The 56,348-nt window shown below is 41.3% G+C and overlaps 1 protein-coding gene across 3 annotated transcripts; it reads left to right on the top strand.

Annotated features, from left to right (window-relative positions):
* The first annotated feature begins 29,984 nt into the window (after window positions 1-29,984).
* On the top strand, window positions 29,985-54,208 carry RNF34 (ring finger protein 34). Of its 3 annotated transcripts, none has more exons than XM_005217764.3 (6): window positions 29,985-30,232; window positions 45,745-45,963; window positions 48,970-49,377; window positions 50,870-50,971; window positions 51,228-51,429; window positions 53,271-54,208. In XM_005217764.3, exons 2-6 carry the CDS (start codon window positions 45,760-45,762, stop codon window positions 53,459-53,461), a joined length of 1,107 nt encoding a protein of 368 aa, XP_005217821.1. In that variant the 5' UTR covers window positions 29,985-30,232; window positions 45,745-45,759; the 3' UTR covers window positions 53,462-54,208.
* The last annotated feature ends 2,140 nt before the right edge of the window (window positions 54,209-56,348 follow it).

Here is a 56,348-nt window from a genome sequence, read left to right as displayed (position 1 = left end):
AATTAAAATTAAATTTTAAAGTGATTGAGATTAAGGCAACGAAGTTAGGGACTTCCCGGCGGTCCACTGGTTAAGAGTGGGAGCTTCCCCCTGCAGGGGGCCCGCGTCCGGGAGCTAAGATCCCGCTTGTCGCGGGGTTCAAATAACAGAAAAAAAAAAAAAAGAAGAAAAAGCAACGAAATTAAACGTGCACCTTTAAAATCTGTATTTAACTGATCAGGTTAATTTTATATTCAAAGTTCGGAAGTTTCATTTAGCTCTGTTTTAATGCGTGAATGAAGTTTTTTTTCCCCCCTTAGAATTTCACAAATGCCATTTGCAGACAGCCAGGTCAGGTTGCAAGTAGCCGTGTATCCTTACGCATAATAGAAGATAATACCACCTCCATGTGGTGAATCTCTGTTTCAGTTCAGTTCAGTCGCTCAGTCGTGTCCGACTCTTTGCGACCCCATGAATCGCAGCACGCCAGGCCTCCCTGTCCCTCACCAACCTCCGGAGTTCACACAAACTCATGTCCATTGAGTCGGTGATGCCATCCAGCCATCTCATCCTCTGCCGTCCCCTTCTCCTCCTACCCCTAATCCCTCCCAGCATCAGAGTCTTTTCCAATGAGTCAACTCTTCGCATGAGGTGGCCAAAGTATTGGAGTTTCAGCTTCAGCATTATTAGTCCTTCCAATGAACATCCAGGACTGATCTCCTTTAGGATGGACTGGTTGGATCTCCTTGCAGTCCAAGGGACTCTCAAGAGTCTTCTCCAACACCACAGTCCAAAAGCATCAACTCTTCGGCGCTCAGCTTTCTTTACAGTGCAACTCTCACATTCATACATGACCACTGGATAAACCATAGCCTTGACTAGACGGACCCTTGTTGGCAAAGTAATGTCTCTGCTTTTTAATATGCTATCTAGGTTGGTCATAACCTTCCTTCCAAGGAGTAAGCGTCTTTTAATTTCATGGCTGCAGTCACCATCTGCAGTGATTTGGGAGCCCCCCAAAATAAAGTGTAACACTGTTTCCACTGTTTCCCTATCTATTTCCCATGAAGTGATGGGACCAGATGCCATGATCTTAGTTCTCTGAATGTTGAGCTTTAAGCCAACTTTTTCACTCTCCTCTTTCACTTTCATCAAGCGGCTTTTTAGTTCCTCTTCACTTTCTGCCATAAGGGTGGTGTCATCTGCATATCTGAGGTTATTGATATTTCTCCTAGCAATCTTGATTCCAGCTTGTGCTTCACCTAGCCCAGCATTTTGCATGATGTACTCTTCATATAAGTTAAATAAGCAGGGTGACAATATACAGCCTTGACATACTCCTTTTCCTATTTGGAACCAGTCTGTTGTTCCATGTCCAGTTCTAACTGTTGCTTCCTGACCTGCATATAGGTTTCTCAAGAGGCAGGTCAGGTGGTCTGGTATTCCCGTCTCTTTCAGAATTTTCCACAGTTTATTGTGATCCACACAGTCAAAGCCTTTGGCATAATCAATAAAGCAGAAATAGATGTTTTTCTGGAACTCTCTTGCTTTTTCCATGATCCAGTGGATATTGGCAATTTGATCTCTGGTTCCTCTGCCTTTTCTAAAACCAGCTTGAACATCTGGAACTTCATGGTTCACGTATTGCTGAAGCCTGTCTTAGAGAATTTTGAGCATTACTTTACTAGCATGTGAGATGGGTGCAATTGTCTGGTAAAGTTTGAGCATTCTTTGGCACTGCCTTTCTTTGGGACTGGAATGAAAACTGACCTTTTCCAGTCCTGTGGCCACTGCTGAGTTTTCCACATTTGCTGGCATATTGAGGGCAGCACTTTCACAGCATCATCTTTCAGGATTTGAAATAGCTCAACCGGAATTCCATCACTTCCACTAGCTTTGTTCGTAGTGATACTTCCTAAGGCCCACTTGACTTCACATTCCAGGATGTCTGGCTCTAGGTGAGTGATCACACCATCGTGATTATCTGGGTTGTGAAGATCTTTTTTGTACAGTTCTTCTGTGTATTCTTGCCACCTCTTCTTAATATCTTCTGCTCCTGTTAGGTCCATACCATTTCTGTCCTTTATCGAGCCCATCTTTGCATGAAATATTCCCTTGGTATCTCTAATTTTCTTGAAGAGATCTCTAGTCTTTCCCATTCTGTTGTTTTCCTCTATTTCTTTGCATTGATGGCTGAGGGTGGCTTTCTTAACTCTCCTTGCTGTTCTTTGGAACTCTGCATTCAGATGCATATATCTTTCCTTTTCTGCTTTGCTTTTTGCTTCTCTTCTTTTCACAGCTATTTGTAAGGCCTCCCCAGACAGCCATCTTGCTTTTTTGCATTTCTTTTCCATGGGGATGGTCTTGATCACTGTCCCCTGTACAATATCACGAACCTCCTTCCGTAGTTCATCAGGCACTTTATCTATCAGATGTAGTCCCTTGAATCTATTTCTCACTTCCACTGTATAATCGTAAGGGATTGGATTGAGGTCATACCTGAATGGTTTAGTGGTTTTCCCTACTTTCTTCAATTTAAGTCTGAATTTGGCAATAAGGACTTCATGATCTGAGCCACAGTCAGTTCCTGGTCTTGTTTTTCCTGACTGTATAGAGCTTCTCCATCTTTGGCTGCAAAGAATTTTCATTATCAGTCTGATTTTGGTGTTGACCATCTGTTGATGTCTATGTGTAGAGTCTTCTCTTGTGTTGTTGGAAGAGGGTGTTTGCTATGACCAGTACATTCTCTTGGAAAAACTCTATTAGCCTTTGCCCTGCTTCATTCCGTATTCAAGGCCAAATTTGCCTGTTACCCCAGGTGTTTCTTGACTTCCTACTTTTGCATTCTAGTCCTCTATAATGAAAAGGACATCTTTTTTGGGTGTTGGTTCTAAAAGGTCTTGTAGGTCTGTCTTGCAGTTAAGTTTTGTAAAATCCTAAACAACAATCTTAATCTAAATTGGTAAGGCTTTCAAGTAATTCATTCTTCTATTCAAGAAATTATGTGCTGAGCTCCTTCTATATTCAAAGCCATGTTCTAATCATGGTGCTCAAAGAGGGTGAACTAAACCAGAAGTTGCAAACCGGTGACCTCTTAACTAAATAAGACCCATGAGATGTGTTTTGCTTGTCTTACATAATATTTGCCAAGCTTCTCAGGTGGCTCACTGGTAAAGAATCCTCCTTCCAGTGCAGGAAATACAGGAGATGAATTCAATCCCTGGGTTGGGAAGATCCCCTGGAGGAGGAAATGGTAACCCACTCCAGTATTCTTGCCTGGAGAATCCCATGGACAGAGGAGCCTGGCAGGCTACAGTCTATAGGGTCGAAAAGAATTGAACATGATTGAGCAACTGAGCACGCACATACAATATTTCCCAACACTTAAAAATTGAGACATTTCAGTGCACCCCTGCCCCCAATCTATATTTCCAGCTTCAGTTGAAAAATTGGAAAACTTGGCAACATGGTTTATTCTGGGTTGGTAACCCTTAACTGAATATAAGCAGCAAGAGCCACCCTTATTCAGGCCATGATATCCCCCAATCAATACAGTCATGGGCATATGGGCCTAGCAGAGCCAATCAGATCCTTCTCTGGATCACTATATGGACTCTAGAAAGAAGAGCCCTCTTTCTCTCAGGGTTGCTAGGCAGATTGTCAATGTTTCAACACCTCCTTCCAAAAAAAAGGCTACCTGTAGGAAGATAGATCAAGCCAATTTTCAAGTAAAAGCAGAATCAAGCAGAATTGGAGGTCAGGGAGGGGAGAAAGGAAATGGCAACCCACTCCAGTACTCTTGCCTAGAGAATTCCGTGGACAGAGGAACCTGATGGGCTGCTGTCTGTGGGATCCCACAGAGTCGGACACGACTGAAGCAACTTAGCATGCATGCATGGATTGGAGAAGGAAATGGCAACCCACTCCAGTATTCTTGCCTGGAGAATCCCAGGGACGGGGGAGCCTGGTGGGCTGCCGTCTATGGGGTCGCACAGAGTCGGACACGACTGAAGCAAATTAGCAGCAGCAGCTGCTGCAGAGGGGAGAAAGAAATAGGTCTGGTTCATTGATTTCTATTTTTATCTTGATACCCTGGTTCTTGCAGCTATTTCAATTATCAGCTTTCCTAGAAGATCATCTCCCAACCACAAAAAAATTAGCTAATGTTTGTTGGTCTGGGTTGGAGGTTTTGTTTTTATTTCATTTTTCTTGAGCTTGATTTGAGAAAGATTTTAGGCTCTTGCAACCAAAATCGTCAATAAAGGTGATAATAAATGATTGAAAACACTGAAATCTATTCATCCTACTGGAATTGTTTAGTACTCAGAAAGACCTTCAGGCTCCTTGGTTCGTTACTAGAGAAGCCTTTATCTCATCCTATGTGTTATTCAGGGACTATCTCCCTTCCTTCCTCAGTCACCAGGTGTTCTCCTGCCAGTCAGAGAAAACATGATTCAAATGAAGTCATGATTGATGAAACAAGAAGAAAATTGGCCTGAGAATCAGAGCCCTCAAGTTCTAATGTTGGCCCTGAAACTTACTAGCTCCGTAGGTTCAGTAGCCACTTATTCTCCCTAAACTTGGGTCAGTCACATTAACAGTTAAAGGTTTGGAATGGATGATGTGTTAACTCCTCTGCAATGCTAAGATTTTTCAACTTGTTACTCTTGATTTTTATTTAAAAAATTGTACTGCAGCAAAAGCTTATCACATAACATTTACCATTTTAACCACATGAAGGGTACAATTCAGCAGCATTAAATACTTTCACAATGATGTGCAACCTTCACTACTGTCTAGAATCAGAACTTTTTCATCACCCCAAAAAGAAAACCCATACAGGTTACCAGTAACTCCTCATCCATCATATGATAATAATGTACAGCATTAATAAGGTTTATAGGAAACAGGTTGTCACATACTGTGTGCATGCTCAGTTGTGTTCAACTCTTTTGCGACCCCATGGACTGTAGCTCACCAGGCTCCCCTGTCCATGGAATTCTCCAGGCAAGAATACTGGAGTGGGTTGCCATTTCCTTCTCCAGGGAATCTTCCCAACCCAGGGATCCAAACTACTCTTACTATTGGAAGGAATTTAAGTTGGTTTAGCCCTTAGTCCAGACAGGAAATAGAAGGCACTCTAGGTGTTTCAAAACACAGGGAAATTAATACAGAGAATTGGCTCCACAAGTGATAGTAGATCTGAGAAACCAAACCGGATAGAGATTAGCAAAAACGAAAATGCTGCCGCTCCCAGGACAGAGGGGACACAGGAAAGAGATGGTTACCATAGCCCAGAAACTGAGGCCACTGGGTGGGAGCCAGAACTGCAGGTAAATGCAGACACTACAGGAGGATGGAGAGAGAAGGCAAGAAATCCCATGGATTCTCCCTTTCTCTCACTCTCACATCTCCTATTCAACCCAGCCAGTCGACTCAGGAGCTGGGAAAGGAAACGTGAAGGGAATTCCCTGGGGGTCCAACAGTTAGGACTCTGTTCTTTCATTGCAGAAGGCCCAGGTTCAATCCCTGCTCAGGGAAATAAGATCCCAGAAGCTTCGTGGTGAGGCCAAAAAAGAAAAGATATATGCAGTTTTTTTAAAAAGGAAACATGTAAGCATCACCATTATGTATTCCAGAACATTTTCCTCACCCTAAACAGAAACCCCATGCCCATTAGCAGTCACTCCCCATCCTGCTGCCCTTTAGCCCCCAGCAACTACTAATCTGCTTTCTCTATGGATTTTTTCTTCTGGACATTGCATATCAATGGAATCATACAACATGTATGGTCTCTTGTGTTCATTTAGCCAAATCTTTCTGAGGTTTATCCATGTTGTGGCATGTATCAGTACTTCATTCCTTTTCATATCTTAGTTATATACCATCATATGGACAGACTATATTTTGATTACCTGTTCATCTGTCAATAGGCATTTGGGTTGTTTCCACCTTTGGGCTACTGTGAATCATGAGACTGTGAACATTCATGTGTATGTCTTTGTGTGAACATGAACATGTGCGTTTGGTTTTCTTGAGTATATACCTAGAGGGTGGAATTTCTGGGTCATACAGTGACTCTACACTTAACTTTTGAGGAACTGCTAGACTCTTTTCTACAATGGCTGCATCATTTCACATTTCCACCAGCAATAAATGAGGGCAGCCACTTTTTCCTTCTATATTTTTTGGCTCTGTGGCATGCAGAGGGCAGCCACATTCTAACGAGGATCAGGAACTCAGCTTGCTATTTAATCATGAATCATCATTAGCAATATCATGATTCTGAAAGAACTGAATAACCATCAAAGATGTTTAAATAGTTCTGAGAAATGGATGACTATCTCCATGATTTTATGTATTTCTGAAAACTGTCGTCCCCCAAGGAGAACTGTGCCAGGTAGAACCACTTTTCCCCGTCGCTCATTAGAGAGTAGCTCACCAGCAGTTAAGCTGGCAGGTCACCTGCAGGTCCCAAGACAGATGGAAAAGCCAGCCTTTACCAGCTGATCAGATGCGAAACTTCTGAAAATGTCAAACCCTTGTGCAGCTCTAAGACACCATATTAGAGGAAACAGAAAATTGTTCTGAACAAGGAAAAATATAATATGTGAACCAGGTCTCCTGTGTGCATGCATAATCATTTTCTTTTGATAATTCAAGAAAATCCAGCTGAGAAGGAAGAAAAGATCCCCTACTGAATAAAACGAGGCCCAACTTTGCCAGAGTCACGCAGAGTCTCAGGGTTCAATCAATACAAAAAGTTCTGGGTAATTAACTGAGCTGCTGGGGAAACTTGATCGCTAGCCTGACAAGCATCGCTAAGTATTTCCAGACCCAAGGTAACATTCCAGCTTCTCAAAGCTCATGAACTGAATTGACCTCACTCCCTGGGGAAAGAAACTCTCCCTGTTTCCTCTGGACCTCCTATATCATCCAAAGTCCACATCACCATCTGCAGCTGGAGGGATCAATGGACACATTAATTAATTGAAATTGAGTTTACATTTCTATTGTCAACTCTCATTATTTGTTTTCGAAAACCCACTTCCCATATCTCTTAGTGCTATTAAGCAAAAGATAATATACATTACGTATATTTCACAAGTATATGAGTACATCTTATACTCACCATTTTTTTTTTTTTTTTTTTTGCTGATACCCTGACTCACTCCCAATACTTGACTTAATAGCAGTTTCCAGTAGAAGTGGTTGCTTTCAATAATAGAAGCAGAAACTTCATTGAGTCATTGCTTTTCTTCCTTTGCAGGATGATTAATTCCTTAGTTTATAAAATGTTTTTTAGACATTTCAGTTTGCAAGAGTTTCTGCATCTGTAATGTTTGATGATCATCTACCACCATAGTGGCAACGCATAGCTCTCTACTTAGTGATAATGCTGTGTAACAGCTACAAAACCCTGAAGACATGACAAGGCACATGTTTGATTGCACATCTAGGGTGGTAGGCTAGGGAGCTCTGCTAATCTTGCTGGGGCTGGTCACAGATGGGAAGCATGGCTGATTGGGTGATCCAGAATGGATATGCCTGGGGACAGCTGGAGTGGCTCTAGGGGTCTCTCCTCCTCTGCAGCCCACCTGAGAGACATGGTAGAGACAGAGATGCAAGAAGGTGGGAACAAGTATATCCTACAGTCGTAAGCTAAGTGGTGGCTCGTATCAGTACTTCTGCGCATTCCCTTTTTTTTTTTTTTAATTTTTGGCTGGGTCTCGAGGCTTGTGAGTCCACCAGGGATCAGACTTGCACCCTTGGCAGTGAAAGCGCAAATCCTAACCACTGGACCACTGTGTTCTATTAGCTAAAGCAGAAGGCCAGCACAGATCCAAACTTCAGGAAGTAGAGTGGATCTTTGGCAAGAGGAGCTGCAAAGTCATACAGCATCAAGTGGGGAGAGAGGGAAAAGTAAAGAATTGGAGCCAAAAGTGCAATTGCCCAGAGGCTGTCCCTTCTCATCCCCTTGTACCTCAGCTTATTTAGGCAAAGGGAGAGTTGAGTCCAAGAGGTATAGATATAACTGATTTTTGTGTGTTTAATCTCACACAAACAATTATATGGGGCTTCCCAGGTGGCTCAGTGGTAAAGAATCTGCCTGCAATGCAGGAGCCACAGGAGACTTAGGTTTGATCCCCAGGTGGGGAAGATTCCCTGGAGGAGGAAATGGCAACCCACTCCAGTATTCTTGCCTGGAGAATCCCATGGACAGAGGAGCCTGGTGGGCTACAGTCCATGGGTTCGCAAAGAGCTGGACACGACTTATGTGACTTAGCATGCATGCATGCAAACAATTATATAAATAGATGCATTGGCTGTCTTAGTTTGCTCCAGCTGCCATAACAGAATACCATAGATTGTCTGGCTTCAACAATTGGAATTTATTTTCCCTCAATTCTGGAGGCTAGAAAGTCCAAGATCAAGGTGCAGACCAGTTCAGTTTCTGGTACTAGCTCTCCTCTTGACTTGCAGATGGCTGCCTTCTTACCATGTCCTCATTATGGCAGAAAAAGAGAGCTTCTCTCATATTTCTTCTTATAAGGACACTTAACCCATTATGAGCGCCCCCCAACCAGGAGCTCATCTAAATCTAATTACCTCCCAAGGCCCAACACTGAATACCATCACATTGATGTTTTAACATGTGAATATGAAGGGGGACACTATTTAGTTAATAACATGAGCTAAACTTAATTTTAAATTGGGGACTTCCCTGGCACTCCTGTGGTTAAGACTTTGCCTTCCAATCCAAGAATGTGGGTTCAATTCCTGGTAGGGAACTAGATCCCATACGCCACGAGGCCAAAAAAACAAAGCATAAAACAGAAGCAATCCTGTGAAAGTGAAAAGTGAAAGTGTTAATCAGTCCTGTTCGACTCTTTTCGACCCCTTAGGCTGTAGCCTGCCAGGCTCCTCTGTCCACAGAATTCAGGCAAAAAAGAATACTGGAGTGGGTAGCCATTTCCTTCCCCAGGGGATCTTCCTGACTCAGGGATTGAACCCTGGTCTCCTGCATTGCAGGTAGATTCTTTACCATCTGAGCCACCAGGGAAGCCTTTAATAAACTTTATAAAGACTTTAATAAATAAATTTGGTATCTTCATTCTTTCCCCCAAATGTATCTCTCACTTGAGACACAACTGAATCTTCCTAATGTTAGAAATCAAAGCCAGAACTTTACTCTGGAGTCTAGAGATTGATCAGGACACCATGGAATTTCTTATTTAGTCTTTAAAAACTTGTAGGGATGGTATCAGGAGGGAGGTTGGGAGGGGGGTTCACGATGGGGAACACATGTACACCCGTGGCAGATTCATGTTGATGTATGGCAAAACCAATACAATACTGTGAAGTAATTAGCCTCCAATTAAAATAAATAAATTTATATTAAAAAAACATGTCTGTTTCTACTAGAGTTAAGGATAAAATATGTACCTGATCTAAAGCTTCAATTGATGTGAAACTTGAAGGAATTATTAAACCGTTCTTGTCATCCCAGATTTATTGGAAAATTCAAAGTGATTCGATGTTTCCCAGCCACAGCATTGGAGGTCACTCTTCCCATAAGCTTCTGGAACTTCTGAGCATTATTCATTCAGTCTGAACAAATACATGATTCTTTCATTCTTTATTTTCAGGCTCCTAAATGCCTTGAACCATGAGAGCAATTAAGTTGCCAGAGAACTTCTCTGATATCCTGTTCCTTTTAACTTCTTTGGACAGGTTTTTATTCAATGTGTGTGTTGAATAAAACACAGAGAAAGGAAGAGAAAGTCTTCTTCAGGATCTCAATTTGTTCCTATCAGTGAATTAAAGAATAGACAACTTGCACTTTCTTGGTGGTCCAGTGATTAAAACTATGCACTTCCACCACAGGGGGCTTGGGTTTGATACCTGGTCAAGGAACTAAGATCCCACATGCCACATGGCACAGCCAAAAAATTAAAAATAATAATAATAAATAAAATAAAAAACAATATATATGACTCCTGATATATCTTGCACAAATGATAAGTATTCCTGTTTTATGCTGCAAACAGACACATACGCCCACAATCTCAGTATAAATATTAAAACAGAAAAATACACTTGGCAAACAGGTGACAAGTCTTGAAGAGATGATTGAATATTTTGAGTTTCTTCCTCTGTTGATAATGAATCCATTTTGGAATGTAAATTTCAACTAATCTCTTAACTCCTCTACAGCCACTCTAGAGTAATAGGGGGGAAAAATGGTAAGTTTTGGATTTGATTCTTCCTTTCCAAGTACAAATTATCTTGAGGATATAAATTACATGATTTACTTTTTTTTTCCAGAGTAAGCCTTAAGGGGATATTAAGAGGAAAAACACCATGCCAGTAATTTGCTACACATAAATATTAGTGATTAAATAAGCATTGAGAGTAGAAATATATTATAGGAAAGAACATATTTTGAATATTATTTATGCCCCCACTATATTAAAGTGCTTATAAAACTTATGACAAGGCCAAAATGAAAGGAAAAATTCTTTTTATCTAAAAAAATTTTTTGAGGTGTAATTAACCATCTAAGGTGAACAATTCAGTGACAGTACATTTATTTTGTGCTATCTCTTGCTCTACTTAGTTCCAAAACATCTCAGTTCAGTTCAGTTCAGTCACTCAGTCGTGTCCAACTCTTTGTGACCCCATGGACTGCCGCACGCCAGGCCTCCCTGTCCATCACCAGCTCCTGGAGCTTACTCAGACTCGTGTCCATTTAGTCAGTGATGCCATCCAACCATCTCATCCTCTGTCATCTCCTTCTCTTCCTGCCCTCAATCTTTCCCAGCATCAGGGTCTTCTCAAATGTATCAGTTCTTCGCATCAGGTGGCCAAAGTTTTGGAATTTCAGCTTCAGCATCAGTCTTTCTGATGAATATTCAGGACTGATTTCCTTTAGGATGGACTGGTTGGATCTCCAAAACATCTCCATCTCCCCAAAAGGAAACCTCATACCCACTAAGCAATTTCTGCCCATTTCTCCATCCTGTAAGTCTCTAGGAACAACAAATCTATGGTTTTGTCTCTGTAGATTTATCTATTCTGGACAATTCATGTAAATGGATTATGTTGGCATCTGGCTTCTTTCAGTTAGCAAGGTATTGATATTCAGCCATGTAATAACATGCAGTAGTACTTCATTTCTTTTTATGCCTGAATAAAATATATATATATGTATATCACTAATTGATATACACAATCATAAATTGATGGACATTTGGGTTATACATATCTTTTGGCTATAATGAATAGTGCTGTTTCAAACACTCATGTATGGTGTTGACCAGAAGGTTTGTTTGGGTTTTCCCATACAGTGCTATGGAAAAATCCAAACGAACCTTTTGGCCAACCTAATATAAACCTTACTTTGAGAACTTCAGTATTTCAATTATTTGGGGTGTTTCTCTCACAATGAAATTGCTAATTCTTCAAACTTTTCCCACTGCCCACAGAATCCAGTGAAGCCCAACTCTGAGCTGCTTCCTGAGGGTACCTGTTTTGGGATAGAAACAAATGCCATTAGCAGGGTAGAGGAATTCTATTTGTTAAGGACTAGAGCCTGATATATTCATCACACAGTTCAAACAAACATACAAACAAAAATCTTAAGGGGGAATTCCCTGGCTTTTCAGTGGTTGGATCAGGACTTTTACTGCCAGGGCAGATTCGATTGCTGGTTGAGGAACTAGGATTTAATTATTTATTTGTGGCCAAAAAATTAATAAATATAAACAGTTTTAAAAATCGTAAGGGATATATATATATATAATGCTTTATAGGGTATTTGAAAGTATGGCTATTTAAGATCGACAGTTACAGGATCTCCCTTTTCATATACAAGAGTCAGTTCCAAACCAGTTAAGGCTGAAGGCCTGTTTATCTGTTGCAAGATTCACTGGTCCCTAAAACATATAGGCCCTACAATATTTGGCGTCATGAAAAAATGTTAAACTCTAGAAAAATAAATGTAATCAAAACAAGAAAGATGCTGTTATGTAGCTATAATATTAGCCAATATTTAAATAAATTGATAAGTAATTACTAATCAAAATGGAGAGAATCAGGACCTTTCTTTCCAAGACTGGTAAGAAGGCAAATTGATACAGTATTTTTTGTGGACAAATTTAGGAATTCTTATCAAGGCCTTAAAAATGTTTATATTCTTTGACTCCATTTTTCTCTTTCTGGCTATTTAACCTTAGAGAATAACCACAAGTATTCATGACGATTTTTTAATGTATTCTTCATTACAGTGTTATTATAATGAAAAATTGAGAGCTACCTGAAATCCATCAACAGATATTAGACAAAAGTTATGATTCACAATTAGGAAGAATACATGTGAAACCAAATTATTTGATAGAAAATATTTAATGACTTGGAATAATGTCCATTATATTTTTAAATAGAAAATAATATGTGTACTACAACACTAAATTTCTAAAAATGTATCTGTATGCACGGAAGAGTCAGTTTCCTTCCTCTATAAAATGGGGATAATAATAGCATGTACCTCATAGGATGGTTATAAGAATGAAATTTAACGAAAATGTTCGTATTCCAATGCTCAGCATAGTGTCTAGCATATTTAAAGCATTCAGTAAATGTTTAATTATTGCTATTGTTGTTGTCAAAGGATATACATCAAAATGTGAGCTTTAGTTATTTTTGGGTAGTGGAATTATGAGTGATTTTCATTTCCTTAAATATGTTTTTCTTTATTTTCCACAATTAATGTGTTTTTATTTTCTACGCAGGGGGGAAAAAAAGCATTACAAGAAAAACATTGACTTTCTCCAAGCAAGATAATTCTACTCAAGAATTATTCTAACTTCCCTGCCAGAGAGAGTTGATAGCAGATAAAGATGTTGATATTTCCAGAAAGGTATCCTAAACTTTGCTGCCTTCTCTTGTGATAAGAGTAGAGATGAAAGCAGTATCAGACAACTTTAAAAGAGAGAGAGAGACTTCCTATTAGGTCAGCTCTCTAGGATATTTCTATTCTTAGATATGAAATAAAATTTGGAGAGCAGTGCTTTAGAAGTTAGACAAGAATTTTAAAAAGCCATGGATTACAACAGTTCAGTTCAGTTCAGTGACTCAGTCATGTCCGACTCTTTGTGACCCCATGGACTGGAGCATTCCAGGCTTCCCTATCCATCACCAACTCCCGGAGCTTGCTCAAACTCCTGTCCATCGAGTCGGTGATGTCATCCAACCATCTCATCCTCTGGGATTACAACAGAGGTCACTAATTTCAAATCAATCAAGCGATCAAAGTTGGATTATGTCATTCACCTGCTAACATATTTTACAGCATCTCTTTGCCTAACTTAGAGAATATACAATATTCAGCCAGACATTTGAAGATATTTTTTATTATCTTTGAAAGACATTTCAAAGATAATTTTCAGAATGAATTAAAGCATTTTTTTTCTTAATCTAAGTTTTGGAGTTTCCAGCTTTGCACTTTGGGATTTTAATTTCACACCCAGAGATAAAAGTGTCAAGAGAAAATTCCAAGAACTCTGTTCTTTGGATGTCACTACCACATACATAGTTGAAAAGAAAACTCGAGAAACTTTCAGAAAAGGATTCTTCTATTTAACAATCTTTAGATATGGTGAGAAATTCCTGGTCATGTGGTTGGATGGAATTGGTCCCAGTCTCAGCCAATGGAGGGCTCCTACTCCTCAGCCATAGTGATTGGTTTAGTAGTGGGCAGGTGACTCAAGTTAGACCATCAGTTCCTCAATATGTGGAGGTGAGAAATGATGGGAAATAAATTGTGCCCTGGTGCCAGTGTGCGAACACTAAATTAAGCTCAGTCTAAAGGAATCTTGCTGGAATAGCCTGTTTAGTTGAGTTATTACCTTGCACCCTGTTTTGGGGTAGCATATTAGCAGGGAAAAGGCTAATAGAGTTTTGCCAAGAGAATGCACTGGTCATAGCAAACACCCTCTTCTAACAACACAAGAGAAGACTCTACACATGGACATCAACAGATGGTCAATAGTGAAATCAGATTGATTATGTTCTTTGCAGCCAAAGCTGGAGAAGCTCTATACAGTCAGCAAAAACAAGACTGGGAGCTGACTGTGGCTCAGATCATGAACTCCTTATTGCCAAATTCAGACTTAAATTGAAGAAAGTAGGGAAAACCACTAGACCATTCAGGTATGACCTAAATAAAATCCCTTACGATTATACAGTAGAAGTGAGAAATAGATTTAAGGGCCTAGATCTGATAGACAGAGTGCCTGATGAACTATGGACAGAGGTTTGTAACATTGTACAGGAGGCAGTGATCAAGACCATCCCCAAGAAAAAGAAATGCAAAAAGGTGAAATGCTTGTCTGAGGAGCCCTTACAAATAGCTGTGAAAAGAAGAGAAGTGAAAGGCAAAGGAGAAAAGGAAAGATATACCCATTTGAATGCAGAGTTCCAAAGAACAGCAAGGAGAGATAAGAAAGCCTTCCTCAGTGATCAATGCAAAGAAATAGAAGAAAACAATAGAATGGGAAAGACTAGACATCTATTCAAGAATATTAGAGATACTAAGGGAACATTTCATGCAAAGATGGGCTCAATAAAGGACAGAAATCGTGTGGACCTAACAGAAGCAGAAGATATTAAGAAGAGGTGGCAAGAATACACAGAAGGACTATACAAAAAAGATCATCACAATCCAGATAATCACGATGGTATGATCACTCACCTAGAGTTAGACATCCTGGAATGTGAAGTCAAGTGGGCCTTAGGAAGTATCACTACGAACAAAGCTAGTGGAAGTGATGGAATTCCAGTTGAGCTATTTCAAATCCTGAAAGATGATGCTGTGAAAGTGCTGCACTCAATATGCCCGCAAATGTGGAAAACTCAGCAGTGGCCACAGGACTGGAAAAGGTCAGTTTTCATTCCAATCCCAAAGAAAGGCAGTGCCAAAGAATGCTCAAACTATCGCACAATTGCACTCATCTCAACACACTAGCAAAATAATGCTGAAAATTCTCCAAGCCAGGCTTCAACAGTACGTGAACCGTGAACTTCCAGATGTTCAAGCTGGATTTAGAAAAGGCAGAGATCAAATTGCTAACATCCATCAGATCATCAAAAAAGCAAGAGAGTTCCAGAAAAACATCTACTTTTGTTTCATTGACTATGCCAAAGCCTTTGACTGTGTGGATCACAACAAACTGTGGAAAATTCTGAAAGAGATCAGAATACCAGACCACCTTATCTGCCTTCTGAGAAATCTGTATGCTGGTCAAGAAGCAACAATTAGAACTGGACATGGAACAACAGACTGGTTCCAAATCGGGAAAGGAGTATGTCAAGGCTGTATGTTGTCACCCTGCTTATTTACTTATATGCAGAGTACATCATGAGAAATGCCAGACTGGATGAAGCACAAGGTGGAATCAAGATTTCCAGGAGAAATATCAATAACCTCAGATATGCAGATCACACCACCCTTATGACAAAAATCAAAGAACTAAAGAGCCACTTGATGAAAGTGAAAGAGGAGAGTGAAAAAGTTGGCTTAAAACTCAACATTCAGAATACTAAGATCACGGCATCTGGTCCCATCACTTCATGGCAAATAGATGGGGAAACAATGGAAACAGTGACAGACTTTATTTTCTTGGGCTCCAAAGTCACTGCAGATGGTAACTGCAATCAAGAAATTAAAATTTCTTCCAAGCTTGCTCCTTGGAAGAAAAGCTATGACAAACTTAGACAGCATATTGAAAAGCAGAGACATTACTTTGCCAACAAAGGTCTGTCTAGTCAAAGCTTTGGTTTTTCCAGTAGTCATGTATGGATGTAAGAGTTGGACTATAAAGAAAGCTGAGTGCCGAAGAATCGATGCTTTTGAACTGTGGTGTTGGAGAAGACTCCTGAGAGTCCCCTGGACAGCAGGGAGATCCAACCAGTCCATCCTAAAGGAAATCAGTCCTGAATATTGATTGGAAGGACTGATGCCAAAGCTGAAACTCCAATACTTTGGCCACCTGATGCAAAGAACTGACCCACTGGAAAAGACCTTGATGCTGGGAAAGACTGAAGACAAGAGGAGAAGGGGATGACAGAGGATGAGTTGGTTGGATGGCATCACCGACTCAATGGACATGAGTTTGAGTAAGCTCCAGGAGTTGGTGATGGACAGGGAGGCCTGGCATGCTGCAGTCCATGGGACTGCAAAGAGTTGGACACGACTGAGTGACTGAACTGAACTGATTAGGGTTGTTGTTGTTCAGTTGCTAAGTTGTATCAGACCCCATGGACTGTAGCCCACCAGGCTACAAGGGTCCATGTAATTAGTCCATGGGATTTTCCAGTCAAGAATACTGGAATGGATTGCCATTTCCCTCTCCAGGGGATCTTCCTGACCCAGGGATCAAACCCAAGTCTCCTGCACTGCAGGCAGATTCTTTACTTTCTGAGCCACCAGGGAAGTCTGTACTTCCCTGTACAGGAAATACTATAGATTATAATTGAATGTCATATGCAACTGTTTAGTGCTTTGGTCATGCACATATTTCTTCATTGTGGCTCATTGGACAAGATGCTGTATCTCAAATAATATAACATTCCTCTTTTAAATCTACCCTTTTGCCTTGTTTTTAACTTAATGTAGGATTCATCTTGCTTTACCAGAAAATTTTTTTTCAAGTGTCAAATGATTAAATGACTATTTGAATTAAAGAGGCCCTTCTAAATCAAGTTACCTTGAATTAGAAGAGATAAGAATCAAATAGAATTGAGCTAGTTGAAACAAAACATCTTCAATGTAAGGTCAAAAGAACTGTTTTGGATATCTTTTCATCACCAGTGATGAAAAGAAAACACGATTTAAAGACAGTTGTGTGTTAGGGAATATCATTCGACATCATGATCCATACAAAATTATTAATGCTACAAACATCATGACCCCAGAAAATGTAAGGGTTTTAGAATAAGGATGGATGAAAGACTGACATTTTAGGGAACAATTATGAGGCACTTATATATTATTCTGTTTAGGGTTTATGTATTTATTTTTGGCTGAGCTGTCTTTGCTGCTGTGCAAGGTCCCCAGCGGTGGCAAGTGGGCCACTCTGTTGCAGTGTATGGACTTCTCATTGCAGTGCCCACCTCCCCTGCCCATTGTGGAGCACAGGGTCCAGGTACAAGGGCTCAGTAGTTGTGGTTCACGGGCTTAGCTGCCATTCAGCATGTGGGATCCTACCAGAGCCGGGATCGAACCCTTTTCTCCTGCGTTGGCAGATGAATTCCCAACCACTGGACCACTCGAGAAGCCCTATATACCCTTACATGATTGTCAATGAATATGGCGTTGAAGAGAAAAAAGTACTAAGCCTGCAACTGGAGTTTTTCAAGATGACTATCCTTATCTCAACCATCTGAATATCTCCATCCCTGCATGTTTATCTTGTTCATTTATGAGTTGGCAGTGTTTGTATTCCATTGTGTCTGTCCAATTTGTCTATAAATGTGACTAAGCGTCAGCCTGTCTGCCTTGGACTGTAAATTGTTAAAGAGAAGAGGCAAGGCTTAGCTAATTCGCTCTGTGAATCATTGAGCCCAGCATAGCACCACATGCAATTAGAGATTTTATAAACGTGTTTATTATGGCCCTTGGAAGGAGGCTTAGTCCCATTTATTGCCTTCTTGATCCTGCCGGCATGTCTCAAGAGAGTGGGGAAAGTCGGCTTGATTTGCACTGTCAGCCTGGAAGCAAATGCTGAATGTGATGCCATATCACTGAGGCCTCTCAATGATATCTGCTGGTGAAAGTCTGTGTAGTATAATAAACACATTTGGCCTTTATCCCCAGGTTCATGGCACAGAGAACTTAAAACCTTTGGAATTTCATGAATGATTGGGGTATCTTTTGTTATCCCTAGGAGCCCATTTTGAGCGCACCTGAGCTAATGAGGGGTCTTAGGGTGGGGTTCCTAGATGGAGCTTGGTCACCAGAAAGATCAAATTATTAGAGAGTTGGGATTTTCAGCTGTATCTTTTTGCCTTTTCAAACTGCTCATGGGGTTCTCAACGCAAGAGTACTGGAGTGGTTTGCCGTTTCCTCCTCCAGATTTTGTTTTCTTGGGCTGCAAAATCACTGTGGATAATGACTGCAGCCATGAAATTAAAAGATGCTTGCTCCTTGGAAGGAAAACTATGGCAAACCTAGACAGCATATTAAAAAGAAGAGACATCACTTTGCCAACAAAGGTCTGTATAGTCAAAGCTATGGTTTTTCCGGTAGTCATGTATGGATGTGAGACTTGAACCATAAAGAAGGCTGAGCGCTGAAGAACTGATGCTTTTAAACTGTGGTGCTGGAGAAGGAAGACTCCTGAGAGTCCCTTGGACTGCAAGGAGATCAAACCAGTCAATCCTAAAGGAAATCAACCCTGATTATTCACTGGAAGGACTGATACTGAAGCTGAAGCTCCAATACCTTGGCCACCTGATGTGAAGAGCCAACTCATTGGAAAAGACCCTGATGCTGGGAAAGATTAAAGGCAAAAGAGAAGGGGGCAGCAGAGGATGAGATGGTTAGATAGCATCACCGACTCAACAGACATGAACTTGAGCAAACTCTGGAAGATAGTGAAGGACAGGGGATCCTGGTGTGCTGCAGTCCATGGAGTTGCAAAGAGCCGGACATGACTTAGTGACTGAACAACAACAACCACTGATCTTTGGGGAAGTGGGTGGGACTGGAGATTAAGCTCTATAAAAATTCTTGAACAAGATTTGATGAGCTTCTGGATTGGTGAACATATCTGTGTGCTCAGAAGCTCCTGTGCTCAGGACTCTTCTAGACCTTTCTCTCTGTACCTCTTCATCTAGCTGTACATCTGTATCTTTACAATATCCTTTATAATAAACTGGTAAATATAAATAAATGTATCTCTGAACTTTGTGAGCTATTCTAGCAAATTATCTGTCCAGAGGAGGGGATCACGGGAACCCCAATATATAACCAGTTGGTCAGAAGTACAAGTGACCATGTGGACTTGCAATTGGCATCTGAAGTGGAGGCAGTCTTGTGGGACTGAGCCCTTAACCTGTGGCATCTGATGTTATTTCCAGGTAGACGGTGTCAGAATTATGTTCAATTTGTGGGACCTCCAGTCAGGGTCTACTGAAAATTGAAGAGTTGGATGGTCGTATTGGAAAACATTCCAGTCTGAAATGTTATGTTTTCACTTTTTTTTTTTTTGCCATGCTGGGTGTCATGTGGGATCTTAGTTCCCCAACCAGGGATCAAACTTGTGCACCCTGCATTGGGAGAGTGGAGTCTGAACCACCAGATGGCCAGTGAAATTCCTCAATAGCAATTTTTTATTGTCACAGGTTGGATGGGGGCGATACTACTGGCTTAGCTGTTAAAGGCCAGGGATGCTGCTAAATATACTAAAGTAAGCAGGAAAGTCCCCCCGCCTCCCAGCAATGTTTTCAGTCCAGAATCTCAATGGTGCTTGCATAGTACTGGTTATATTTTCTAGGAGGATTGGCCCTTTTATCGTTACATAGTATCTTTTTTTATTCCTGGTAACTTTGCTTACTTTGAAGTCTGCTCAGTCAAAAATTAATAGAACTCCTGCTTTCTTTTGATTAGTGTTAGCATGGTATGTTTTCTCTATCCATTTACTTTTAATCTATATTTGTGTATGTACTTAAGGTGAGTCTCTTGTAGACAACACACAGTTGGGCTGTGTTCTTTGACGCACTCCAGCAATGGCACCCCACTCCAGTACTTTTGCCTGGAAAATCCCATGGACGGAGAAGCCTGGTAGGCTGCAGTCCATGGGGTCGCTAGAGTCGGACACAACTGAAGCGACTTAGCAGCAGCAGCAGCAGCAACAGTCTCTTTGAGTTGGTTGGTGCATTTGGAGCTTTGACATTCCAAGTGATTATCTGATATGGTTGGATTAATATTTACCCTATTTGTTACTATTTCCAATTTGTTGCTTCTGTTCTTTATTTCTTGTCTTCCACACCTTCTCTGCCTTTTGGTTTCAGTCAAGCATTTTTTATTTCATTTTCTCTTTCTTAGCATATCAGTTATACTGCTTTTTTTTTTACTCTTTTTAGCAGCTGCCCTAGGGTTCGCAATATACATTTACAACTAATCCAAGTCTGCTTTCACATAACACTATACCACTTCATAGGTAGTGAGAATACCTTCTATTAATAATAATAAAGTAACCTAATCCCTTTCTCCTTCCTCATGTCATTGATGTCATTAATTTCACTTACATATAATTATACATAAGTGTATATGTAATATACAATATGTAAAGAAGCATGTATGATCAAATACATTGTTGCTATTATCATTTTGAACAAACTGTATGTTAAATAAAGAAAAGTAAATTCTTATTTTGTCTTCACTTACTCCTTTTTTTTAATATGCTCTTCCTTTCTAAATATAGACCCAAGTTTCTAACCTATATTATTTTCCTTCTCTCTAAAGAACTTCTTTTTTAACATTTTTTGCAAAGGAGGTCTACTGGCAACAAATTCCCTCAATTTTTGTTTGTCTGAGAAGATTTTTTTGAAGAATTATTTCCCATGATACAGAACTTTAGGTTGGTGAGTTTTTCTCTCAGCACTTTAAATATTTCATTCCATTCTCTTCTTGCTTGCATGGTTTATGAGGATAAGTTGTATGTAAGTCTTTTTTTAAAAAATATTTATTTAGCCATAGTGGATCTTAGTTTCGGTGTGTGGGATCTAGTTCCCTAACCAGGGATCAAACCTGGGCCCCCTGCATTGGGAGAGCAGAGTCTTAGATGCTGGAACACCAGGGAAGTACCTGGATATGTCTTAACCTTGTTCTTCTATATGTAAGTTGGGTTTTTTTTTTTTACCCACCTCTGGCTTCTTTCAGAATTTTTTCCTTGATCTTTCTGAGCTTTGAAAATGATATGCAGAGGTGTAGTTTGCAGACATTTATCCTGCTTGGTGTCCTCTGAGATTCCTGTTACCTGTGTTTTGGTGTCTGACATTAGTTTAGGGAAATTCTAAGTCCTTATTGTTTAAGATATTTATTCTGTTCCTTTCTCTATTTCTTCTCCTTCTGGCATTCTCAATATGCATATGTAACACCTCTTGCACTTGACCCACAGTCCTTGTACAGGGTTGGCTAAAAGTTTGTTTGGCTTTTTTTCCCATTTGATGTAATGGAAAAGCCAGAATGAAAATTTTGGCCAACCCAGTATAATCTACTCTGGTTTTTTAGCCTTTGTTTTCTTTGCTTTTCAGTTTTAGACTCTACTGTGATAGCCTCTAACTCTCTCCTCAGCTATGTCCAGTCTACTAATAAGCTCATCAAAGTCTGTCTTTACGTTTATTGTAGTGTTCTTTAGCATTTTGGGTGTTCTTTCTTAGGATTTCCATCTCTCTGTTTACACTGTCCATCTGTTCTCGCATGTTATCTACTTTATCCATTAGAGCCTTTACCATATATATATTTTTTTATTTTACTTTTTGGCCACACACCCCAGCAGGTGGAACCTTAGTTCCCCAACCCGGATTGAACTGGCGTCCCCTGCATTAGAAGGCGGGATCTTAACCACTAGACTACTACCAAGGAATTCTAGAGCCTTTACCACATGAATCATAGTTGTTTTACAGTCCCCCAGTCTGATAATTCCAACATCTCTGTCATGCCTGGTTCTGTTGCTGGCTTTGTATCTTCAAATTGTTTTTTGCCTCTTGATACGCCATGTAATTTTTTTCTGATAGTCAGTCCTGATGTACGAGGTACCTGTAGTACAATGATGGTGAGGTGTGGGGAAGGGGAAGCCGTCTATAGCCCTATGATTAGGTCGCAGTCTTTTAGTGAGCCCGTGCCTCTGGATTGAGAACTTCACGTGTTTTGAACTTCAAAAGTGTTTCTCAGTTTTTTCTCCCACCTCTTGCAGGATGGCTAGAATAGGTTGGAGTTGCCTGTTTCCCTTCTCCAAGTCACTTAGGCTCTGATGATATACCGGTGGGGTAGGCTCTGGTTAACTAGTTTGCCCTGAGGGCAGGCCTTGTTAAAAACAGTGTTCTGGCTATTTCAAAGTGGTTCCTTTTCCTACCTGAAGCCTGAGGAGATTCTTCTTGATATTTACTATGGGAAACTTGTCTTGCTCCTGGAGGTAAATCTCATGATATTATGGGTCCCCCACCCACACCCCATGACTGGATTTCCCTGGAGTCTTAAATTCTCAGAATCAGTTATAGTTCAGGCACTGGTGCCCACTGGCCATTTCTCCTCCTGAGTCTCTGCTCTGGCGAACCAGTCTCATATTTTCCCGTCTGTCAAACTTGGAGGCAGTGGTTTGCTTTGTGCCCTCTCCTCTCATGTGGATTCAGAAAGAGTTATTGATTTTTCAGTCCCTTCAGCTTTTTGCTTGTCAACATTCAGAAAACTAAGATCATAGCATCTGGTCCCATCACTTCATGGCAAATACATGGGGAAACAGTGGAAATAGTGAGACACTTTATTTTGGGGGGCTCCAGAATCACTGCAGATGGTGACTGCAGACATGAAATTAAAAGATGCTTGCTCTTTAGAAGAAAAGCTATGACCAACCTAGACACCACATTAAAAAGCAGAGACATTACTTTGCCAACAAACGTCTGTCTGGTCAAAGCTATGGTTTTTCCAGTAGTCATGTATGGATGTGAGAGTTGGACTATAAAGAAAGCTGAGTGCCAAAGAATCGATGCTTTTGAACTGTGGTGCTGGAGAAGACTCTTGAGAGTCCCTTGGACAGCAGGGAGATCCAACAAAGCAATCCTAAATGAAATCAGAACTGAATATTCATTGGAAGGACTGATGCTAAAACTGAAGCTCCAATATTTTGGCCATGTGATGTGAAGAACTGACTCATTGGAAAAGACTCTGATGCCAGGAAAGGTTGAAGGTGGAAGGAGAAGGGGACGACAGAGGATGAGATGGTTGGATGGCATCACCGACTTGATGGACATGAGTTTGAGTAAGCTCCAGGAGCTGGTGATGGACAGGGAAGCCTGGCATGCTGCAGTCCATGGGGTTGCAAAGAGTCAGACATGGTTGAGCGACTGAACTGAACTGAGGTATAATAGAGTGGCAACTTTGAAGCTCCTTACTTGCAGACCTGGAAACCGGAAATTCCATTTATAATATTTTGATAGCTATCTTAGTGCTTAAATTGCCAACATCCGTTGAATCATAGAAAAGGCAAGAGAATTCCAGGAAAATATCTGCTTCATTGACTATTCTCTTCCAGTCCCTCTGGAAGTATTCTAAAGCCTTTGACTGTGTAGATCACAACAAACTGTGGAAAATTCTTAAAGAGATGGGAATACCAGACAACCTTACCTGCCTCTTGAGAAATCTGTATGCAGGTCAAGAAGCAAGTTAGAACCAGACATGGAAGAACAGACCAGTTCCAAACTAGGAAAGGAGTACATTAAAGCTATATAATGTCACCTTGTTCATTAAACTTATATGCAGAGTACATCATGAGAAAGGCCAGGCTGGATGAAGCACAAGCTGGAGTCAAGATTGCCAGGAGAAATATCAACAACCTCAGATATGCAGATGACACCACCCTTATGGCAGAAAGCAAAGAGGAACTAAAGAGCCTTTTGATGAAAGTGAAAGATGAGAGTGAAAAAGCCAGTTTAAAACTCAACATTTAAAATACTAAGATCATGGCATCCAGTCCCATCACTTCATGGCAAATAGATGGGGAAACAATGGAAACAGTGACAGACATTATTTTCTTGGGCTCCAAAATCACTGCAGCTGTTGACTGTAGCCATGAAATTAAAAGACGCTTGCTCCTTCGAAGAAAAGCTATGTCAAACCTAGACAGCATATTAAAAAGTAGAGACATTACTTTGCCAACACAGGTCCATATAGTCAAAGCTTTGGTTTTTCCAGTAGTCATGTATGAATGTGACAGTTGGACCATAAAGCAGTCTGAGTGCCAAAGAATTGGTGCTTTTGAACTGTGGTGTTGGAGATGATTCTTAAGAGTCCCTTGGACTGCAAGGAGATCAAACCAGTCAATCCTGAAGGAAATCAGCCCTGAATATTCATTGGAATGACTGATGCTAAAACTGAAATGCCAATACTTTGGCTACCTGTTGCAAAGAGCTGAGTCATTAGAAAAGACCCTGATGCTGGGAAAGATTAAAGACAGGAGGAGAAGGGGATGACAGAAGATGAGATGGTTGGATGGCATCACCGACTCAATGGACATAAATTTGAGCAAATTTCAACAGATGGTGAAGGACAGGTAAGCCTGGTGTGCTGCAGTCCATGGGGTCACAAAGAGTCAGACATGACTGAGCAACTGAACAACATCTTAGTATTCACATCTTATAGTTCTCTATGTTCTCACTTCATTTTTTAAATTATTTTATTAACATATCTTAGTTTAAAAGTCTTTTTATACCTTTTAATATTTGGAGAGGCAATGGCACCCCACTCCAGTACTCTTGCCTGGAAAATCCCATGGCGGAGGAGCCTGGTAGGCTGCAGTCCATGGGGTTGCTAAGAGTCGGCCACGACTGATCGACTTCACTTTCTCTTTTCACTTTCATGCATTGGAGAAGGAAATGGCAACCCACTCCAGTGTTCTTGCCTGGAGAATCCCAGGGACAGGGAAGCCTGGTGGGCTGCCGTCTATGGGGTCACACAGAGTCAGACACGACTGAAGTGACTTAGCATAGCATAGCATTAGCATACAAAGTTTATATATTTGCATCCATGGATCTTGCCTCTGATAGCTTCCACATCTTTTATAATCCTAAACCTATTTCATGATACATCTGGAGTAAATAAAATATGCTTTCTCTTAGTTTAAAAAATATATATGTTAAATTTCTTGTTTGACTTTATTGTAGATTGGAGTATAAGATCTGTTTGGGTACTGTTCCCCAAACCCACATTCCCAAAGTTATCAGACAACTCCAGATTTTGAGTCCTGGATTGTCTTCAAACTTAAGAGCAAAGATGGATCAGATTTTTCCTAAGTTGCTAGTAAAAAGCATGAACTTGGAAACTAGAGACTTAGCTTCTGCACCCAGCTTTGCCTGCAGGTAGATGAGCACATTTGACTCTGAGACACAGCTTCTTCAATTCTAAAATGAGGAGCATGTATACGGTCATCTTGAAGAGTCCTTTATGGCTCAAGAATTCTGTAGCAAACCTTGAAGGACATACTATTTAAGTCCTGAATCTATAGGCCATAGTAAGACTCTTTTCATATTTTTTTTTTTAAGACTCTTTTCAAACTATACCATTCCATGAAATAACTGTGAAATAAATGGGATGGGTGGGGGTAATTAAGTTAATTCATATATTAGGACCCACAAAATGGAGACCACTCCAGTGGCCCAGCCCAAATCACAAATCTAAACATAAAGTCAGTCAGGTATTTATGGGAAATACCTACCAAGAAAACCTAACATACACCAACTACAATCCTCTAGAATCCCAGGGACGGGGGAGCCTGGTGGGCTGCCTTCTATGGGGTCGCACAGAGTCGGACATGACTGAAGCGACGCAGCAGCAGCAGCAGCAGCAGCAGCTCTAGTTTAGAAGCAGCTGTTTAGCTTACCCTTGAAAACAGGACCTGCTAGCCTTATGAGGAAATTCTCACCTTCTAGCCAGTCAGGTCCTGTTTCCACGGTGCTGCTTGTATTAATAACAGCTCTTATAAAATTCACTCTCACTCAAAATCCTTCTAGATGGTGCTCCACAGCTTATGAGGTCCTGTACTCCCCCAACCCATGGATTGCTTTCTCTTGAATTAGGGACATTGAACGTGTTACTAAATTGTCTTAGTTTTGTCATTTGACAGTAGCCAAAAGGTACACACCTTCAGTTATAAGTTCTGGGAATGTAACTAAAGTACAACATGGTGACCATAGTTAACAATACTATATTCTGTATTTGAAAGTTGGTAAGAGAGTCAGTCTTAAAAGTTCTCATCCAGAAAAAAAAGTAGCTATGTGAGATGATAACTAAACTTATTGTGATAATCATTTCATTATATATATGTGTGTGTGTGTGTGTGTGTGTGTGTGTATGGATCAAATCATAATGTTGTATACCTTAAACTAATATAGTATTACATGCCAATATCTCAAAACTGGAAAACATAAAATTAGAAATGGGGAGGAATTCTCTAGTGGTCCAGTGGTTAAGACATGCACTTCCCTTGCAGGGGGCACAGCTTTGATCCCCAGTTGGGGAACTAAGATCCTGCAAGTCAAGCGGCACAGTCAAAAAAAGGAAAAGAAATGGGAAACACTTTTTTTAAAACAAGTGTTTTTTTTTTTTAAACTCTGTTTAGCATGTTATTTTCTTTTGGTGGGTGTTCCTATTTAGTGCACTTATACAGAGCTTGCTATAAGTAAGCAAACCAAACTTCTCTTAAAACTTAGAAAGGCCAAGAAATACACAGCCAGAAAGAGCACACGGAATGAGACAGGTTTTGCAGTACGAGGGAAAGTTGTGCCCTAACACTCTGATCTGGATACGGCTCATCTTCAGTTGGTGAGTGACTGTATTGTTTTCATGCTCAGTGCTACCATTTCACACGAGTTTATTGCTGAAGACCTTAAACGAAACAGTCACCAGGACTTCCCTGGTGGTCCAGTGGCTAAGACTCTCTGCTCCCAGTGCAGGGGCCATGGTTTGGTCCCTGGTCAGGGAACTAGACCCCACATGCCACAGTGAAGATCAGGGATCCGGAGTGCTGCATCTGAGACCCACACAGTCAAATAAATAGATAAATGTGTGTGTGTGTGTGTTTTGAAGTAATCGTCACCACTTGATGATGTGACCGTAGTTAGCTGAATCATCACCAACCATTGTTTCTTTCCAAACCCATTGTTCACCCCTCTCTGTTACCTTTCTGTAAGTGTTCTTGGGCCTTTTGTCCACTGAGTTTTACCTGAAAGCACTGGCTCTGATTTTAAAAGAACAGAGAGGCAGAGAGATAGTTTTGTTGTAAAGAATAACTTCTTTGGCTTTCCTAGTGGTCCAGTGGTTAAGAATCCACCTGCCAAAGCAGGGAACCAGTTTGATCCATGGTCTGGGAAGATCCCACATGCTGCAGGGCAACAAAACCCGGGTGCCATAACTACTGAGCCCAAACACTCTAGAACCTGTGCTTCCCAACAAAAGAAGCCACCACAATGAGAATCTCACCACCACAGGAAGAGTAGCCCCACTCATTGCAACTAGAGAAAGTGCACTCAGCAATGAAGATCCAGTGCAGCCAAAAATAAAATAATTTTTTAAAACCCCAAACTATAAAAGCAGACAGTGACATAATGTTTACCAGGGCCTGGGGGTGGGGTGGGGAAATGGGAGAGATGTTTAAGAAATGTTGTTGTTCAGTAGCTAAGTCATGTCTGACTCTTTGCAACCCCATAAACTGCAGCATGCCAGGCTTCTCTGTCCTCCACTACCTCCACTACGAAGTTTGTTTAAATTCATGGTGATGCCATCCAACCATCTCATCCTCTGACGCCCCTTTCTCCTGCCCTCAGTCTCTCCCAGCATTAGGGTTCTTTTTAATGAGTCCACTTTTCACATCAGGTGGCCAAAGTATCAGAGCTTTAGCATCAGTCCTTCCAATGAATATTCAGGGTTGATTTCCTTTAGGACTGACTGGTTTGGTCTCTTGGCTGTCCAAGGGCCTCTCAAGAGTCTTTTCCAGCACTACAATTTGAAAACATCAATTCTTTGGCATACATACTTGCAAATGGTCGATAAGTCCTGGAGACCTAATACACAATTCAGTGATTGTAGACAACGATTGCATTATAGACATTAAACTTGCTAACAGACTACAATGCTCATTGTGTAGAATTTCATCTTAAAGCTAGAGAAGGAATATTCAGTAGAATACTGAATATATTTTTCTCTTTCTTTCGTAGGCTTGCCTTATATAGTGGGTTGTATGGTGCCCTTCCAAAAGATATGTCCCCCCAGAACCTGTGAATGTGACCTTATTTGGAAAAGGACCTTTATAATTAAGTTGAGGATCTCAAGATGAAATCACCCTGGATTATATAGTTGAGCTGTAAATCCAATGACAAGTGTCCCTTTAAAAAAGAAAATTGAGGTATAATTGAAAATAACATGATTTGATATTTGTTTATATTGCAAAATGACCACAATATGTCTAGTTAATGTCCATTACATACATAGTTACAGAATTTTTTTCTTGTGATGAAAACTTTGAAGATTTACTCTCTTAGCAACTTTCAAATATACAATACAGTATTATTAATTTATAGTCACCATGCTGTACATTGTGTGTGTGGGTGCTAAGTTGCTTCAGTCGTGTCTGGCTCTTTATGACCTCATGGAGTGTAGCCCTGGCTCTTTATGACCTCCTGGAGTGTAGCCCGCCAGGCTCCTCTATCCAGGGGATTCTCCAGGCAAGAATACTGGAGTGGGTTGCCATGCCCTCCTCCAGGGGATCTTCCCGACCTAGGGATTGAACCGGCATCTCTTACATCTCCTGCATTGGCAGGTGGGTTCTTTACCATTAGCGCCACCTGGGAAGCCCCATGCTGTCCGTTACCTCCCCATGATTTATGTATTTTATAACTGGAAGTTGGTACCTTTCACCCATTCCACCCACCCCAATGACTACTGTCCTTAGATGTTGTGCACCTGAATCTAATACAATGTTACATGTCAACTACGTCTCAATAAAACTGAGGGAAAGAAAGACAGGAGACCATATAGAGAAGGCCATGCAAAGACGGAGGCAGAGAATGGAGGGACATGGCCACTGTCAGGGAACACCTGGGGTTACCAGCAGCTGGAGGAGGAAAGGAAGGGTCCTCCCTGAGACCCTTTGGAGGAAGCATGGGGCCCTGCCATCACCTTAATTTAGGATGTCTGGTCTCCAAACTGTGAGAGAATACACTTCTGTTTTAAGCTACCAAGTTCATGGGGTTTGATATGGCAGCCCCAGGAAACATAGATGCCACTTCAGAAATTTCTTTCCCTCATCATGGCCATTTAAGCTCCATGAGGAGAGGCACTGAGTCCCTCTTTTCAATGCTTGGCACATAGTGGGTGCTTAATATATATCGAATGATATATCAATACCAGAGGGAAATTGTACTGACTCTACATTTCAGTGGCAGGTGAATTGTTTCCCCAATACTGTATGATGTCTATGAAGAGGTTATGCTGCTACTGCTAAGTCACTTCAGTTGTGTCCGACTCCACGAGACCCCATAGACGGCAGCCCACCAGGGTCCCCCATCCCTGGGATTCTCCAAGCATATGTGAATGCAAATCTAATGTACAAGAATTAACTTGTTTTGCAAGGTCTGTCTCTTTATTAGAAGAATAGTAATACAGGTGAGTATAATACTGGGCTGGGAGAGAAGTCTTGGCAACTATTCTAACTTTCATCATGGCCTCAGAAGCCTCAGGCAAGAGGATTCATTTCTGTGGCTCAGTTTCCCAAGCCATGAAAAGAAAATCTTGTCTCCTTTTAACTACTAAGGAGGATCATGGGGGATTGGGCTGCGCGGGGGGAGCCTGTAAAGTGCTCCAGCTTACTTTTTTTTTTTTTTTTGATGTGGACCATTTTTGAAGTCTTTATTGGATTTGTTACAAGATTGCTTCTGTTTTATGTTTTGGTTTTTTGGCCATGAGGCATGTGGGATCTTAGCTCCCAAACCAGGGATTGAACCCTCACTCCCTACACTGGAAGGCAAAGTCTCAACCACTGGACCACCAGGGAAGTCCCTCCAGCTTACTTAAGAGTAGTATGATGTGGCCCTACATTATTTGATTTACTCTCTGGAAACAGTTTCAAGTTCTGTTTCTGTCTTAATTTCTGTATCTGTATTCTTCAACCATTCAGCAAAGTGGAAGACAATAGCTGCCCAGTTAATAATCTTTTTTTTTTTTTTTACAGATGGAGAAATTCAAGGCAGAAGCGGGTTACATGTTCAAATCAGCAAAGTAATTCACGAGAGAATTCCAAAAAGATTCTCTGAGTCCAGAACAAAATGATTTTATGGAGCCATCTGTTCGCCAGCTGCAGAGATGGTTTGCTAAAGTGCAGTGTTGTTGGAACCATCTTGACTGTAGCAGAAGTCAATCAGGATTCAGATAAGACCCAAATTAAGCATTCCAGTGAAGAGATGCTTCTTCATTGTACAGGTGAGCAAATTTTATGACCTCTCTACAACTTTGGCATGTGTAAACTCAGGTTAAAAGAGGATAGAGAGTCCTTGTGGTCTTTTAAGTCATGCAACTTAAGCAGTGACCACAAAGAAGATGTATTATCTTGACTGGGTGAAAGAGTTATACTGTATTTGTGAAGATGACCAAGGATAAACAACACAGCAAACCAGATCCAAGGCTCAGATACTTTTGTTCTCAGATACTTTTGGCTCATATCTAGGCAACAGAGTCATGCACTAATCTTATGATGCAACTTAACTCAGATGGGGGTGGGTGGGGAGTGGGTGGAAAGATGCGCGTGCTGGAGATGAGACAGGAATGGCAGAATGTAGAGAGTTGTTAAAACTGAGTGATGGATATATGGGAATTCATTACACTATTCTGTTTACTTCATCTGTTTGAAATTTCCCCAAATAAATGGTTTAGTACAGCAAGTTGCTAACATTGCAAAAAGCTCAATATAGTCTTCCATGACTTACTGTCTTTGAGACAATCCATCGCTGGAATAAAAACTGCTGTCCTTCTACTATATTGTCTAAAGAGTACACGTGCTGTTGAAAGAACCATTTATTCAGTAACTTTTAAACATTTTAATAAAACTTTTGCTGCTTCTTGAATTTGAAAAAGGTTTTGAAGTTATGTAATTGACTTAAGAGTGCATTATGAATTCAGTAAAAGAATTCTTTTGCGGGATTAAATAAAAGACAAACTCAGAACAGCAAGTAAGTTTAGCTGCAATAAATTATCCCACATGTCTTGGGAATACTTTTATTCTGAAATACAAAGTATTAGGCTGTTGATGGTTATATCAGCAACAGACCACATTTTCCTGAACCCTAATTGGTACAGTTAATACACAATTGAAAGAAGGGTGTCATTATACAAAGTTTGAAACAAAGAAAAAATTTCAGTCACACAGTGTGTCTCTTTTATTGAAAAAGTATGATGTTGAAGCACAAAAATGCCTCTCAGGCTTCAGAGGGTTCCAATTTCAAGTATTTAGCAACTGTGAACTTGTGTGTACCCTCTTTACTTCCTTTTTTAAAAAATGTTTTTATTTTTTTTCAATGTTATATTCCTTCTCAGTCTTCCAGAAGAAAGAACTCACTCAAACATTTATGGGGAGCTTTGTTTTAAGTTAGGCACAGAGAAAGGTCATCCTCAAGAACTGCAGTGTTAAATGGTCTCCAATACCATCTCTCCCTACTATTGTTTTAATTGCTTTTCCCTGGTCACTCTCCAGGAAACTGCATTAACTTTGTGTATGTGTGCTTTGCTTCTCAATATCTTTATTATCATGATCACAGTTTTATTGAGATATAATTCACATACAAGTCACTCATTTAAATGGTACAATTCGTAGTTTTTAGTGTATTTACAGAGTTGGGCAACCATCACCACAGTAAATTTTAGAATATTTTCATTGTCTCCCCACAGAAACCCCTGGGTCCATTCACAAATCCCCCTAACCACCTCAACCCTAAGCAACTACTTCTCTACTTTCTCTCTGGATTTGCCTCTTCTGGACATTTCATATGTGTGGACTCATATATGGCCTTTTGTAACTGGCTTCTTTCACTTAGCATCATGCTTTCAAGGTTAACTCACATTATGACAGGTATCAGTACTTCCTATTTTAATTTTCCAATGTGTAGACCACATTTATCTGTCAAATAATGGACACTTGGGTTGTTTCCACTTTTTAACTATTATTGATTATCCTGCTATGAATGTTCATGTTATAAGGCTTTTTGGTGGACTTACTTGGGTTTTTATACCTAGAATTAATTACTGGGTCATATGGTAATCGTGTTTAATATTTTGAAGAACTGCCAGTTTTCCAAAGCAGCTGCACCATTTTAGCGTCCCACCAGCAATGTAATTAGAGTTCCAATTTCTCGAAATCCTTAACAGCATTTATTATCTTTTTTATTTTAGCCATCCTAATGGGTGTGAAGTGGTATCTCATTGTGGTTTTAATTTGCATTTCCCTGATGGCTAATGATGTTGAGCATCTTTTCATGTGCTTAATCGTTAACTCTTCAGGTAGACCTGCCAGCTTCCTTTCTAAAGAGGGAGAAATATGACTTTGTACCACCAGCAGGTTTTTATTCAGTTTCTTTGTGCCTGGATCATTAGAAGAATTAATACTTTCTCCTCCATTGAGATTCAGCTGCTGCTCCCACATGGTGAGTGAAAGTCTTTCTTTGCATTTTTCCAAAGAAAATCCAGGACTATAGAAGCTAAACTGCACTATCTGAGCACTGCTTTAAGCCACAAAAATAAGCGAGTACACAACGAGTATTACTGCAGCCTAAGTGGGATGGCTTTATGTTTTAATCTGACATAGTACATATAAGCAAATCTATTCAAAAGCAATAGATTAGACTTAGGTCCCCAAGAGAAGAATTGATATCTTTATATCTCTTTATCTACTTAAATATTTAAGTACTGGTTAGAGGGGAGAGGAACAAGTATAGGAAAACCTACGGAGTGTCATCAAGTCCGGCTGAAGAAATCAGTACTTAATTTACAAACTAATTTTCTCGGTCCAAATAAAGTCAACTCCAAGGACTCACCTTAATTCTCTCACCGTGCTAGGATTTGGTTATTTTGAACTTCGCTCTAAAAGAGCAGTTAGGATCTGAGAACCGTTGGTTCTTCAAGTGTTTTCAATAAAACCTTGTTTTTTAAAGCCAAGTCCTTGCGTGAGCATTTGCCACTGCTCAGTGGACGCTTCAGAGAGGAGACCTGAGGTCATTACCGAGTGTGAGAGGCTTGACCGTCTGGAGAGGAAATCCGAGGCCCTGTTTTGACCGTTATTATAACAAAAACCTTCCAACCAAACCGGCTTTTTCAAATTTACCACGCCCCTTACCGCCCTCACTTCCCAGAGAACTTGACCACCCAGCCTTAAACCCAAATTTCTGCCCCACAGACTCTTCAGGGGACGCTGACTCCGATTTCAGCAACCTAATGAAGAAAACCTCTGGGAGTGTGCCTACCGGCACCCCCCAGACCCGCCCATCTCTGCCTGCGGCGGAATGGATTCTTCCTTAGCCTACCAGGCAGCGCTAGAGGCCCCGCCCCACTCCCGCCCCTTTATTGGCTTTGGGGACCGGCCTCCGGAGTGTCGGCTTCGGATTGGCCGACTCGGCCGCCACTCGGGGCGCGCAGCGGGCGTGACCACGCCCCTTACGTCTGGACGCTGGGTCGCCTAGAAAGGGCCCATAATCGCCGCCCAGAAGGGAGGAGGGCGGTTGTGCTAGAAGCTGCTATGGTGCTGAGTTCCCTGGCAGAGCCGACCCAGACGCGGCGGTCGCGGCCATGAAGGTGAGGGGCCGGTGGGGCCGGGCAGTCCCTCCTCGTCTCTCCTGTTTGGCCAGGGCGCCTGAAGCGTCTTCTTTTTCTCCTCAGCTGTTACTCCGCCGGCACCACGGAGAGCTCCGCGGAGACCTGGGGCGGCTGGGAGTGGGGACACCCCGACCGGCGTCTGGGGCCCTGACCCGCAGGGTGGGTGTCCTGGGCTCTTGGCCGTTCCCAATTACCACAGCGCTTCGGACAGCGAGGCCGAGGCCGGGGGAGAGGCCGGGCGCCCCCGACCCTCATGCTTGGTGGGCCCCTCTCGGCGCCGGGCCCTGTCCGCGTCCTTGGGGGCCGGAGGCAGACCCACTGCTTACCTCACCCTCTGTGCCTTTGCCCACACCGTGCCCTCTCCCGTCCCGAGTCCTTGAACTAACCCAAATGCCGGGAGCACCACGGGACTGTCGCAGGACGGCAACTACAGGACGAAGGGAAAAGGAGTGGTGCGGAGAGTCGTAAAGGTTCGGGCTAGGCTCCCTGTTAGAAATGCCTCAGGGCGGGGATCCCAGCCTGAAGGATCTGTTTACAGGCTTAACACTGGGGCCGTGACCTAGAGCGCTATCAAACCCAATGTGTCTCCGTCGCCGCTAGGTACGCAGCAAGTAATTTGACAGCTTGAGTCTTCAAGGTGGGTGTGAGAGCGTGGGAGCATCACTGAGTGAGAAGTTTAGGGGAAGGCGGGGAGATTCTGGCCCACTTTTCGGAACGGATTCTCTCAACTCGATCGCTGAGAATTCTGAAGAACTCTGGGTAACAACAATCAATTCAAGTATTGATTCAAACCAAGTGGGATGAGTCATAAGGTGATACTCTTTCAGATCTAGATGGTTTTTTTAAGTTCCGTGAAGAGGTCTGATTGACAGTGGGTTAAGAAAAATAACAGAGTGAACCGCTAGCTTAAAACGCTACTTTCACAAAGCCCCAAGGAAGTATTTTGTTGAGCATTTCCCATATGTTAGCTAAGAGGGATATTTCATGCATAGAAGTAATTCACAATATAATCCCATCCTTTGGGAGTTTGCCAACCGAAAGAGAAGAGACATTCTCAAGAGACCACATTCTGAGGGAGAGTTTGATGTAAGGTATCAAAAATGCAAAACCGTCAGGAGCAAGAAAGAATTTTTTCTGGCTATAGAAAGCAAGGAAGATTTTTGGAATAGGTAACTTCTGAACTGGATGTTAAGTATGAGTATATTCAAAGAGCTTATTTTAACTTCCCATTTCAGCTATAAAATATTTCAACTTTGAATTTACCTATTAAAATATCTAAAACTAGCTTTCTTTGCTGAAAACCATCATCTTGCCATGTTTTATTAATAAGATCCAAAAACAAAGCAGGAATCTTTATACATAACTCCTCGAAGAATGTTAGTATCTTTATTAGTATTAAATTTGTGACCTACCAAGAAACAAGGTGTCAAAGGAGAGAATGAGGGGCAAGTCCAGTGTTGAAAGCTTTTCAGCAGTGTTTTTGAATTTAGGTGGAAGACGCTGCTTTCTGAGTTGAAGTTTTAAAAACCAAATTGAATGGGATTTGAAAATGTAAAAAGACGTATATATTGTGAAACAAAGTACAAACCTAATAGACCAGTCTGAACAAGACAATTATGAAGATTCTGTTTTCCATTTAAATTTTTGTGAAAATTGGATTCATAAAATTTAGGATTTGAGCTGTTTATTAACTTTGTTTCTCACTAGGATTAATTATGTGGTGTCATCTATAGATTTCTGGGTAGGGTCATTGATTCCTGATGTCATGAAATTCTAACATGAATGTTCATCAAAGCAAGTACTTCTTTCACTGGAATTAAAATTAATTTAAAAGTCAAGCAGTCAGATAAATACATCTTCACACAAACCCAGGATAGGAGCTGGTTTTAGTATATGTATAAAATGGGTATTACTTTCTTCCTTTAATTTTTTTTTGGGGGAGTCTAGAAAATGTTGTTTTGAAATAGGTTTATGTCTCAAAGATTCTGTACTGTTTTACCTTAGAGTAGTATCTAATTAACTTCCTATAAGGGATTTTAAGAAAATACAAATTAGTGTCGTATGTTCAGTTCAGTTGCTCAGTTGTGTCCAACTTTTTGCGACCCCATGGGCTGCAGCACGCCAGGCTTCCTTGTCCATCACCACCTCCCAGAGCTTGCTCAAATTCATGTCCATTGAGTTGGTGATACTATCCAACCATCTCATCCTCTGTCATCCCCTTCTCTTGCCTTCAGTCTTTCCCAGCATCAGGGTCTTTTCATCAGGTGGCCAAAGTATTGGAGCTTCAACATCAATCCTTCCAATGACTATTAAGGACTGATTTCCTTTAGGATTGACTGGTTTGATCTCCTTGATGCCCAAGGGACTTTGAAGAGTCTTCTCCAACACCACAGTTCAAAAGCATCAATTCTTCGGTGCTCAGCTTTCTTTATGGTCCAACTCTCACATCCATACATGACTACTGGAAAAACCATATCTTTGACTAGACAGACCTTTGTCAGCAAAGTAATGTCTCTGCTTCTTGATACACTGTCTAGGTTGGTCATAGCTTTTCTTCCAAGGAGCATGCGTCTTTTAATTTCATGGCTGCAGTCACCATCTGCAGTGATTTTGGATCCCAAAACAATAAAGTCTCTCACTGTTTCCATTGTTTCCCATCTATTTGCCGTGAAGTTATGGGCCCAAATGCCATGATCTTAGTTTTTTGACTGTTGAGTTTTAAACTGGCTTTTTCACTCTCCTCTTTCACTTTCATCAAGAGGCTCTTTAATTCCTCTTTGCTTTCTGCCATAAGGGTGGTGTCATCTGCATATCTGAGGTTACTGATATTTTTCCCTGCAATCTTGATTTCAGCTTGTGGTTCATCCAACCTGGCATTTCTCATGATATACTCTGCATATAAGTTAAATAAGCAAGGTGACAGTATACAGCCTTAACATACTCCTTTCCCAGTTTGGAAACAGTCCGTTCTTTCATTTCTGGTTCTAATTGTTGCTTCTTGACCTGCATACAGATTTCTCAGGAGGCAGGAAAGGTGGTCTGGTATTCCCATCTCTTTAAGAATTTTCCATAGTTTCTTGTGACCCACCCAGTCAAAGGCTTTGGCGTAGTCAGTGAAGCAGAAGTAGATGTTTTTCTGGAATTCTCTTGCTTTTTCTATGATCCAACAGATGTTGGCAATTTGATCTCTGGTTCCTCTGCCTTTTCTAAATCCAGCTTGAACATCTGGAAGTTCTCGGTTCACGTACTGTTGAAGCCTAGCTTGGAGCATTTTGAGCATTGCTTTGCTCGTGTGCGTCTTATGTTAGTTTGATTTAATCCTCCTTCCTGTTTTTCCATATTTATATTGATTTCCCCCTTAATTGTACTAATAATTGTTCCAAATTCAAATGAGACATCAAGAAGAAAGTAATCTGTTTAATGTAATTTCTTTTTTTCCTTCTCTTTGCCCTGAAAAGTGGGGGAGTGGTGCTAAGGGTTAAGAATACTGTTTAAAAAAAGAAAACCCAAACAGGAATAAGACAACATTTATGATCTCCAGAACACGTTATTGTAAAAATCAATCAATTTGGCCAAATGTCTTGCATAAAAATATTACATTTTTAAGACCAGCATTTGTTTTTGCAGCCTGCTTAATGTTCAAATGGTATGAGAGAAAGAACTTAGGATGCAGAGTTTCCTCCTTTGTGATATACGGTCAAATACTTGGTCATTAAGATAGCAGAGTTGCTGGCGTATTATATTTCAGTTGAAGCACCAGTTTCTGTAAGAAATCCTTTGACGTTTTAAGAAACTGTGTTCCTCCCGTGGCTCTAAATAGGGTAAAGGTTTTTGCTTATTATCTTAACAGTTTCTTCTGGTTTACTTTAAGTTCTGTAGGGAAGTTTAACCTCATTAAAATTAAAACTGTGAAACTTATTCTTTTGTATCATGGGTACTGAGATTTGAAACACCTTTTCTTATTGTTTAACACAAGGACATTGAGTTTCAGCAAACTGAAGGTTGTTCAGAGTTTAAAGACAGAGTTTTTGATGATTGACTTCTCTGAAGAAGCTTCCACTAGTGGAAGAACTGAATTCCTGCCTGGTCCTTATAACTTCTTACAGCATCCAAGAAAACTAATGTTTCTGAAATGGGAACTTTTAGCTTTATCCTTAACTGTGTAAATTATTACATTTAGAGTTCAAGCAAGCAATGCTTAGGAGGTGGCTTCATGATCACCTAGTTTAGTCAAAAGCAAATGATTTAGACTGTGATCCTTTAGATTATTTAGCTTTCCTCGTAGCTCAGCTGATAAAGAATCCACTTGCAATGCAGGAGACCCTGGTTTGATTCCTGGGTCAGGAAGATCCCCCTGGAAAAGGGATTGGCTACCCACTCCAATATTCTTGGGCTTTCCTGGTAGCTCAGATGGTAAAGAATCTGCCTGCTATGTGGGAGACCTGGGTTTGATCCCTGGGTTGGGAAGATCCCCTGGAGGAGGGCATGGCAACCCACTCCAGTATTCTTGCCTGGAGAATCCCATGGACAGAGGAGCCTGGCAGGCTACAGTCCATGGGGTTGCAAAGAGTCACACGGGACTGAGCAAGTAAGCACAGCACCCATGATCATTTAGTTTTTTGCTGTTTTAAAACCCATTAACTTCCGCTGCTTCCTGATTTAGCATTCATGGAAGTCAGTATAGCTTTTCTTATTCCGCATTCTAGTTTGCCTGGCTACTATTACATTTGGTGGACCCATTAAAAGGGATCACATCCTGATATAGTCAACCCACTCCAGTGTTCTTACCTGGAGAATCCCAGGGACGGGGGAGCCTGGTGGGCTGCCGTCTATGGGGTCTCACAGAATCGGACACGACTGAAGCGACTTAGCAGCAGCAGCAGCAGAAGAGGATTCAAAGTTTGTAGTAAACTTTTTGTTGATTCTCTCAGTTGAGCATTATAGAAGTCTCCCCCTCCCTCAACCCCTAGCTATTCTAAAAAACACATTAGAACACACACACACACACGACAGCTGAACCTTGAGTCACTGAACACACACAAAATACACACACAGACACAGGCAACAGCTGAACCTTGAGCCACTCAAAAACTCTGGCACTGTGCCAGAAAGAAGGCTGGGCTACTGCTCTCCCAAAGAAACAACACATAAAATGATGATTCAGAATGGGCCTCTATTGAGACTCTGACTGAGGAACACCAGAGAGTGCTTATAAAATTGGTGGTCTGGTACTGTTGTGGAAATAAGTGTGACAGCACTGGAAACTGTTAGTCTCACTCCTGCAAATTGTCTAGGTTTGTGAATAACGGTCCCTGTCCTCCTCTGTACTACTCTGGAGGAGGGGGACTTTCCTCTTTATTCTCTAGGAAGAAACAACACAGGAGGAACACTTTCAGCCTTTGTGCTGCTAGAAAGTAAAGAGAAACTTCTATGTTGGTGATCTTAACAAAGGAGCTAAACATGCTTGACTCAGTACTTTCCTGGGACCTGCTCAGATCTCACTTCCTTTGGTTGGGATGACACTCTGGTTAGCTGGTTGGTAGGCTGCTGTTGGCCAGCCGTGTAGGTAGTTGGGTGACATGTTATCAAGACCAATTGGCTGCAGAGCTAAAGTCATGTTCTCCTTTTGGTGTTACCAGTAAAAAAGCAAATATTAAATTTCTATTTGTTTTATCTCTTTACTCAGTTTTAGAATGGGAGTGACAAAAAAAAAAAAAAAAGTGTTATTGGCTCCCTAAGATCTTGGTGCACTGGCTTTGGGGAAAAAAAAAAAATAAGAGCTGGCATTGGAAACCAGAATAACATGAAGAGATCTAGGTGTCTGGGGCAGTTCAGATAGGAAACTTTAGAACTTAATTTCTTACTGTGGGTCATGTAAGTTTTTAATATGATATCTGGTTCTTAACTGATGCCAGGCAGGCCCTGGTTCTGTGGCTAATCTGTTCAGAAATAATTTTAGTCTAACAGGATGTGTAGGAAATGGACTAGGTTTATCAAGAAAGTCATTTATTTTCAGTAGTCATTGATGGTTAGAAAATCAGCTACAAACAGCTAAATTTCCTGAGCTAGGAGCAACCCACTCCAGTGTTCTTGCCTGGAGAATCCCAAAGATGGGGGAGCCTGGTGGGCTGCCATCTATGGGGTCGCAGAGAGTCGGACACAACTGAAGCGACTTAGCAGCAGCAGCAGCAGCAGGAGTTTTGTGCCAGACATAAGTAGATGGTTGCCTTATTCAGTTATTCTCATGTTGTTTTTGAACTATATTCATGGCCAAGAGAGGAAATGTCACCATCTTTACAGATTACTGTTCCTTTTAACCTCTTGGGTTCATGTGGTTTAGTCTGTTGAGTCCTGCTGTCAACCGTGGTCCCAAGTAAGGTTTAGAATTGATAGTCACATATACCCAGATCATAGCTTTAGTTTTCAGAGATCCAGACTTTGTCTTTTTTCATGGAAGGGTAGTAGGTTGTTTTTTTTTTTTTAACAAAGTAAGCAACTGAAAGATGGGTGGTGACCTATATTTAGGTAACACACCTCTTTGTAACTGAGGCATAGCAACAACTCGAATTTACTGCAAATCCAAAAACCAAAGAGCCGTGTCTTGTGTACTGTCTGCCTAGAAATTGTGTTTGCTCAGAATATTCAGAAGAAAGTGGAATAGTTTGGGAAATATGCTTCAATCTTACTATCAAAAGATGAGCAGAGTGTGAATAAAAGCAAAATAAGAGAATGCAGGTCAATTAAACTGGTAGAAGATCTTAGAGGATAGGAAAACAGAATTGGAAAGAAATGAAGTTGGGTCCCTAAAGCTCTTCGAGGGAGGGTGCAAGAAAGGGGGCTTTTTGGTTATGACTCCCCTGGATTCGGTAACTGGGCTGCAAGAAAATGTAACAGAATCGGAGAGTCAAAAGCTCAGAGAATAAATTCATGTTCCCTTACCTGCCCCCTTCCCAAGAGCACACATTCAACTCAGTTGTTGGGAAAATGCTCTCTTAAATTGTTTCTGAATTGCTTTTGGAGATTCTGTCACTTGAAAAATGGGACTGTTATGTGTGTATGTGTACTCAGTCGTGTCTGACTCTCTGCGACCCCATGGACCCCGCCAGGCTTCTCTGTACAAGGATTCTCCAGACAGGAGTACTGGAGTGGGTTGCCATTTCCTCCTCCAGGGAATCTTCCCCACCCAGGGATCGAATTCCCATCTCTTGTGTCTCCTGCATTGGCAGGCAGATTCTTCCCTGCACCATCTGAAGCCCTGGAACTGTAATATCAAGTAGTAACAGAAGTTTGGATAGATTTGAAAGGGAAAGATTAGTATAGGACACTTCAAGTACTGTTAACTGAATGGCAAGGTAACAGTTGTTAGGGAGGGATCCTTGTGCCCAGAGGGAACATCAGAAGAAATTTAAGCAATTAGGACTTTAAGGGAAAGTGCTAGAAGATGAAACATACTAATGGACGTCAGGGAGATGGAGCCCAAGCCTGGAAGCTTCATCTTTTGCGTGGATCCTTCAACTTAGAGGTGAAGAACGACAAAAATAGTATGCGCAATGGCTGTTTTTGATGGACGCGGAAATCACTCTTTCTCCCAATATTGGAGATTGCACACAAGAAAAGGTGTAGAGAAATAAGTTAGAAAATACGAAATTTGGGCCAAAAAGCAAAGAACAAATAAAATAAAGGACGGCATCAAATTTCAGCCTAAGTTCCAGGCTAATAATGTGTGTAAAGGAGAGGAACTAATTTAAGAATCAGAGTAAATTGTTGAAAACTCAAGCTGAGCCTTTCTGAAAGAATGAGGGGAAACCATGGAGGGAAAGGAAAAACTGAAAGCATATCCCTACTTGGGGCCTGGGGATGGGACATGGGGTGGGGAGTATACATAGGTCGTGAGGAGCACGTGATGGAGGTATTGGTCCTAGAACTCTAGAGGCACAGGCTTCAGAAGTAACTGCAGCCCCTTCCACTTTGGAATCTCTGAGTGATTCTCCAGCTGAAATGATGGAGGCAGGAAGGAGAAATCTAGACTCAGCAGGTGTTAACCACTTAACCTCGACTGTACGTGCACATCACATGGGGAATTTTTTTTATAGTTGACTTTTTTCTCTTTATTAAAAATTTTTAATTGGAGAATAATTGCTTTACAGTGCTGTGGTAGTCTCTGTCATACATCAATATGAATCAGTCATATATGTCCCCTCCCTTATGAGCCTCCCCCACCCCATATTCCATATTCCACTCCTCCACATAGGGAATTTTTTTTTTTTTTTAGTTATGATGCCCAGACTAGTTAAATCAGAATCTTGGGGCTCAGTATTTTTTACGGCTCTCCTGGCCAGTCCAACTGCTGTCTTAAGGGCAGTTTCACTGGCCTAGGCAACTCCTTGGTGAGAGGCAGTGACAGCAGCCCCTGTAGTACAGGACTAAAAATACCTGCTCCAGAGAAGTGGGGGAGGTTGAATCACTAAAGAGATCACTTTCATTTCAGCACTGGGGTGCCAGAAAACAGTCTCAAAGGGGAAATAGAAATGAAGTTTTTAAGATATGCTGGATGGTAAAGAAAGGTACCTGGATAAAACTGGTACCTGGGCTTCCACTCTTTCAAATTTCTGCACTTCTTGAGAAAGACTGGAGTGTCGCCAGTGCTCCTGTCAGAGGCTGACAGTGCGCACAGGTAGATTTACCCTTTAGCGGGATGTGAGGAATATCCTCTTACTGGGAGATTATTCTCATTTTGGGAGATTTTGTTCAAAATTGAGTTCACAGATCTAAGGAAGCGGAAAGAGATTTTCAGTGTTTCAGATTTTTCTTTTTTTTCCCCTCTGATATGGTCTTTGGCTGATCTGTAACAAATATGTTATAGCAACACATTTTTGCCTGGGACAGTGCTCTGGGAGTTGGCTTGGGCTTTGTGTTTTAATTTTTATTTTATAATGAAATAACTGAAAGATAGAAGCATTCTTTCCACTATTTTCCCTTCTGGGGAATGAGGAGGAAATTCTCTCCCCTTTATAGGAATTGGATGAAATTGTTACCTTCCAATATTGATGTCTACACAGAGATTGTTGTTTTCCCAAAAACAAATTCTTCTATTCCCTTCATCAGAACTGTGTATATTTTCAACCTAGAATTTTAATGGTTGTACTCATTAACATGGTTTGAAAATTTGTATCCTTCCTTTACTCTCATTGTAAAAGTGTTTCAGGACAGAAAGAACAAAATGTGCAACAGAGCTACTTTTAAAAAGGGAGTATCATTCATTTTTTTGGCCTGCAAGGTCAGAATTTTTTCCATCTTTATTACTCTTTCTTAACAAGACACAATTTGAACTTTTTAGGTAGCACAAAAAAATTAATTACATTGCCTTTTAAAAGAAGTATCATAATGAAACCTTTTACAGAATTATTTATCAATTAGTCATAGTGATGCAACTATATGCTGTGGAGGAAAGAAGTTCTGTTCATGAGGAGTTTTCACTGGAGTTGAGACAATATCACCCAGGAATTAAAAGGGTGCTTCTGATGCTGGGAGGGATTGGGGGCAGGAGGAGAAGGGGACGACAGAGGATGAGATGGCTGGACGGCATCACTGACTCAATGGACGTGAGTCTGAGTGAACTCCGGGAGTTGGTGATGGATAGGGAGGCCTGGCGTGCTGCGATTCATGGGGTCGCAAAGAGTCAGACACGACTGAGCGACTGAACTGAACTGAACTGAACAACAATTTAATCATTTAGAAGCTCAGTCAGCAGGAAGCTAAAGCTTCTCAAAACCATACTTCTTTAAACTCTCGGAATGAAAAAAGTTTCTCCTGGTGGTACTTTCTGTAGTTGAGGTATTCCCCCCAAAATATTATGTGCAAATTGAGTATTTTGAAAACGTTCTCAGTTGTTTTAAGAGCTCACTGTTTAAAGCACTGCGGATGAATCCTTTACTAAAACAATACTCACTTTAAATGGACTATTAGTAAATCTGGATTTTTATGCTTTTATGTTTAAACAAATCATGGCTCTAGGATCTGAGGTATGTATTTATTTAAAGGTATGAACTATTAATTATAACTTAACCTGACTTTAAAGGTATCACTGTTTCTTGAGAATTACAGGGTTTTAAGCCATGCAACACTTAAGTCAGTGACCCTGATGCTTCAGACTGTTTGAACCTTATATTGTGGGTTCGTGTTTCTTTACCTTCTCTTTTCCCGGTATTTAACATAGCATACTGCTTCTGGGGGGCTTCTCAAGTGGCCCTAGTGGTGGAAACCTGCCTGCCAATACAGGAGGCGGTTCAATCCCTGGGTCAGGAAGATCCCCCCAGAGAAGGGAATGGCAACCCATTCCAGTATTCTTGCCTGGAGAATCCCAAGGACTGGCAGGGTACAGTCCATGGGGTCACAAAGAGCCAGACACAGCTGAGCACTTGAGCGCACACACATACTACTTCTGGGTAGTAGCAAGAATGGCGTGATCCTTCTATAACATTCCAAGTAACCTTTTAAGATTGTTTATAAAAAAAGTTTTTTAAGAGCTCACTGGACAAACAGTAAATGTTTGACAGAGTTAGATAATGAAGGGAACAGTGTACTGTTGTCGTATTTTGCCCTTTTAACTAGTAAGACCTCACCTACCTGGAATTCCATTACTTATCACAGTATCTAGAGTCTAGAATGTGCTTAAGAATCAGGACAAGGGGCAAGAGCTCACTGGTTCCAAACACTGTAGCTTTTTGTTTTTAGCATGGGAAAATGCCTAAAGCCCTCACTGAAAATATATTTTTATATACACTCCTAACAAGCTTGGTTATCAGGTTTCTGAGTACAGTAAAAAAAAAAAAAAAGAAGTTGCTAGAGGTAGCTATAGTGATAGCAGTGATGATTCACAGAAAGGGAAGAAATGGGAGAAAACATAAAAGGCAGCATATTAGTTTCAAGCCACTCAGTGGTATAGCAAATAGCCCTTAGACCTCATAACATCATTAGGGTTATCAAGTCATCAAAAATTGTGTTCAGTATTCTGTTTGCTTGTAAAGAGTTTCCTTAATTTTAAATTAATATATATATTCTTTTTAAAAAATATGTATTTGGCTGTGTTTGGTCCTGGTTGTAATAAGTGGGATGTTCATTGCGGCATCCTGGCTCTCTAGTTGTGACGTACAGGCTCTGGAGAGCTCTGTGACGGGCTTCGTTGGCCCGTGTCATGTGGGATCTTAGTTCCCCAACAAGGGATCAAACCTGCGTCCCCTGCACTGCAGGGTAGATTCTTAACCATTGGACCACCATGGAAGTCCCTAATATTTTCTTTATAAAGATTTGGAAAGCAGGGGAAAACTCCAGAAAACAAATTATATGAGATCTACATGAAAACCTAGAGAGCGCCTCAGTTGGCATTTTGATGTTTTCCCAGTCATTTTAAAAAAACCAAAAAAGTATTCATATGGCATAGTTTATTATGTCCAGTTACAAATGAGAGGACTGAAGTTTCTAATTTGAATTTATATTCTTTCTGCTAAATGATAGGAAAAACTGCTTCAGCCTATAGAACAGTGCTATCTGTAGTCACCAGTCTTTAAGGTTGCCAGGTAGCATACAAGACACTTAATTAAATTTGAATTTTAGATAAAGAACAATTTGGGGGGATAAGCATAAACCCCAAATATCACACAGTAGGTACTTCTATCCAGTCTTTTTTTTTTCTGTGTTGTATGCACATACATCTCTAAGCATTTATGTGTGGGTTTTTTTTTTTTTTTTAATGAAATTGGGTTCATGTTGTATCTTCTCCTTTAGTTAACAGTGTATCATGAGTATCCCCAAAGCCAAATATTCTTTGTAAATACCAGAATATTACCCACTGTCAAATAGCTTAAAATTTTGATGCTAAAAAGACAATCTAGATGGGACTTCCTTGGTGATCCAGTAATTAAGACTCCATGCTTCCACTGCAGGAGGTACCAGTTCAATCCCTGGTCAGGGAAGTAGAATCCCACAGGCCAGGCAGTGTGGCCAAAAAAAAACCCCTCACAATCTCAAAATTATTTAGGGCAAACATGCTTCTGCAGAATGGCATTCCTTTAGAATCCCAAAGAGCACAGGTTCCACTCAGCTTTAAACTGATGCCTGTTTTTGTTCCTTTTCAGGCGGGTGCTACGTCTATGTGGGCTTCGTGCTGTGGGCTACTGAACGAAGTCATGGGGACTGGAGCTGTCAGGGGCCAGCAATCTGGATTTGCAGGAGGCACTGGTCCATTCAGATTTACACCAAATTCTGATTTTTCTGCTTACCCACCAGCATCTGCAGAAGGGCCTAATATAGTTTGCAAAGCCTGTGGACTTTCATTTTCAGTCTTTAGAAAGAAGGTGAGTTGCATGAAATGTTATATATTAAAAACTTATGTGTCAGAATTCTCAACTGTATGTTATTTTGAATACTTTCTTCATTTCTTCTTATACATGTCAAAAACTTAGTCCTAATAATCATTTCCCATTTGGAAAAGTACTAAGTTGAAGGGGCTGTGTATCATTGTCAGTTTTGCTGACTAGACACTATTATTTCTCACAATGCTCAGCCATCCTTTCTCTTGGACTCTGACTTTGTTTATCCACTTTGATTCTTCCTGATGCTGCTTATATTCTGAAGCAAAAGATTTAATTAGTCAACAGTCTGTTCAGAGATGATTTACTATAGCTCTGACCTCAAGTTTCAAAAAATGTGTCCCTACCCATATGAACTCAAGTGAAGAAGTGAGTATATTAATATTGACTATTGTTTAAAGATTCAACATACCACACTTGGGCTAAAACAGTTGTTTTTTTTAGGACAGAAAGTCATTCTTTCTGAGAACCATCATATTGGTAGGTCATCTCCCAGTCTGTCAGTTCAGTCCTTAAAATACTTAAGAAACAAGGTGTGAGCTAGGGTTGGTATTCCGAACCCCAAGAGGAAATGACCACATCTTAGTATCTTTAAGCTTTGCTCATGAAATGGCTTTGATTGTGATTTAACATTCTACAAAGAATAGCAAGGAGAGAAGAAAGCCTTCCTCAGCAATCAGTGCAAAAAATAGAGGAAAACAACAGAATGGGAAAGACTAGAGATCTCTTCAAGAAAATTAGAGATAACAAGGGAACATTTCATGCAAAGATGGGCTCGATACAGGACAGAAATGGTATGGACATAACAGAAGCAGAAGATATTAAGAAGAGGTGGCAAGAATACACAGAAGAACTGTACAAAAAAGATCTTCACGACCCAGATAATCACGATGGTGTGATCATTCACCCAGAGCCAGACATCCTGGAATGTGAAGTCAAGTGGGCCTTAGAAAGCATCACTACGAACAAAGTAGTGGAGGTGATGGAATTCCAGTTGAGCTATTTGAAATCCTAGAAGATGATGCTGTGAAAGTGCTGCACTCAGTATGCCAGCAAATTTGGAAAACTCAGCAGTGTCCACAGGACTGGAAAAGGTCAGTTTTCATTCTAATCCCAAAGAAAGGCAATGCCAAAGAATGCTCAAACTACTGCACAATTGCACCCATCTCACACGCTAGTAAAGTAATGCTCAAAATTCTCCAAGCCAGGCTTCAGCAGTATGGGAACCGTGAACTTCCAGATGTTCAGGCTGGTTTTAGAAAAGGCAGAGGAACCAGAGATCAAATTGCCAACATCCGCTGGATCATCAAAAAAGCAAGAGAGTTCCAGAAACACATCTATTTCTGCTTTATTGACTATGCCAAAGCTTTTGACTGTGTAGATCACAATAAACTGTGGAAAATTCTGAAAGAGATGGGAATACCAGACCACCTGACCTGCCTCTTGAGAAACCTGTATGCAGGTCGGGAAGCAACAGTTAGAACTGGACATGGAACAACAGACTGGTTCCAAATAGGAAAAGGAGTATGTCAAGGCTGTATATTGTCACCCTGCTTATTTAACTTATATGCAGAGTACATCATGAGAAACGCTGTTGGAAGAAGTACAAGCTGGAATGAAGATTGCTGGGAGAAATACCAATAACCTCAGATATGCAGATGACATGACCCTTATGGCAGAAAGTGAAGAGGAACTAAAAAGCCTCTTGATGAAAGTGAAAGAGGAGAGTGAAAAAGTTGGCTTAAAGCTCAACATTCAGAAAGCTAAGATCATGGCATCTGGTCCCATCACTTCATGGCAGATAGATGGGGAAACAGTGGAAACAGTGTCAGACTTTATTTTTTGGGGCTCCCAAATCACTGCAGATGGTGATTGCAACCATGAAATTAAAAGATGCTTACTCCTTGGAAGGAAAGTTATGACCAACTTAGATAGCATATTGAAAAGGAGATGCTACTTTACCAATAAAGGTCCATCTAGTCAAGGCTATGGTTTTTCCTGTGGTCATGTATGGATGTGAGAGTTGGACTGTGAAGAAAGCTGAGCGCTGAAGAATTGATGCTTTTGAACTGTGGTGTTGGAGAAGACTCTGGAGAGTCCCTTGGACTGCAAGGAGATCTAACCAGTCCATCCTAAAGGAGATCAGTACTGGGTGTTCCTTGGAGGGACTGATGCTAAAGCTGAAACTCCAATATTTTGGCCACCTCATGCAAAGAGTTGACTCATTGGAAAAGACCCTGATGCTGGGAGGGATTGGGGGCAGGAGGAGAAGGGGACGACAGAGGATGAGATGGCTGGATGGCATCACCGACTCGATGGATGTGAGTTTGAGTGAACTCTGGGAGTTGGTGATGGACAGGGAGGCCTGGCATGCTGTGATTCATGGGGTCGCAAAGAGTCAGACACGACTGAGCAAATGAACTGAACTGAGGGTACAGATATTGTAAAGTGGTGTACTCTGTTTGCTTGGCTTGATGTTGAGAGATCAGTTGTCTTTCTCTTTTCCTCTCTGTGTTAGGCTTTCCCCTCTTCTCTTTACTTATTTTTTATTTTATATTGGATATAGTTGATTAACAGCATTGTGTTTGTTTAATGTGTACAGCCCCCCTTCTCTTTAAACCAGGAAATTTTCACAGGAAAAGAGCAGGAAGAGTTTGTGCTTGTGCTTTTCTGCTCCATGTGGTTCAAGTCAGCTCTGCTTTGCTAATTACATGTTTGCACCCATGGGTGGAAAAGGTTTTAATTCATTAACACAATAGTTATATTTTTTAAAGGGCTATATTTGTACTTCAGTGAATCCAGACTGCCTCAGCAACGACTGTTTTGATTTTCACAGCTTTGAGAACATGAAACGCCCATGGGTCTGGTGCCATAGGGGGCTTCATAAAAGCTAAAATTTAATTTTAATAGAAGACAAAAGGAAAACTAGGGCTTTTGCAGTGGCTTATGTCTGGCTGTCATTAAATGCTTCTTTTCTCTTTGTCTCTTCAGCATGTATGTTGTGACTGCAAGAAAGATTTTTGCTCCGTGTGTTCAGTCTTACAAGAAAATCTCCGTAGATGTTCCACTTGTCACTTATTACAAGAGACAGCCTTTCAGCGCCCTCAGTTAATGCGACTGAAAGTGAAGGATCTCCGACAGTATCTCATCCTTCGAAACATACCGATTGATACCTGTCGGGAGAAAGAAGACTTGGTGGACCTGGTCCTGTGCCACCATCGGCTGGGCTCTGAGGATGACTTGGACACGAGCAGTCTCAATTCCTCAAGGTCCCAGACTTCTAGCTTTTTTACACACTCATTTTTTTCAAACTATACAGCCCCGTCTGCTACCGCATCTTCGTTTCAGGGAGAGCTTATGGGTGGAGACCGGACCTTAGGATCTGGAGCGCTGGCACAGGTACGAGGGTACAGTTACCCCAAGGGCCTGGCACATCATCCGCTCTTGGCCAGTGTGGTGGGGCCTTCAGGGCTGATGGCTCCTTGCTGAGGCAAGGTTCCACACTTTGCTGAACTCTGTGCCTGCTGGCTCCCCTAGTGTGAAGCTCTGCACTTGGGTGCTGTACAAAGGGTCTGAAAAGAGCTCATCAGTCTCTTGACCTTAGTTATCCCAGTTTCCTTAAATCCTATAGTTAAATACTAGCTGTCGAAATAATGGCCATGAAACGTAGCACATAAATGTTTACAGGATGTAAACATTTTTACTGTTTGTGTTTACTATTAAAACTAGTAAAAATGTTTACTATTTGTGTGTCAGTGACCATGGAAACTATAAGGTAACCTAATGCCCAGTTGTCTTGCTACAGTAAAGTTGTGCTCATCTAGATATTGGGAAAGAGCCATCTGAATTAGCAACACGATACGGTTATTTACTCATTTCAAAGAAATGCCAGTGCAGCATGTTGTCCCAGTGAGGTCCTTGGGCATTCTGATGGAATAACGTGCAAGGGCTTGTAATTAATACCCAATTTGTATATATGAATGATTCTAAAATGCTGAAAGAATTGTTTTGAACATTTATCTCCGAGTTTAATTTTCTCCTCTGAGGAAAAAGGTTAGAAGCAGAGGGAAATGTGGTCTAGTTGCTTTCTAAATAGTCATAAATTAAATAAGCCCAAGCTAGGCATTTTATTGTTTTGTCAAATGGCAGCTGGCACAATTATGATGCAAACAGAAGACGCATGTGTCTGACCTTCGTGTCACTTTGGGGTATATGACACCACTCAGGAGGTGTGGGTTTTGGGTATTACAATATGGTGCTTATGAACTACTAGGATAGAATACTTGAAATTGAAAATTGACATAGGCTTTCTGTTCTCCCTAAAGAAAAAAGTATCTGATGGTTGAGGAACTTCTAAAAACTAGAACTAGCATCCACCATCAGTGAATTATTCTAGAAAGCTTTGCTTGGAATTAGAATGGCTAAGTATGAGATAGTAAGACTGAGATCTTTGAAATCAAATAGCCCTGACACTAGGGCTGATCTTAGAGCTTTAGTTTCTACCTGTATCTTAGAGGCTCCAGTTAAACTAGCCATGTGCAGGTCCTTTATCAGGACACAGTGCAATTTCATACACTGTTGGCTTTGGTATCCTGTGATGGGCCCTTCTTAACTCCTTGGGGAGTTAATATTTCTGGTTAGACTTTTACAGATTCACACTCTTATAGGAATTTGACTTGTGAGATAACTATGGAAGGTTAGTTGTTTAGAGAATCATGTGGGGCCCAACTCTTTGGGAGGGGCAGCGGCTCTCAGGACCCTGGGAAGGTGTGGAGTATACCAGGTGTTGGGGTCATTCTTAGGGAGGATGGCTGGAAGGGTTTTCTCCAGTGATAAATACGGGTTGACATTGCTAGGAAAAGTCCTGGCCTGATATCCATTATGTGTGTAGGAGCCCAGTGAAATAGCTTCAGCAAACACAGAAGACGATGAAGATGATGATGACGACGACGACGATGACGACGACGATGACGAAGAAAACTTGGAGGACCGGGTGAGACTGCCTGTGTAATTTGATTTTCTTGACATGTCTTCACCCTGGTAGGGAAAATACCCATGTGGACTTCCGCTAGATTAGCATAGGTTGTTGCTTCAAGTTTGAACGCAGCACAGCATATAAGACACAAGGACTCGTGAGAAGCCTGGGTCGAATCTCCAGGACCAGTGATGCCTGTAGGGTGAATGTGGTATGCTGTTTTCCTTGCTGAATTTGCAGGAACAGAGGTAATGGATGCACTCTGTGATTTCAGACGCCTGGCCTCACCAAGAAGAGAGTGAGAGCTTCTCTGTCCGACTTGTCAAGCCTTGAGGACGTGGAGGGGATGAGCGTGCGCCAGCTGAAGGAGATCCTGGCTCGGAATTTCGTCAACTATTCTGGCTGCTGTGAAAAATGGGAGCTAGTAGAGAAAGTAAACCGGTTATACAAAGAGAATGAAGAAAACCAAAAGTCATGTAGGTTTATTTTTCCTTTTTTTTTTTGTCCTTAGAGTAGCCTTCTTTAGGCTTTTTAAAACAGGGCTGTCTCTGTCACAATGAAGTCCAATTTATTTTTGAGAAAACTGTCCTTTGATTGAGTGTGAATTAGTCATATGAAGCTGTTTATAGATCTTTAAGCAGTAGGTTCATTATGTAATATTGGCTTTGAGATCACCATTGCTTCACCATTGCTGGTGAGTCAGGTAATCATTTGTTCAGTCTGTTTTTTCTTTCCATAATGAAATTCCTTGGATCTATAAAAAGGCTTCTTTTCTCACTTACCTGTCTTGCAAGCTGGTACTTAGGATTTAAAAGCTATAATTGAGATCATCAGTGGGGGAAAAAACTCCCTAGAGCCAAGATATTAAGTAGTTCTTAGCATCAGTATTAGTAGGTTTCTGTGTAAGTCGTGAAAAGCTGAGGTTAAGAACTTCTAAACTACATACTGATGGAGCGTGGAGCAGAAATCCTCAGCCAGTAAAGGGCCAGGGCCACAGAGCATTTATAGGCAAGAGAAAAGAATTCAGTGGTGTTCAGACTGACAAATATTATGTTCTAATCTCAAAAACAGTCCTCCTATTAACTTTTATCATCTTGAATTTTTTTCTCTAAAAGCTGGTTATAACACAGGGTTGGTTGATAAACAGGTCTATGCCCAGAATAGGCAGAAAGCCTTCTGGCACACCTGTTTCTAAGATGATGCCACAATAGTAGACACAGGCATCTTAGTCACTGGAGCCTTTAGAGGCTCATGTGTCATCTTATTCCATGCATGCTTTCTACCCACTTTCCACTAATGGTGTGGGCCAAGAACTAGGACCTCAAAAATCTCTTGACATGGCAGTGTTTATTTCTCTTAAATCCAGAGACTACTGGCCCTTCGAGCTTGGATTCCTGCTTGGTTTTTCTAACCTTCTTCATGATTCCCATTGAGTCCTTCTGTGACCTGTAGAAGGGGAAACCTCACTGTCCAAAGCTTTGTGGCCAAATCTCAGGCTGTCATGAACTTTTTAAACTCATTCCACACCTTTCTTGTTCAGAACCAGAAGGTGCCTTTTGGGTAGATACACCCCAACAGTACTATCATAGCCAGAAACAGATGAATTTCAAGATGCTTCCAAGCCTTAGGGGGTGCCTTCCCCCAACATCAGGCAACTTGATGTATGATGGTTTAATAAACTTTCCTCACGCTCCTCCTCCAGAGATGAGGCTCTGGAGTCTGTGACTTTCCCAAGGCCACATAGTTGGGCTGGAAATTCCAATCATGTTCTGACTCTAAGGCTCCTGTATCAGCCAGCCTGGGGTTTCTTCATTTTTATTTACAGAAGCAAACCATCATTATCACAAAAATCTTGTATTATGTACAGATATAAAATAGAATCAGGGGTCCCCAGGTGGCTCAGTGGTAAAGAATCTGCCTGCTAATGCAGGAGACACTAGTTTGATTCCTGGGTCGGGAAGATCCCCTGGAGGAGGAAGTGGCAACCAACTCCAGTATTCTTGCCTAGAGAATCCCTCGGATAGAGGAACTTGGTGGGCTACAGTCCTCAGGGTCACAAAAGAGTCAGATACAATTTAGCAGCTAAACAACAGCAACATAAAACAGAATTAAATAGCTAACATTTGCTAGGCACATCCTCCCTGGCCCTCAGCTTAGCATTTCTCATTTATTCTTCACACAACCCTACGAAGCGTCCTTATTGTCATTTCCAGGGGAAGGAAGCGAGGTGCAGAGAAGTGGGGACTGCTTCTCACAGTGGGGTCACTGGGTCCCTCCGTGGCCGTGCCCGCCACCCCAGCCCTCTGTTGCCTTTCAGATGGTGAGCGGCTGCAGCTGCAGGACGAGGAGGACGACAGCCTGTGCCGAATCTGCATGGACGCCGTCATCGACTGCGTCTTGCTCGAGTGCGGGCACATGGTCACCTGCACCAAGTGCGGCAAGCGCATGAGCGAGTGTCCCATCTGCCGGCAGTACGTGGTGCGCGCTGTGCATGTGTTCAAGTCCTGAAGCCCAGCCCCCGCGCTGAGCTCGATCCTAGACATTTCCATGCACAGAGGGGACTGGACACTTCCTGTTCGAAAGCTGAAGCTATTTTTAAAAAATTATTTTCACTCCTAACTGGGGACGGGAAAGATTCATCCTGAGTCGCGGCCACACTGGTCCATGCTGTATGCCCGTCAGCCTGAGCACGGGCTGTTTCCCAGGTTCTGCTGGGCTCCCTCACAACGCCTCTGATCACTCCTCGCTCAAGTGGACTGCTTATGGCATCAGCTACTGCTCTCTTTGCAGGACATTTCTCTTGTTCTCTTGTTTCTCCTTCGTCCTATTTTTAACTCAGATGTTTGAAACTTCTGTTCTCTTAGGATGAGATCACTGTCAGCAAATGGCTGACATGGTACACGCTGAGCAGTGGCACTTCTGAATGTTCATTTTATTAGTCATGTATATTTTAAATGCTACTATTTGATGAATGTAAGTTTCCACATTGTTGCTCTTTCTGCGTTTCAACATCATTGGGAACAACTGACATTCTATAGTCAACTGCCAGGGCCTTAGACTAAACATGTCCATTTTTGTTCAGGTACAGCTTTTTCTAGCAAGGGCTGCATCTAGCTTCCTTCATTAGAGAAGTGTGTGTGTTGAATTCTTTATTAACGTGTAATCAGTTTACACTGTTTTGTATAGTGAAAGTGTATTTTCAGTGCTACCCACTAGCTAATTTGAACTTTAGGAATAAAATTAGATTTTAAGAAATGTTTTTATGGACACTTTTCCTGGTCAGTTCCTAATTCACTTGGGTGCAGCATGAATGGGTGTCCACACCTGGTCCCAGCACCTCCTTCAGGAGAGCAAGGAGCACCTTCAAAGACGTTGCCCCCATCTACCCTTGGCTGCTGACTTAATGGTAAGTTTAACTACATTTTCACCGTTTACCGTGACCAGGTATTGTGCCAGATGCTTTGTGGTTATCTCCAAATATATATTACCTCATGTCACAGATGGGGAACTCAAGTCTCTGAGAAATTAAAAATCTTGTCTAAAGTCTGTTAAAAAGTCACCACAAGGAATTCCCTGGAGTTCCGGTGGTTAAGACTCTGTGCTCTCATTGCTGAGGGTTGGGTTCAATTCCTGATCGGGGAGCTAAGATCCTGTGAGTCATATGGTGAGGCCAAAGAAAAAGTTTTTTAATAAAATAAGCCCCCACCTAAGAATTTGAACCTAGCTCTAATGTTTTTTCTTAACTCCTCTAATGCCTGAGATGATAAACCTGAGACACTAACTTATGCAAAAAAGGATCTTAGGATATTAATGATGTGAAATCTCTTTTCTTTTAGATCTAATTCTGATCACGGTGGTTGAGTTGAGACCAACTGTGGATTCACTCCCACTGCTTGTGAGGAGGTATGTTTTTGGGAAACTACATAACTCCTTGGGTGAGTCCTGTGGGTTTCTTATCTTTTGACTCTGTGCAGTGGGTAGGACATGCCTTCAGGTGCTCAGGATCCAGAAGTCAATGGACAAGACCTGAAAATTACAGCAAAGGAGGTAAATAGTCTTCCCCACTGTGCTTAAGGCCGGAAGTTTGGCTAGCTGTGAAATACAGTTACCTTTCTATGTTTTCTGATAGTGAGGGTCAAAGCATGTAATCCAAGGCTTGTGGATACTCTCCAAACCTCTTCTCTTGTGTTTGCCTGAAGACCCAAAGCTCAGCCCCTGCTGAAGCTGTAGGTGCACTTAATCTATACTTCTAGTCAGACAGTGAACTCCAGAAATTCAACATTACCCACAAATCACCAATTTGGTGGAGGGGTCTTAAAATCCAGGCTAGCAGGTGAGATAGTAAACACACCTAAATAGAAGCCAGGCAGCAGGTATTGGTGTATCTGAAGTTAAATTAGAAAATTGTGATTTGTTTGCTCATAGTCTCAGCTGAAAACAGCTTATTTACTGTTTTCTCTTGGACTTATATATAGTATCAGGTGCTTGTTTTAGCAGTGAACAAAAACTCCTAGTGGTGGATCTTCATAGGCAGCATTTTCAAACAACCTTGGCTTAGTAAGAAGCAAACACATTTTCAGCCCAATAGGTTGGAATTATAAGGTACTAATTTATTTGGCAGAGGGCAAACATGTCTCTCTGGAACCTGCATTTTCTAGTTGCATGCCATGTCTCTACTTCTGAATAGGTAACCTGTCATATGGATCCATAAGGGAATAAGTGACATCTCTTTACCCTCACGGTACGGAATGATGTCGTTCGATGGGCCATGGTATCTCCCTTTGTCAAGGTCAGCAGGAAGGACCTTGAGGGAGGGTTGGAGCCTCTCCTTTTCCTGGGTTAAGATGTGGTCTTACCCAGGAACTGCTCCGTATGGTTTATGTGCCTTCTATTACTTCATCAGATACAATATTTGGGCTCAGAATAGCTGTTTGCAAGCATCTAGCTTGGCCCAGCCTCATCTAAAGCTCATTTTGTAAGGAATAGGTCTGTACTGGGATATACCAAGTACCTTCACATAATGCACCTTCAAGTTGTGAACATGTGTTCCCATGTCGTCGTGTGAGTTCACATACCTGGCGTACATTGTCATGTGCTGCATCTTCTATAAGTGCTTTTGTGTACTCACAATACTGTAGAGAATACGGTGTTTACTTCAAGCCCAGGATGTCTGGAAGCAAGCGTAAAAGCAGCAGTGATGTAGCTGGTACTGTGCTTAAAGTCTGTACTAGAAGATGAGACATGTTTGTGTTTTTTATGTATTTGTGTCCAAAATATTATAAACCTATACAGTTCAATATATCTGATTGGATTAGTTGGGTATCTAGGCTAACTTTGTTGGACTACAGAAAAAATTGAACTTAGGAATGTGCTCTCAGAACAGAACTTGTTTGTG

The sequence above is a fragment of the Bos taurus genome, chromosome 17, assembly GCF_002263795.3.
Source record: "Bos taurus isolate L1 Dominette 01449 registration number 42190680 breed Hereford chromosome 17, ARS-UCD2.0, whole genome shotgun sequence".
In the NCBI taxonomy this organism is placed as follows: Eukaryota; Metazoa; Chordata; class Mammalia; order Artiodactyla; family Bovidae; genus Bos; species Bos taurus.
Note: the sequence above shows the minus strand (reverse complement) of the source record. Positions and strands in the feature narration are given on the sequence as shown.

What these genes read in the sequence shown, in the direction of transcription:
- RNF34 (XM_005217764.3), top strand. Translation starts at nt 45,760, where the DNA reads ATGTGGGCTTCGTGCTGTGGGCTACTGAACGAAGTCATGGGGACTGGA. An exon ending in GATCTGGAGCGCTGGCACAG is followed by an intron (nt 49,378 to 50,869) that starts GTACGAGGGTAC and finishes TTATGTGTGTAG; the next exon opens with GAGCCCAGTGAAATAGCTTC. An exon ending in AAGAAAACTTGGAGGACCGG is followed by an intron (nt 50,972 to 51,227) that starts GTGAGACTGCCT and finishes CTGTGATTTCAG; the next exon opens with ACGCCTGGCCTCACCAAGAA.